The 72,089-nt window shown below is 40.6% G+C and overlaps 3 protein-coding genes across 6 annotated transcripts in view; 1 reads left to right on the plus strand and 2 right to left on the minus strand.

The window, feature by feature from the left end:
- Positions 1 to 22,618: 22,618 nt before the first annotated feature.
- Positions 22,619 to 27,205, minus strand: cunh4orf33 (chromosome unknown C4orf33 homolog). 3 transcript variants are annotated; one of them, XM_076145841.1, is made up of 6 exons: positions 26,281 to 26,602; positions 25,993 to 26,186; positions 25,246 to 25,306; positions 24,845 to 24,896; positions 24,547 to 24,746; positions 22,619 to 24,211 (listed from the first exon to the last, which is right to left on the minus strand). In XM_076145841.1, the coding sequence occupies exons 1-6, from the start codon at positions 26,343 to 26,345 to the stop codon at positions 24,115 to 24,117; spliced, it is 669 nt and encodes a 222-aa protein (XP_076001956.1). In that variant the 5' UTR covers positions 26,346 to 26,602; the 3' UTR covers positions 22,619 to 24,114. The 3 variants fall into 3 exon arrangements, with proteins under 3 accessions (XP_076001956.1, XP_076001958.1, XP_076001957.1); XM_076145843.1 differs by lacking the exon at positions 26,281 to 26,602 and adding an exon at positions 26,630 to 27,092 and having other exon boundaries at positions 22,627 to 24,211; XM_076145842.1 differs by lacking the exon at positions 26,281 to 26,602 and adding an exon at positions 27,163 to 27,205 and having other exon boundaries at positions 22,629 to 24,211.
- Positions 27,206 to 27,238: 33 nt separating this feature from the next.
- On the plus strand, positions 27,239 to 38,048 carry sclt1 (sodium channel and clathrin linker 1). Of its 2 annotated transcripts, none has more exons than XM_076145794.1 (22): positions 27,239 to 27,295; positions 27,616 to 27,663; positions 27,765 to 27,826; positions 28,125 to 28,177; positions 28,751 to 28,823; positions 29,030 to 29,085; positions 29,401 to 29,536; positions 30,644 to 30,766; positions 30,938 to 31,003; positions 31,820 to 31,890; positions 32,405 to 32,495; positions 32,617 to 32,708; positions 33,221 to 33,398; positions 33,745 to 33,843; positions 34,439 to 34,510; positions 34,622 to 34,696; positions 34,846 to 34,988; positions 35,180 to 35,372; positions 35,574 to 35,770; positions 36,232 to 36,310; positions 36,708 to 36,803; positions 36,962 to 38,048. In XM_076145794.1, exons 2-22 carry the CDS (start codon positions 27,630 to 27,632, stop codon positions 37,025 to 37,027), a joined length of 2,055 nt encoding a protein of 684 aa, XP_076001909.1. In that variant the 5' UTR covers positions 27,239 to 27,295; positions 27,616 to 27,629; the 3' UTR covers positions 37,028 to 38,048. The 2 variants fall into 2 exon arrangements, with proteins under 2 accessions (XP_076001909.1, XP_076001908.1); XM_076145793.1 differs by having other exon boundaries at positions 27,258 to 27,337.
- Positions 38,049 to 70,597: 32,549 nt separating this feature from the next.
- The window catches only part of LOC142994704 (neuronal acetylcholine receptor subunit alpha-7-like), a 30,312-nt gene continuing 28,820 nt past the window's right edge, over positions 70,598 to 72,089 (minus strand). Inside the window, exons 9-10 of the mRNA XM_076145521.1 lie at positions 71,317 to 71,426; positions 70,598 to 71,191 (exon numbers count right to left, since the gene is read on the minus strand). Of these exons, the coding sequence (XP_076001636.1) occupies positions 70,598 to 71,191; positions 71,317 to 71,426 (704 nt within the window). The remainder of the gene's footprint in view (positions 71,192 to 71,316; positions 71,427 to 72,089) is intronic.

The raw sequence follows: 72,089 nt of genomic DNA on the forward strand, positions 1-72,089 counted from the left end.
ATCACAACCAGAGCCAAGGTAAGATTTGAATGTAAAATAGCAGAGTGATTGTAGCAGAGTTTGTGTGTCTCTGCGCGTGCATGCATGCATGCGAATATCTGTGCCTGTGTGTGTGAGCATGTGCATGTGTGCACATGTTGTCGTGACTGAAACCAAAAAGTTCAGGAATCGTCTTACAAATGAACACACACATGCACACACACTCTGTAGGGATTTCCAGTCATCCATGACTTGGCTCATAGTGGGCAATACTGGTGTGTGGCTTTGTCTCAGTGTGGCATCCTACTGGGACCACGGTGTGGGTGTTCACATGTGAGTTAGTGGGAAATCATTTGTGTTTGGGTGAAGGGGCAGACTGAGGGAAGGGGAAGAAATGAGGGAGAGGGAGAGGAAGGAAGCCAAGCAAAGCAGTAGCAAAGAGGAAGCAGAGAGAAAGCCACAGACAAGAAAATGTACCATCTGTCTCTTTGTCTCCCACCGTCACTCGCCCACACACAATGGTAAGTACATTGATCACAGAAAGGTGATCCCAAAGCTTAGCCAGTCAGAAGAAAGACGGAGAAGAAAGATGGAGAAAGAGTTCTTACTGCTTAACCATTCAACAATTTGGTATGTTAATAAAAAAGTGAAATTACAATGTCACATTTTCAGTCTAACAAAGACAGATTTTGTGTAGGTTTTATAACCAAGGACAATTTCGAAAACCTTTTTTTGCAGGCAGACAGTCCTCAGTTTTCCATTGGTTTCAGCAGCATGACTCAAATCTAAGATGTCAGGCCTTCTCACCAGAACCTGAACACACCAACCCACAGGAATCAAATCAATCCAAAACAATTTAAGTCTCAAGTTACAGGCTTTGAGTCTGTGTAAGATGATTTTCACACAATATTTTCAATAGAATTCAGTGGCTGCATGAAAGGTAGAAAATGTTAAAACTAAGGACTAAAGCCTGTAAAATAACCAATATGATGTATCTTAACTTATTTAAAATGACATTAACAACTGGAATGACACTTTGCAAAGCTCTGATCAGGCCAAACAAGACAAAGTGTGTCTCGCTCTAATAATATAAGCTGTTTTTAATTGATTCCACACTTCATTTGACCTATTCTAACTACTAGGATTAGTGTGCAGCAGTAGTGCAGTGCCCAGGGACCACCTACACATCTATAGCTTAGTGACTTGGTCAAGGGCAAGGCCTGGAACATTAACATGTGGGATCGAAACCCACATAAACACAGTATAAACATGGAAACACACAATTTTGTCGTTTTTTTAATTCCTGGATCTGCCCATGCATGCAGATATGTCAAAAATCTGCCAAGATCTAATGGATCTTTCCCTGGCCTACCTTGCCGCAAACCACCTGTGTTTTGGCAAAATTGAAGTTGGCTGCACAGGTAACCTAAAGAGGTGTATTTATAAGATATATATCAATTGATCCATCAATTAATTAAAATCTGGCATGGGGTGTTGATGCCTCCCTTTCTTTATACGCTTGTCTCTTTGGTAGGCACTGGTGGAGACAGCCAGCAAATCGGATAAGAATCGAGAAGATGCATTCAGTCACCTAAAACACACACACATACACACACACACACACAGAGGGTAGATGAACTTGGTTTCGGTCTGTCACGGAGTGCTGACCACAGTCAGGATCTCACGCACAGCTCGACCACCCATCACTATCCTGTGATTACCACCAGCTTCCACAGCCGCCCTCACTCCTTCTCTCCATCCCTCCTACACACTCCAATGATTCTCCCTCCTTTTTTCCACCCCCCTCTCCTCCCCTCCTCTCCATCCCTCCTCCGCTTGCCTTCCACCTTTTGTCGCTGCTGCTTACTTTCCCATTTTCTTTCTCACTAAATTCTTCCTCAACATTTCTCTCTCACACATTAACATATAAAATGCCTCAACTGCTTACGGGGCACAAGTAGTTGTTTAGCGACTTAATCAGTCTGTCACACACTCACTTAACTGCTTATGCACTCACTTGATTAGTCACTATTTACCTGTTTACTCCTTCAGTCTGACGACTTTCTGGTTCATTCACACACTCATTCTCCTACTTTTTTTTGCTCATTCAGTGACATAAGCCAATGAGCGGTACATTCCACTGTGAAAGACACAATCATCAACTTGCACTGATTTCCTGCAGTTATCTGGTTACAGTCATGATCATGGTGTGTGTGTGTGTGTGTGTGTGTGTGTGTGTGTGTGTGTGTGTGTGTGTGTGTGTGTGTGTGTGTGTGTGTGTGTGTGTGTGTGTGTGTGTGTGTGTGTGTGTGAGTGAATGTGTGTGTGTGTGTGTTTCTATGGATACTGTGAGACGAGCATCACGCTGTTTGTATGACATGTTGTGGCTGTTGTGTAGTTTCTCACTGTGAGAATGTGTTTTCTATTTATGTTATTCAATTTGCTCTCTCTTTCTCTTGCTCTCTCGCTCTCTCGCTCTCTCTCTCTCTCTCTCTCGTTCTCTCTCTCTCGTGCATAATCCTTGGCTGACTTTGAAGGTTCTAACCCGAATCAAAATTTAAACCTCCCACTAATGCAATGTCACTCACATCTAAATGATGTTTTCCAAAAACAAAACTCAATGATACATGGAAAACTTGTGCAACACACACACACACACATACCACGAGAATCTGTCTCCTTCATGGTGTAATTAATCACTAAGCTGCAATATTGCCACCATCTCCACTCCTAACAGTTAAGAATCCAGTATCCGTCCTCACTCAAATGCTTGATGAGACACACACACATACTGTACATAGAGAGAGAGAGAGAGAGAGAGAGAGAGAGAGAGAGATCAATAATCAATAATCAGTTTGGGGAAGAGCAAGTATGACAAAAAATGGACAGATGAATGAGCAGTTCAGCGAGTGTGTGCGTGTGCGTGCGCGTGCGTGCGTGCGTGTGTGTGTGTGTGCGTGTGTGCGCATGTGCGTCTGCGTGTGTGTGTGTGTGTGTGTGCGTGTGTGTGTGTGTACAGTAAATGAACAAATATGTAAGTACACATAAAGACTCCATTCACTGACACACTGTGTATGACAGCTTATACTGCTCAGGGAGGCAGCGTGGGTGGCGTAGGGGGATAACACCTATCCCAGCATGCATTTCACAATACATAAAACTGCTAAACTGCTGCAATATATTAAGTATATTAAAGTGCCTTTAACCTGTCGAGGGTAGTTACATTAATTCATACCCATTTGTTCAAGTGTCCTTGGGGGGATTGAGCCTATCACAGCATGAATTTGGATGAGATCTGGGAGTGAGTCACCAGTCCAACACCATATATTTACCAGAATACAAAACCCTGCACACTAATGCTCAATGGTAACTTGAACTGTGGAAAGAAATCCATGTGAGAATGAGGAAACTTATCTGATCTTTTGTAGGTTACTGAGTTTTGTTGCTATTAACTCTCCTAAACTGATTGGTTCATATTGAAACAGTAAAAAGTTACAAAAAACGGTAATCCAATAAGCTGTTAAACCTTTAAAATAACAACAACTTGCAGAGCTGATCAGGAGCCAAAGCAGTTATTATGAAGTTGGTGTAATATGATCTTTTTGTCTTGACCTGCTGAAAAGCCGTGCAGCTGAATACATTTGGAAATTTTGGATAAGCTGCAGGCAACAGTGTGTGTGTGTGTGTTTGTGGGTGTGTATTAAAAGGAGGGTCGGAGAACAGAACACTGCTGCAATATCTAATCTGCATACAGTATGACACATGTTCCAGTTTCTCTGCCTCTACCTGAAAGCTAAACCACTTTCTCCAGCAGTATTTGATGGTGTAATGTAGAACTGCTGACACCAATAGTATAGTTGAAAAGTGTTGAGCATGAGCCTTAAATTTCTACTTCGTGACCGTTTTGTCATAGTGATTCCGTGTCTTATACAAAGAGAACTGCGAAGAGTAAATTGTACAGCGCAAGAAGAGCTTTTATTTCCATCCTCTGATAGACAAATGATCCAGGAGTTTTTAGCGGTGGTGTTGTATTGAACTGAAATATATTAAAAGACGCTTGTAATGTTCTGTTCACTCCATTTATATACATAAGAAGGCTAGAATATTAGAAACACCTACCATTATGATGCAGACAGGTACAACAGCACCACTGACCACAAAGCTGAATCAATAAATCTCTGACCAAGTGTCGAGTGTCAGAAACCGGAACATTTTGGTTTCATAAAGGTAGGATTTCAGCAGAGCCATTGTGAGGATTGGATTAGAAACAACATGCAACCCGAATAAACTCCTCAGTCTATCACTATTTCTTATCACTATTTGACAGACCTTGTTTGCAGAGCTGCATGGGAGTGACACAATTAGGATGTTGGTGATGTCAATCAATGACACGTAAAAGAATGTTTGATCATGCTTCACATCATAAGAGGTGAGAAGAAATGGCAGAAAAGAGAGAATGTGTGGGGGTGTATGAAACGCTTTCAAAGAGTGGCAGAATGAGGGGGACAGAGAGACAAGGGAACAGATGACAGTTACTATTGAGACTGTGGTGTCAAACCTTGACAGCCTCAGGTCCATGTGTATTGCACTGTGTGTGTTTCTGTGTGTGTGTGTGTGTGTGTGTGTGTGTGTGTGTGTGTGTGTGTGTGTGTGTGTGTGTGTGTTTGTGTGTGTGCGCACAATATCACAATCAAAATGTAATAGGGTTGCAACAAAATAAATCTTTGTGAATCTTAAAATGTTTAGATTTGTAGATGCTGTATGAGAGATACAGCATTTCATTATTCTAATAAAAACAAGTATGCAGAGTAGTAATCATGTGTGGGTGTTGCTCAGAACAGTAGACTGAGGTAGTTTCATTTCATATTTGTTTCAGGACAATTGTGTTTGACTGCATGTGGTTGTGCAGCTGTTTATCATATTGTGCCCACCTGAAACGGATAAAATGATGAAGTAGAAATGGAGTTCTCCATTACAGTTTTAAGATTACCCTGCCTTATCTTCTTGAGCAGGGCAGTTTACAATCAAAGTGCCCCTCATAGTCCACGCCTGATCATTGTGTGGACTGTGGAGTGGTCACTGCTCTGCTCAGTGATCTCTGGCTCACAGAGAGCCAAGGGCTCAGATATACAGCTTCTGTTGGTGCCAGACATTTCCAGTTATTTTCACTATTACGAAATGTTAAAATAGATTCTTAAACAGTCGGGGAGCCATTGTAGAGATGCTACATTTAGGGTGATGTAACCTCCTTTCCTAACCCAAGGTAGCAGCCGAACTGCAGATTTTGCACAATTCATTCAGACAGGTGAACAATGATTTAAAGTAAACACAATGAGATGGTATACAGTCATTGAGCTAGAATTTAGGAGTGATTTAATTGGTGAAACTAAACTTGTACACATTTGTGAGTATGGCAAGATTTATACTAACAATCACTGTATGATTCATCGTGGCAGAATTTGTCTTCTGAGCTTCTGGGAACAACAGGACATGTTTAGTTCAATAGGAAAAATTGCTTTGGTCATTGAGCTTTAATCATCGGTGAAAAGTAAAACCAGATCAGGGCAGTGATTAATGTGGCCAAGAGGGAGCATGCAGAGAACAAAAAGGGCTCCAGAAATGATCCTCAAATTATCTTCGTACTCCATGTGGCAAAAATCAGTAACCAATGGAGACATAAACATGATGTTGACCAAATAAGGCAAAATCCTGTCTAAAGCAACCCTACAACCCAACACAATGCGCAACACTGTCACAGGGGTTCCATAATCACAGAATAGAGCTGTTTAGGGCAAAAATAACTCTCTGCACTCACCAGCAGTGGCACTCATGAGGAATTTTATTAGTGACCCTGAGAAGCACAAGCAGATGTTTTGGTGCTGTCCCACTCATAAAAGTGTGCAAAAGAATTGCTGTTGGGCCTGGATTGAAAAGCTGTTACCTGCTGGTCTTTGGCGATGACTCAGATCATGCTCACAGAAACTGTGAAAAGGTAATCTTTTCCCGCAGAGCTCTCAGAACAGCAACGGCAAGGTCTGAGATGTCCTGACACAGGATGTTCTCTTTCAAAATGTGTTGTTACAGGCCATTATCTTGTATCATTGGAAGAAGAGAATAACAAGAAGGCAGAGGGTGATGAAGAAAGAAGGATGGAACAGGGAGAGATGTTGGCTGCTAAGAGTGGGGAAATGACAAAATTGAGGAAAAACTAGTTGTATTTGAAACAATAGTAAATTCTGCAAAGATTGTAAGAAAATTGTGTGTGTGTGTGTGCGTGCGTGTGTGAATGTGTGAGAGAGAGAGAGAGTTACATGTGACCTTTGTTGCAATTAGTTTTTCATTATATTTAACTGCATATTTAGTTTTTCATGCAGTAGTTTAACCTAATGTTATTCTGCACCGAAGTGTGAAATATTAAATAAAGGTAATTTGTAATTTTCAGTAGTTTTGCGCCTATGATGAATTGAGTAGAAATCCCAACTCTGCAGCTGTGTTTCACCTGCTCTTGTGTTGCTGTATTGCATTTTGTCTGCCTGGTCTTGATGTTGTAATCTTTTCTTTTCCCTGCAGTGCCTATAAGCAGAAGGAGAGTAAGAAGTCTTTCTCATACATTTATTTACCACAAATACATTTTTCATATAACATTCACAACCACTTTTTGGCTTGATGAGAATAACCCAGGGAAGATCAGCCTTCCAAGAGAAAGTTTCAAGAACTGAAACTTGAATAAATGCAAAAATACAAGTTGGCTAGAAAACTGACTTTAAGAGAGTAAGATAAAAACCAACATAAGGTATTCTAGTTGGTGCTTATCACTGAGCTATAGACAGTAGATTAAAGTGGAAGCAGGGAGTTGAAATGTCAGATTTGGGAAGAACGTGCCCAGATTCTGATTCAGACTGATCTGTTTAATCACTGAGTCATGCAATATAGCATAGAAGAGCAAGGTGTGCGTGTACGTGTGTGTGCGTGTGTGTGCGTGTGTGTGCGCGTGCGTGTGCGTGTGAGAGAAAGAGAGCTGTCTTTAATGGAACCCCACATCCATCTCATTCCACTACAAATTTAAATGAGACATTTTCCTTTCTTGCCTCTCAGCGATGAAGCATATTAATAAGATGGAGAAAAATGTTGAAAGGTTACATAACTTTTTCATATTAGGCGAAAATTCAATGTGTGTGTGTGTGTGTATGTGTCTAACGATTTCAGGTGTGTGTGTTTGTGTACACACAGAGGCATCTGAGATTGTAGAGTTGTGTGAATAAAAGAAAGGTTGATCAAACACCTTTTAGAGGTCGTATGGTGGTGACAGTCTAAGCAAACGTCGTTTCTATGTATTTTGACACACTTGGAAACACTAACAGACAGCTTGCCAGTCAACTGAGTCACTCGCTACCTTGCTCCATCTGTTTCACTTCTTACTCCTTTCTTTAGTTACATCACATCACTCTTTTTCTTCCTCCCCCTCTCTTGAACTTTCTGCGTCTCTGTCCCTCCGCTTTACTCAGTCCTTATCAGAAAGTGACAGAAATGTTTCAAGGCACAGCTTAGTCACTGTGCAAAAGGCCATGAGCGCTTCATTCCCTTTATAGAGAGCGCTTGTCTTTCCTTAATCTCTTTTTATCCTCTCGTTCCCTCATTTGCAGGTAGAAGCTGTGGCATTGGAAGGCAGTAGAATTCTCTGATGTTGTTGTCACTTGCCACAACAAATCTTGTTATCGCCCTGCCTCAGTGTAAGGGCGCCTTACATGGCATTTTGTCACAGACACGATTACGCTTGTGTGGGGAGTATGCACTCTTTGGTGAATTACATTATATGTACTCAGAATGTTGGTGGATGATGGGGAGGTTTTCTTTGATTTTGATTTGTCCTTTACTTCTGTAGCATGTTTACGTCAATGTTTAGCACCTACAAAGTACAAGATACAAGTCTTACCGGCTAAGATTGGCCTTCAGGAGACAATACCTGTGTACAATCTAAAATACCAGTTTTCAATCAGTGTGAACAGGAGTGCTCCAGCATGGGAGAACAGAGTACTTAAATTTGTAAAATGTATCAATCTAGTAAAATGGAGGCAAATATCCAAAGTGCTCATTAAAAAAGGGTTCCAGTATGTGAAATTATTCATACATAACATGTGTCTTATATCAATGCATCAATAATGGAAAATACCGCAAACAAAGACAGAAGGTTCTTCTTCTAATAACGTGAAGAACCTTGTAGATCCAAGTTATTGAGATTTATTGAGAGATTTCTTTTCACCCACACCACATCACTTTCAGGTCAGCTGAGGGATAACATCCTGACCTACAAGGTTTTTACCTTACAGCAGCATATGTGAATACAAAGATTTAATTTGCATGCAGCTATCAGATGAATGTAGTGAAGACAGTACAAGATTTGTAAAAAAAAAAAAGAAATTGTCAGAAAACAAGATCTTGTGCTGCAACATTTTATATCATGTTGTCCATTTCTTACATTATTTAGACACTGGTGTAAAACGTAATTAGCCCTTGTGCTCTCACATGTTGGTTTAATCAAGATACTTCTTCAATTAGCTTATTTTTAGACATCACTGGCAAGCCAGTCGAGCATGAACTCTCAACACATCAACACATCAACACATTGCCAAGCCTGTGGCACGCTGGCTTGTTTATATGCTCCTGGCTAATGCACGTGCATCTTCCACATTAGCATATCTGTTGGAACTTCGTAGATGTATTCATTTTTATCATCAATTAATTCTAAATTGGCTTGAGCAACTTGAAAAGGTGCGAAAGCAAAGATAATATAAATACTTGTTATTGCGTTATTTCCTCTGGAGATTGAGATGTTATTAGGGAGCAAATGACAAGATGTGAAGAGACGGAAGAGGAGAGGGAGGAGGAAAGAGAGGAGTCAGGACCCTGCTGAGTGTAATGCTACCATACAAGATACGTCAAGGATGCGCCTCCGCTTCCCAACCTCTCCAATTATAAAAAAACTCACATTCGAGAGAGATTTTTAAAACCATTCAGCCATGACAGCGTTACGTGTAATTTTCTCTTTCTCGATGGAAATGCTGCAAGGGAATTTTGAATCTAAACACTGTAAGCCACTGGAAAGACGTTGGCACCATTTATGGTGATTATCACTAATATTGGTTTTAAGCACATACATTCCTTATGTAGCTTGTGCATTCATCCTTTTGCTCAATAAAGACATGCATGTCTAATCTGCAGTGCCAGCTTCACATCTATCCGCCCCCCCCCCCCCCCCCCACACACACACATACATACACACACACACCCACACACACACACACACACACACACACACACACACACACACCCTAACTGATGGAGTTAACAGTGACATGGGGTTTGGGTAGAATTTGGTTGGGCGCTGCAGTAAAGCTTTGATGTGATCCTCAGGAGATAATATGACTGAGATTAAACTGCTGAGCCTCTGAAAACAAAGACAGACAGAGAGAGAGCGAGCGAGCAGAGGGAGAAGATAAGTGTGCTGAGACAGAAATGTGAACTTGTGAGTCTTGCGGTAGCGAGGCGGAGAGTGATGAGCTTCCTGTATATGTGGAAAAAGACTGACCCAGAGAGAGAGAGAGAGAAAAGAGAGAGAGAGAAAGAGGAAATGACAGATATTTGTGTACAGAGAGAATGGCAGAGGTGGACAATGTGTGGAGAGAGAGAGAGAAGGAAACTGACAGTGAGACTTATCTCAGTGAGGAGGATTTAATCACAGTCCCAGCAGTTAACCAATAACATTGTCATCCCTTCTCTCGCCCTCTCTCTTGTTCTTTCCATCCAGCTCTGCGGTTTCCCCAGACACAGGCCGTTGATCCCAGGCAGCTTCCCTTCCTCACACAGCTTCCTGTTAATGGAAAACTAAAGATGTTCCAGCTCATTCCACAGTCATCCGGGCCTAACACAATGAGTCTCCAAATGGAGCTTGTTATTCCATTATTGCTGGTGTGTGTGTCAGTGTATGTGTGTGTTACACTAAAAAGTACCTCAAGAGGTATTGACGACAGAGCCACTAGGTGTCACCGAGTGAGGTCCTCCTCTCTGAGCCGCAACGGATGAGTTTGTCACCGCAGGGGGGGATGATTGAATAGACGTGTGTCAAAGTGACTCATGCACAGCAGCCGCTCAGAGCTTTGCTCCGGGGATTGTGGATCGATAGGAGATCATTCACATAGTCTGGCTGATGAAAAGCTAAACTTGCGCAAAACTTACTCTTGTTTTACACAAACCTCTGTATATGGTGTCAGCACTGTGAAAACCAAAGTGGTGTCTTTGCATTCATGGGGACAAAAGACAACTGCATGGTCCATCCAAGAAGCTTAAAATGGCAGTAATTAAATCTATTATTTAGTCTATACATGCAAGCCACTCCACTTTCCCCATATCGTGTTTGTTTTGTCTCCCTATTAGTACATTGTACCTCATAATTAAGTTATGAGGACGTCATAATTTAATTAAAATTGCCTGGTTTGTTATTTTAGTTTCCCCATAACTATAATATTGCAATTACTGTAATCATTTAATAACTATACCCTAACTTAATTAAACAATAATTAGTTTAATATCTTTAATTGTGACTCCTTTATTCCCAGACTTCTTGCTTTATCCTTCTGTAAACAGATTCTGTTTGCAATTACAAATTAATTGTTGTGCACATTAATTAGTCTTTAAATGCAACATAACTGCAATAATTACACAATATTTTCTTGGCTCTAATATAACAGAATAGAAAACTGGAAAATTTTCACTAAGAATTCTCAGATAGTTTTAAAGGTTGTGTTTTCATCGACAGAGAAAGTGTTTATGTGCATAAGATGATTGTTTGCATGCTCCTCAATATGTGACTGAAGCTAAGTTTGTTTACATTTGCCATGTACATGTGTCAAAATGTTGACTACATTTCTCCGAAACAGTATTAATATTGATTGTTAGGGGTGAAAGGAGCCCTTTTTACAGGCAGCCAAAACACATTCAATTATCGCTTCTTGCAATGGAGAGAGTTTATATAATATTCCCAACGCTTGGTGCAGTTGAGTTTATGGCCTCAGATGGAGAAACTGTTTTCCTTTTGTCTTCCACTCATCATTTCTTCCGTCCTCTTCTCTTCAGCAAACCACAGTATGTTCATCTGGAGGAAGATGAAATGATGACTTTTGCTCATTGATATAAATAAATGGAGAGAGAGAGAGGGATGAGGTGAGGCTGTGTAGGAGGGGAGATCTCCTAGGGGCGAAAGAAGAAGAAGAGTAGGAGAGAGGGATGAGCTGACCACAGGGAGGAGAGGAGGTGGAGGGTGAGGGTGAGAGGGAGGTGGAGAGTGAAGAGTGGAGAGAGAAGAAAGGGAGGGAGTTTGAAAGAGGAGGGGAGAGAGAGGAGCAGAGAGACTAAAGTGTGAAGAGGAGAAAGAGTGATGGTGAAAAAGCACAATAACAAAAACCTCCTCACACATATAATTACCATTATCATAGTTATCATCACAGTGAGTAAGAGTACACATATACAGTATATGTGCATTCACGCAGATGTGGGCGCGTGTGTGTGTGTGTTTTGAGAGAGTGTGAGCATGTATGTGTGCACCAAAATGTGCTTAAGTGTGCATAATACATGTGGGCAGATGTGAAGTCCAGATTGTGTCATTTTCAGATGCCATAAAGATCACATGGCATGTTGGAGTCATTAACGTCTGTGTGTGTGTTTGTGTGTGTAGTGTTACATGGTTTTCTGCCTTCCTACATGCATGCGTATGCATTTTTGCATTTTCATGCCTGTTGTTATGTGTGTGAGCATGCGTGAATTGTGTGTAAGCATTTCAGCAATTTATGAGCTCATCTGTCTTATACTGTGTCCTTCCATGTGTATATGCTGTGTGTGTGCATGTGTGTGTGTGTGTGTGTGCATGTATGTGCACAGATTCTTAATCTCCTCCACCTGTGCTTGTTGAATTACATTTATATGAAGCACCAGTTAACCTTTCTTTCCTGTCTAAAGCCATGGTGACGTGACATTTTATTAACTGTGGCAGGTGATATATTACCACACTTCCCTCAGTAAGATTACATTAAACTGCTATCAGCCTGCTTCTCTGCTCCTTCTCTGCCTCTTTTACCCCTTCTCCCCTTATTCCTCTCTCCCACCACTCCTCATTATCTCTACTCTGTTCTGCTGCCTCTTCTCTCCTCCGTCTGCCTCCTGTTCCCCTACCCTCCTCCGATCGTCCCCTTACACCTCTCCAATACGTATCCCTTTTCCTTCCTACTTGGCAGTATTCACCACAGTAATTACACTAAAGGGGGCAGGGGACAGGAAAGAAAAGGAAAGGAGAGGGGAGGGAAACAGACAAAAAGAGACAAAAGGAGAAAGAGAAGAGACGCTGAAGAGTAACAGAGAATAGGAAGAGCACGGATGGGGATTGAGAGTGACAGATTAAAAAGTAAGGTTGGGAGGTTGAAAGAGGGTAAAGGGGTGTGGTGGGGCTGGGTGGAGGTGCTGGCGGTGTGTGTGTGTGTGTTTTATTTAGGGCTTGAAAGCTCTTTAAGTTTGCAATGGCGTTCTCCTTACCAAGTAGGAAATCCCATTCCCATCCGCCCGCCAGTGTTGGCCATGTCACCATGATCTCCAAGATGCATGGGGGCCTTTAATAATAGCAACCTCCGATCCAGCGGGGGAGGGGGTGTTGAGGCAGTGAGAGGTGAGGGTTTGATGAGTGACAGGTTCCAGACAGAGAAATGGTCTTGTGTCATGTTGCACATGTGTAATAGTGTATTAAACTTCTCAGCATCGCTATTACTTGTGATTATTTATATGAGCAGGTGATGGAATGCGGCTGCTGGTGATGGGCTGTGTGAGTGGTGGGAGGCGGATGGCATGTTTTGCAACACCTTAAGTGGGGATAGATGATGGATGGATCTTGGAAACAGATGGATGAAAAAATAAATTATGAGGAGTCCATTTGTGGTCAACTGTGTGTTCTGCACACTTTAAAGACTGTTTTGGTGTCAACTCACGAACATAAAATCAAACAACTGCTCATGAATATTCAGCCGTGTCTATGATCACAACATGGCGTTGTGTGTAGAGGCCATGGGATGGAACGTACCCTGGTATCGTCTGATACTAAAACAAACTGATAATCGTTATAAGGTTGGTGAGGATTCTGTTTTATAAAACGGAAGTTGTTTATATTTTTTTGACTTGTTGATAAAAAAATTATATTTTTAAGGGCAGAAGCACGAAATGAATAATGAAAAAAAGATAATAATCATGTTTTTGTCCATATTTTGTCTGGTTTCTCAGTCTTGTGGGTTGTACCAGCAGGTTGGCAGGGGGGGTTGGCGTTCATGGTCCTGTGTTTGGCGGTGGCCTTGGCTATAGAGGGGGCTACATCGCGGCCAGCGCATGGAAAAGAGAACCAACGTAGCCAAAGCGCCAACAAGTAGCGCACGAAGCAGACTGTAGCCACTGGGAGCTAGCTGGACACATTTAGCTGTGTTGGATTTGAAGCAGGAAAAGACTCTCACTCTTGCATTTCAACTATTTTATTAGTGTTTATTAGTTTATTAGGTAAATTAGATTAGATTCTTAGGCAATTACCTTTTACTTTTGATGGTTTTATTGTTAATATTTTGTTACTTATTAGTTGAACTAGGGAGTCACCGCTGGAGTGCTTAGCTCAGCATAATGCTCAAGGCCTTTCCTGTGAAAATGGGTTCTTGAGAAACACCCCTATGTCATTGTACAGTCCAAGAGAACCTTAACCCTAAAATGGAACTTTCTACCATTTTCTGCATTCTTTTATATTTCTTTCAGAACAACAGTTTGAAATGTCAATAAAACCCTTTTATAATATTGAAATGTTAAACTCAGAAAGTAATCACACCAGAAATGTTATCATTTTGTGAAAGAAAAGATTGAAGACCTCGCCAATGTTCTATGTGTAATTTTCAAAAGCACATAACTGATACTGTCTCCATGGTGAATTCCTCTATGAATCATTTCCTTTTTGATTAAGGGACTTACACCAAAACATCTGTGGGTGTTTTTGATGGCTGTTTATTCTTCTGCCAACCTCAAGACCTCAAGGTTGTTTATAGTGTACTGGTAGTGAATGACATAACATAACATAAAATGTAACATCTTGGTTTAGGTGCCTTAGTTGAAATCTTAAACGCGCTGTAGCCAGAGACATAAACAGAGTCAGACCTCACAATCAGCTAGGGAATTTTACCTGCATAAATTGAAAACTTTGCACCATAATATGTTAATATTTAATCTAATTTAATCTGAATATCACCATACACTTTTCATATCAGCCGTCATACCAGACTGGGAGCTTTTGTGTGTGTATGTGTAACCAACATCCAAAAATGTTTTCACCCAGTGTGCAGTGCGACGCTACAGCAAGGGATCAGTGAGCATGGCGATGAGTGAGTGTATTGGTGTGTTTTAGGGGTTTTTGCACATTAAAGCATTGCAAAACGTTGTAATTAGAGCCCTGAGTGTAAACAGTCTGTACATGCCCCCTTTAAGCATAAAAGTATAAAGTGAGGCAGGTGAACACAGTTGTATTAACGTGAAGAGCAGGTAAGGGCATGTGAGGCAATTGGAAGTATAGCAGAATTAAAAGCTGGAGATTTGCTTGCCAACCCTAACCACTGGGAGGTGCCGACCTGTCACGTTAATTTGATAGACAGATTTTGGATGAGATTTGGTCTACTGAGAGTCCACCGTTCACCAGACCAGTCAGTCACCTTCATAGGCTCTGACACCAGACTGCTTTACTCTAATTCAAACTTCACATCCAATCACTTTTCATTTCCTCATAAATCTCATTAAATCCCGCCTCCCTCCCTGTACTCCTATTAGGTGATTGTGTTTTAATTTGGAGCTGCGAAAGAGCTATTAGCTGTCGCTGCCGCGTTTCCCGTGCAATGCTGAAAACGAGCACCGCAGCTGTGGCAGTTTATCCTCATTCACTAATTCAGTTATTCTCCCTCATAGGCAGCCATATCCACACACACACACTCACACACACACACACACACTTGCTTACACAATTAAAAGCATCTACTTTTGGGAAATGAAATTAGCCAAGCATAGCTCTATACAGGAAGGAAGACGAAGATTGGCCCTTCCTCTGTCTGCACTATTAGGTTAAAAAGTTACAAATGAATGAGGCGATATTCTGATCACACATTCACAAGATGGCTCAGAGAGAGACGACAAGGACACAAGGAAAATGCAGACAGATTTCTTTCCTCCCCCCTCTGAAGGGAGACACAGGACCTCAGTTAATTGTGGTTGCAGGAGATGTCAGAGAGTTATCAGTATCTCTCTGTGCTTGGCATCAGAGCTGACTGCCAGCAAGATAGACGCCTATCAGCAAGATATAAAGTGAGAAGGAATACGGAAATGAGAAGGAGAGAGGCCTGACATGATTAAGTAAAGAAACGGGGCGAACTGAAGCAGAGATGGACTAAGGGAGAAGGACGTTGTAAAGGGAGAAATAAAAGATATTCTAATTTGGTTGCATCCCCGAGAGTGAAGAAGTATTATCTTGACTCAGCTATCACCATGCTGCTTCTAATCACAGGAGCAGTTTGTTTGGTTGTCAGCCAGAAATTGTTAACAATGGCGATTTTTCTGTCCAAACCTTCCCCCATTCTCCACATTCCCACTGAAACAACAGGAAAGCAATAATGTTCCATCTCCATTTTTTCCTTTAAACTTTCCACTATTTTCACCTACAATCTCATACTATTTGTCTTAAATTAGTTTCAGTTCACTTTTGTTGTTTATATATTTTCGTCTTTCCCTTCTTTTCTTTTCTTTTTAAACTCTCCTGCTTTATATTATCTCTGTTCAACCTCCTCGTCTACCCTGACTCCCTTCGCATCACTTTGCTTGTACTGCTCCAATTGCATTCTGATCACATCTTTATATCAAAGATGCCAACTCTCCAGGAGGCGCTGCTTTCATGTGATGAAACTTGCTTATAATCCTTTCAAAGCGGTGAGGCACAGGCTGAATATTAACACTCCGTATTATTGACCTTTTTCTAACACACCTATTCTTTGTCAGCTTTTGACTCTGAACTTACTGTTCCCAGTGTACCAGCACCAAGCTGAGAGTACACACTGTTATAATTAATATTTCCTCACTACTTGAACAGTGTGGAATTATTTGTAGTCAAAGGGAAATTAAGTCAACATCTACAATATTCAGTCTATTTACCGCTCACCTATCATTTATTCACTTCATATCTTACTCTCTGCAGCCTCAGATCAAATTTGCCTCTGCTTGTTCCTGAGCTGTGCCCACAATACAGGTGGAAATGTTTACAAATCATCACTGCCAAAGACATTATACCCCAGCTATATATGTTATATTAGTGTGAACAACTCTTTGTGAGTTGTTTTTCAATATCCTCCTTTATTATAAGTTAGGTTTTAAAGCATAACCTCCAAATGATCGAATGTGCAGAGTAAAACAAGGCAGATTTTCACACTGGTCATGGAGCTGTAAGCAAGGTGGGGAAAGTGTTGTGATGTTTGCTCTGCATGTCATGGTCCTAGAAAACAGACACTGTCGGGGGCCGATGCATCATGTTGAGATATTCATGGCTTTCATAACATTATACCTTGCCCAAAATGTGAATGTGTGCTTGTTGGTTCTGTTCCCCGTCTCTCCTGTCTTATTTCCACTGAGGAGAACATGAGCTGTATGTTGGCTGCTTATTTCAAGTTCATCCACTTGTCCAACATGCCACTACAAATATAAAGATCCAAGATATTTAGGGAGCAAGTGACCTCTTCATCAACTATACATTATACACTTCCACTGCAGTGCATGTTGTTCTTGTGCCATCTCGTCTCTCTCTAGCCACCACATACAACAGCATTGAATGAATACATCAGACACGCTGTCGCCATGGGCTTCAACATCTTCCTCTGCATTCAAGCACCTCTGAGGTTCCATCATCTTATGAACGCAACCTGGTGCATAGCCAGAAATAAGATGAGTGGAAGATGGCAATCGTGATCCCCTCCAGGTACTATAAATATCTTATGATGTGAGTCTTTTAAGCCCTTCTCAATCATGCTCTCTGAAACCTACTGGACAGATTTGTCTTCATAGAGCAGATCACATCCTGGTTTACTCCATGAGACAACAAGGTAATTTGTAGCTTGTTCACTTGGGGAAACCGGCTAATTAAAAGGGAAAGGTATACAACCTCAACAGTCTCCTTCCTGAGGTAAATTGTATGTTGGGATAGGTGCGGCAGTTAGGTATTTGTTTTTCAATGTTTTATCAGAAACTTCCACATTAGAAAGACTGCTAGTGTTCAACAAGGAAACTAGACCGAAATCTCTGTTTAAACCTTCTCACCCAACTGGACTCTTCCGCCCAAATTTTAACTCACCAAGACCTGATGGATGCATTTGACATTGGAATGGGAGCCATCCTGTCTAAATGTTTAGATTTAATTTCATAACCATTTCAGTACCATAAAGATGCATGTAAAGTGTCATGATGGTTGCACATGTTGGATCAATGGTGTAGGAACCACCCTTCCAATTGTTTGTCCCTTCTGTAGCCCATGTTTCCTTCTTGAAATCGTGTAGCTGAAGAGCCTCTAGTTGCCTGGTGGCAATATTACACAATGTTCATTCAATTTCCAGTCAATTTCAACAGTAAAATATTAATATTAATATTGCAACTTCCTAGTTATGATAATACAATGAGGAAATCGTAAGTTGATTTTGCAGTTGCAGCTTGAAAATGTCTTTCACTTATTTAACCATACTTGTTTTTTTCTCATGAATAGTTATTTAATAGTTTGCTGCTTTCCCTCACTTTCATGTTGATACTTTCATGGAACACCCACAGATGTAAACACACAGAGGCACTCAGGAGGAGGCTGGACATCTTACGTAATCTAACAGCAACCGGAAAGCAACCCATGCACAACATGTGACTTCAACAAACTGCTACTATTACCACTGGGAATAAGACACTTTATTCCCCGTTAAAGACGTTCACTTTGAGGTGATTGTGGTACAGAGGTCAACGTTCAGACCCCCATTGGTAAAGAATGTGTCACTATAGTAACCCAACAAGCCATCTGCAATATCAACAACTGTCTTTTTTCAAGCATACAGGTTAAAGCACAATTTCAGCCAACTTGTGCTGTATTCAATTGAGGTACTGACATCAAAATGTTTTCCAAAGCTTCATTCACTATGAATCTGTGTTCAAAATGGAAAATCTTACTGCAACAATGCACGGAGGGGCACAATCGATGAAAAAAGTGTTCTTTGCTGGACTCGACGGCCAGACTGAACCAGCGTGTGTCCTTGGTTTTCATGTTCGTTACAAGAAAGCCGTGCAAAAATTGTGCCTTCGATTGCTAAGGGGTCCACATCTTAGTTTACAAGAGTTGTAATCTTGTGAATACAGGTGGACAAAACAGCTATTCAGAAAATATCTGGTCCAACATGGCCTCGCCACCAACTATGAGATAAAACATGACCAGAGTTGAATAAGTGCTGCGTTTGACTGAAGTGTACGCTTCACAAAAATATATTTTTTATATTTATTGTATTGGTTTGCACGTAGATGTGTCATGTAACCTGGTAACTTAGAGAATCCTTCTCAGTGCAGAGTAATTCAAGGGATTTAAGAAATGCAGAATAGACACCACAGAGGTAAAAACGGAAACATCATATTTTCCCGATAACTTAATATCCATACATTGTTCTGTTGTTTATCCTCATAAAATGTGATTTATAGGTACATTATCCGGCTTGATGATGTAGCACTGAGATGCTATTGTGGCCACACACATTACAAATGAACAACTTATTTCCTCTGTCTCTGGCTTTTGAAATAAGGTGCTTACTTATTATGTACTGACTGACCCAGGAGTAACATATTGTAATTCTGAAGATAAATGGTATTTCCCTGTAATTGGTGGTAATTAAGGCAGCTTAGTAAAGTTGTCACTAAGAACCGTACCCTGCTGCATTGATTGATCCACTTAATGATAGTGGTAGAATTAATTGAGTGAATGTGTTTATAAATGGCCGTGCACTGATCATCCACTGACTTAAAAACCATTGATTTGTCCTTTATCTTGGCTAATAAGATTGTGAAAGTAGTGGACACGCTTCCAGTGGTTATTCAGACCCAAGCCCCTGATTTAACAGTTTTATTATCAAACTCTAAATTAACATTACTATAATGAGGATACTTATCAATAGCGTTGGGTGTAAGTGAATGACTAGCAGCGATTATCAGGTTGTATTCATGTGTTAATTTGATTTTATTATTTAATGAGAATCTCTGAATTATTTAATTTTCTCATCTCTGGACTGTTTTTTGAGTAAACATAGTAAATTAGGTTTACTCGTGGTTTGACTTGAACAGAGTTTCATACTGTATATTCATGACATTTATATTCGTCCTCGCATGATAGTAAAACTTCCATATACCCATAATAATCTCAGCACCCTCCATTCTGCTCATGAAGACATTCCCTTTTATAATACCGTTCATCTCTTTCCTGTAGGGTTTATTCCTTTTAAAAAGTGAGGAGCAGGTGGTGAATTGATGAAACACATTGAAAAGCATTTCTGCATCTTATCTGTTCATAATACAGCCACGGCAGCCATGACATCTAACCCAGATAAATACTGTAATTATCAGTTCTGCCTCTCACATCTCACCCGTCTACCGATCCTCTGCCATATCAATCATGCCTACACAAGCACGTGCAAGCATGCATATAAACACCCGCACACCCTCCCACACACGCAGACAGTTTTGATCTGTCAAATCCATATCCATCATAGCTTGTGTGATCCAGTCAAAGTGAGATTTAGTGAAGCTCTGTTCCGGGGTAACTGAACTGTGGGCGAGTCCATATTGAATTGCTGCTGAAGTGGACCAGATTGTGTTAGGCCAGTCAAACCATTTATCTACACTAATGTCCTATCTGCTTTCATCCATTTCATGAACTGAAGGGGATTGGAGAGAGGACGGGGCTCAGGAAAGAAAGGGGGAAATGAGAGGAAATGCAGAGGGAGGAGAGGAGGTAGAAGGTGGAGGATGATGGAGGCGAAGACAGACAGGAACAGATTTAAACAGACGGGACGGAGAAAAAGGAGAAATGATAATGATCAGAATGGAGATAATGGAGATATGAACAAGAGCGAGTGAAGAGCAAGTAGAGTGGAATCACCATTAGCGACTAAATGGAAGACATTCAGGGGTAGAGTGTGACACCTAATGATGTAATTATTTTTTGTGTTCATTTTATGAGATTAACTTCATTGTTATTTTAACATCTGTCATGGGTTTAAACAGACTCACAGCTCCTTCTGTAAAAGTAACATGGACAAAACAGACCTAATGGAATGAAAAGGCAATGCAATGCAGCAGCAGCTACACTAACAAGCCTCCATAGTAATGAGCTTGTAAGGAGGTGAAAACACATCCGCATGGGTGGACACACACACACACACAGACATATACCTCCAAGTGTAGACAACAACATTCTCATTTTGCCATTAGAATGTTTTAACGTAGTTGCTATAGTAACTGTGTGATTTATTTCCAAATTAAGAGTTTGTGAACTTATTCACTTTTAACCAATAGTATCAAGCTCCACATAAATTACGTTCAAGCCTAATGTGGTCTATTTACTATTAAAAACAAAGGAACATAAGCATTCTGAAGCACAGCATCTCTCCAACAAGCAAATTCTTGTAGCGAGAGTTCACTTCTTTGTGAATTTGCTGTGCAAGAACAAATATTCTTTATTAATTATGTGCTACATCTAGTTGGGAGTTAATGTGCTTGCTAAATATGGATGAAATTCAGCAAGCATCACATCCAATAACAACCTTTTCATCTATCTGGCCTCAAATGAAGATAAACAATACATGGATGAATGAGAAACTAGGCAAGCAGGTGGGAATATAATGGAATCAATCAGGCAAACACTCGTGATTTATATTCTGCACTGATAACAAAGAAAGCACAAATTACTTATTTTTTCCTCTTAGCTGATATAATTTGTTTCTAATGTTTATTCAATAATAACATATGAGGCCAGTTCCGTCTTTTGGTAACATGCAGCTGTGCCTGACGTCCCTCTGTGTGTCTGTGGGGGAAACTGAGTACATAAAGTAGATGGGGAACCTTTTGTAATTAATTGGACAATAAAATGTTAATGCAGGCATTAACAATAATTCATAAACGCAACAGCCGTTTCATTTCAGTTGTACACCTTGATCTGTGCATGCATGGATCCATCTCTCATGTGTGTTTCCTCGTATATTTTTTCTGCATTTGCATATTTGTGCATGGATGTGTGGCCATGAAAATGGATTCTTGCTTGACTAAGTTTACAAATTGTTGTCTGAACTAATTTTTGTAATGAAACCTCTCTCTTCTGTTTTGGTCTCTCCTCCTTTTCTATTCCCCTCATTTTCTCTCTCTTGTTCACTGCACTGTTATTGGGAAGTGGAACTCGTCTGGCCCTCATTAACGTCGCTGGCACTCATTTGGTCCTGCATCTCTTTTTCTCTCCCCAGCCTCTTACAGCTTCATCCTGCATTCTACCCATAGCATCCTCAGAGGAACAACACTAGCGCCTTCAACTGCAATTAGTACTTGTGTAATGACACATTCACACCCATGCTCTTGCACACACGCTCATGCATACACACACACACATAACACAGATCTAGATCAGATTTTTTTATGCCTGGCACCTCTCTTCCATCCTTCCCCCCCCACAGGCTTCACAGTAATATTGCCTCGTCGGACAATAATTTGACAGAATTAATAAGAATTCGGTTAGTGCGGTGTTAGAACGTCTGGGATGTCATGTTCCCTCCCATTACATCTTTATTATAGGTACTTCAACCTTAGAACCGAGTCAGCATTGATGATGTGTTGTAATATTTTATGAGTGCTTTAGCCTTGGATGTTGTGGAGAGAAGAAAGGAGTGATTGAGCCTGAACCTTAGGCCTGATTGGCACACTGATAAGTCCCAAACACACGATGATCTTTATCAATGATCAATGATTTCTTTGTTTTTGACTGGGATATGGGACTGCAGTGTCAATGACTTATATCTCTTATATATATCTCATGATTTGATCTGGTTTTGGTACCACAAAGTCCATGAATTCTCAAACCTTATTAGCTTCGGTATGCATCTTTCATTTCAGTCTCTGAAAGACCCAAAGTAGGCAAAGTCATTAACATTTTCACTTTTCAATCTCTTTCTTTTTTCATGTTACAAGATCTCTTTTATCCTTTTCTTTAAATTTTTCATCACAACTTCATCCTCATTCATAACCTCAAACACTCTTTAAACTTGGAAGAAATGAGACCCAGTTCTCTTGAAGAAGAACTAGGTCTGAATGATCACCAGAAACTTTTTGACATGCACAATCACCTTTAAGCTGTTGTTGCGTGTTTTAGGGTAGGTCAGCTCTCTTTTCTGATGTGGATGAAGCAGTCCTTGTGTCTGTTTATCTGCCAGGGCTTTGGGTATAAAGGAGATGGGGGTACCTGTTCTGCTCTCTCCTCTCATCTCTTCACACTAATAAGAGAAAAACAGGCTTAAATCCTAGTGGGGACACGCATGCTCTGCTTTTGAAAGCTCACAGAAGTGTGTGGACATTTCATTTGTATTCATCAACATGAGTTATGAGGATCAGCTTGTGCGAATGTGTCCAAAAAGATCGGTTTGGTTTGACATTTTTATTAGTAAAAGACACGTTGTTGGAATACAATATGCCAGCTTGTCTGCATGTGTGTGTGTGTGTGTGTGTGTACAACAGGGTGTGTGCATGTGAATAGCATCTCCCTTATCATCGCCTGAGGTGGCAAGGCACCGTAGGCCATAAGAAGGGGGCTTAAGCAGTGGGCTCTAAAGGCCTAATCACTTCACACTTTTCAAAGGCAAGAATGCCAATTAAAAGTGATAGGCTCAATATGGGCTTATGGGCTGCCACAGTGAAAAGTAACATGCCCAACATCAAAATCAATCGGCCGCCTCTCCTGGTCAGGAATAGTGGTTATCCAGCCGACGATCCAAGCGGAGCGTCTGGTAAATACATAGGATCTCATCCAGGGCTCAGGCTACAACACAGGCACAGGGGAGAGGCTGAGGGTCACAGCGAGGAGACGGGGGTTTATCATGTGTGCATGTGTCCGGGTACGTTGGGGATGAAATGGCATCTGAACTTCTTCTAAAAGCAGTTGGGAAAAGTGAGTGAATAAGTGAATGGGGATGAACTATGCGAACCGTATTGATGTTTAAATTGAACAGATAGTGTATATACCATGCAGCTTTCATCATACTTTAGTACATGTTTGGACAGAAATCTATAAAAGACAATCTGACAAAATGAGCAGACAAAGATAACAGATACAAATCGCCCTGAAACATGATCACACAGCAGTTTAGACAGAAAAAACTACTGCTAGTGCTACACATCTTGATTAGATGCAATTCAAGAAAGAGGAATAACTGACAAATCCAAATCAATAAAAGGCACAGATCTAAATCAAGGGCACTGGCATGAATTTCTGTGGAGAAGATTTTCACTCACCATTGTTCACTCTGAACAGTCGGAGGAAGCAATCCCCTGACATTCAGTGATTTATCTCACTGGAGTGAAATGTACAGGCTGCAATGTCAAAGCGGACATTTTTTGCTGGCATCTACTATAATCGCTGTAAGTCACACTATTCTGAAGCCATTTAAGGTGACATCCAGTTCCTTGCATTGGGGTGTGTGTGTGTGTGCGCGCGTGCGCGTGCACGTGCGTGTGCGCGTGTGTGTGTGTGCGTGTGCGCGCGCTTCAGACATCTAATATGCACTGACAAGCTGATAACATATTTCATGTCATACCTTTTGACATCATGAGCTAATAAAGATCGATTGCACTTTGTTCCCCGTCAATGACTGTTCGTACCGCCACCTCCACACGGACACACACAACGTCTAGGTGTGCCCGGACGTGTGTGTGTCAGGGAGGAAAGCGCGCGAGAGGGAGAGAGAGAAAGAGCGAAACAAAGTGTTTTTGCAAGGCTCAGCACTTTCCCTTCCAGAGATCAGATTCTGGCTGGACCCAATCGTCCCCCATGATGCTTTGCAGGTGGAAGTCTTGGAAATACTCCAGGAGGTGGCTGAAAAAGAGAGAGAGGAGGGGAGAGGGGTGAGATGATTTTATAACACATAGTAAAAGCCTCACATACACACAGTCACACTCATACAGCATTTTACTTACTTACGTTTTACTGCATTAGCACTTCCTTTTTGTGGTACATGATGAGAAAAGTGTGAAGTCTAAGCTCACAAAATTTAGAAGTGCACAGTACTCACAGCTAAGCCAATCATCATTCAAAGTTGTTTTCATCCCCGGACGCAGAAAAAAACCCATTTAGCTAAGGAAAATGTCTATGTTTGAAGAAAAACAATCTCTATTTCAAACAGTCCTGCTCATTGGACTCAGCATACTCACAAGTTGGGTGTTTGGCCTTCGACAAGATCCTCTTTGGGCACAGGGTACAGGGATTCATATGTGCGCTTCACTCCTGAGCCATGGATAGCATAAGAATTCATCTTGTTGACATTGGGAGGAAAATACGCCCAGGGGAGCAGTGCCTCACCCACCCACGTGTCCCCTGTAATCTTGGCATTAAACACTATGGGCAGTTGTTGCTAGAGAATGAAATCAAAAGAAAAAAAAGTTATTACTTATGACAAATCATCACAGCCCACTTGAAAGCCTCTAAATAATGTCTTTGAAGTCTGCTTACCACGAATGCTTGGCCTCTTCCTGAGAGCAACAATATCAGGTGTTGTCCATGTCTAAAATGAAAACACGAAGAAGATGTCTTGTTTTTTTGAAGTCAAGTCAATGTTTATCTATGTATGTTTCAAAGAGGTTTCAAAGGGCTTTACTTTGACAATCCAGCCAAACTGGCCCAAGCCTTTTAAAACCTCTCTGAAAAACCCAACACATAGGAAAATAAGAAGAAAAACCACAGGAAAAGCACAGTGATCCTGCCTCCTCAGACAAAGAAAAGGGGCTTATTTATTTACCTATTGGTGCCATAATTATACTGTATGATTATGTATAAACCTATGGTTAAAGACATAAATATTACAGTAACTTAATTGCAGGAAATGGCTAGGCATGTCTCTGTGTTGTACTTACGGACAAACCTCCACCTCTAGGTAATTGACAGTAGTATTATCCAGGAAGAAAGCCTCCACCACTGTGAATGTAAAGACCATCATTTAAAAAAGAAAAAAAATTCAACAACTACCATCCCAAACTGTTTCAAATCAAAATGAACACACAGATTAAGTAAAGTCAAGCATTTTCTTGGAAATCTCACTTAAACTTTCAAATAAGGTAATGAGGACCAACACATCCACTAACCTCGCAGAATTATCTACCTAGATTATAATGACGCGGTTTGCAATCTAATAAGTAACATTAATGAGGCCAAATAAGTGGGGCTCATTAACTGGAAATCGAACGTACTTAAGGTCAATTAGATAGGATTGTTATTACTCAACTTCATTACAGGGTTTAATTGCTGTGTCACCATAATAATGATAATGGAATTACTATTATGGCCTCATAAACACAGAAATCCCAGGTCCCTCCATCCTCATTGTACTATTTTCATAATTTCATATCAGCATGTAGAGGGACCCTAAAAATGGCTTTGCATATACTTTAGTAAATCATGACTGGAATTGCAAAAATATAATGACTCAGAATGAAGTGATGGGAACAATAAAAGCAACACCTGTACTACAAACTAATGCAATAACATTCAAATTTATATGACCTTTTCTAAATTTAGTAATGCATGTGAGATTTTCTAGCATGTGTAAACTGAATGAAAACTTAACAGCTTCTCCAGACCTGTTTCCCCATCTCCTTACCCACCTTCATAATCCCAGAGTCCAGGGAAGGCATGGCCAGGGGGCCCTGCAGGGGATTCAGGGTAATTGAAGAAGGGAGCGAAAACCTCCATCTTCAGTCCTCCAGCCCCAGGAGACAATTTGATCGTGACAGGGTCATGGGTCACTGGACTGCTGTCCCAGGTATGTCTGATCACAAATTCCATAGCCATACGAGGCCTGAAAGAAATAATCAGTCAGCGTGATTTTAAGTAGAGTAAAATCAATTCAATCTGCCATAGCCACACAGTGCAAAAATATATTGCAAACTTACATAGCCACACAGTATAGCACGACACAGACAAATGTTAAAAACTGGAGTCCATGTTTTACCCCCATGTTGCAAAAAGCCAGAGGACTCGAAATCCACCTGCCAAAATGATCTGAACAGTGCTTCAGCTGAGCTCACTGTGCCTTGACAAAGTCACTGTTTGGCTCTTTAAGCAGTGTCTTATCTAATTAGGTTAAGGACAAGTGCAATTCAACTAATAAATGATCAAGATTGGTACGTAATTACATCAAAGAGAGACTTGTGGTTATTGATTCAAATTGAACATGTCAGATAAATCATTCACCTTAATAAAGGGTGAGGAAAGGGCGCACTGTTCTTGCAACACACTCACCAAACTTCAGATGGAAATTGACCTGTTAACTGGTGGATTTATCTTTCATGTAGGAGGCTGTAGTTAATGGCAACAGATGGTAGAAACAGAATGGAAACGTAAATTATTTGATGTCACAATGAGTGCCCTATTATTGCCCCTATTTCCATCTCAAGTTAATTTCAAAATGAATTGCATACTCTTTTTAGATTCTTACAGTTCAGTGAACTGTGTCACCAACATGAAATAACAACTCAGTGAAAGCTTTCTCCTGTCTTGTTATTAAACGTTTTGGCCATAAGCATACAGACGAACAGAATTGCCAGAAGAAAACCAACGCAGCTACTTAATGTAAACATGTCAGATTCAGACAGGACAGCGTTCATGCTAAAGTCATCAGATAGCGCGGTCACTAGTTAATCACGAACACCCGTGGGATACAACAGTATTGCACACATTCTTTTTTGTTTGTGACGATAAGTTGAAAAGGTAGTCAGGTAATCTTCGCTATCAAGCAAATGACATAAAGGTTAACTTTGAAATGGAAATTGTACCTGAATGAGCTTCCTGATTCGCAGCGGAACCCGTTTTTCTCTGTCCGTGTTCCGGCGGAAGAACTTCACGAGCGCACAGCTTGACTGTCATTGGTCGTTGTTTGTGTACTTCAAAACGGACGGCGGACCGAAGGTTTAAGAAGAAGTTTACTTGTTTCTGCTCTTCGCCCTACGCGTACGATTACGACTCCGTACAATTGTATATTGTGTACCCTCCGCTTTTAAGTAAAACCCATATTTCGTTGAATGCAGTGTGTTTGTTTTGTAGCGCAGAGATTGTTTAGCATCGACGCTAGCTGGAGCCTGTCCGGACACTACTAGCTAGCCTGTTATTGTTTATATTTGCCTCCTTTTGTCATTGCACTCATTCGTTCCTCCCTGTTGCCCGCCGTGAAAAAAAAATGTTGACGGAACTGATCGATAATTTATGCTTTTATTGTATCTTCGATTTAGACTTCAACCGCAGCATGGAAGCAGACGTTGAATTTCTGCGTGATCAAGGTAAGAAAATATTCGCTAGTTTGTCAGAAAAGCCCAAACAACATAGTTGAAAAACATTAGTGTATGTGCTTCACTGTGTGTGTGTGTGTCTTTGTCCACAGTTCACAGGTTAAATTCTGCTCTCAGCCAGTATCAGGATGTGGATCACACAGTGTCAGCTCAGGTAAAGAGATGTCATTATAAACCTCTAACCTCTAACCTCTAAACCCAAAAACCTACTATGGTTTTTGGGGTTTGTAACTGTTCAAATGTCTTCTGAGGGTTTTCTGTACTAATTTGAGGACATTTTATAAAAGTGGTAGTAGTAGTTATGTAGTTACTTTGATTTGAAATTTGAAATATACAGGATACGTTACGTGTTTTTAAGTTTTTTAAGTTTACGTGTTTTAACGTATAAACGTATTAACGTATTACGACACCATGATGTGTTAATTTCCTGTTTTATCTCTTATGTCTGTCAGGTTGAAGAGTCAAGACAGACAGAGTCTCCTGCTCCCTGGATGTCGGACAGAAGGTGAGCTATGATGGCAATGACGTTTAAGTTCTCTAGCACAGTAGAAGTCTGAATGTCGTAACACGTGTGTGATACACATTACAGAAAGCAAATTGAACTATAGAACAGTAAACCGCTGACCTGAAACTTTTGAACAAGTAAATCAAGTCGAAGAAATAAGTCAAAATTTAAAAAAATAAATAAGAGGAGATGGGGTAGGAATGTTTATATCTCAGGCCAGTTTAAATTTTAGAGATTAGGTAATAAAAACAGATAAATCCCACACTACTAAATTAACCGAATGTGTTAAATCAAAAAGCTACACATTAATAAGATATGAAATAAAGGGCTTCAATGATTGGTTGGTGGGTTTAGTATACAACAGGTGAAGCCAAAAATACAGGAACAGATCCCAAGTCAAATTTTACCTCCAAAAATAAAGTGGGACAAATATGCTTCAGTGAGATCCGGGGCCTTGTTGTTGTGATTCATAGTTGGGAATATACAAACATTTGTTGATAAAAATTCAGCGGGGAGAAGCGATTTTTACACAAATAACATCATTATTCCTCCTGTTGTGTGTCTTTGATACAGTATTATGGCACCTTTAATAGCTGAGTATGATCATCACATGGAGGAAATGACTGAACAGCTGCAGAGATATCAGGTAAAAACATGCGTAGTAATGTGAAATGAGTGAGATGCACACAATCCATGCTGACATTGTCACCAAGATATTGTAAATATTGTATCTACAACTATAAAGTCAGAGAAGTGAAGTAGCGGAAAGACCCGGGACAACTTGTTTACACCATGCCGTCGTACGCTTTTGCGCTATCATTCATCGATTATCCCTTTCCCTTAAATCATCAGGTGCAGATGACAGATATCAAACTGAAGCTTGAGAGGGTTGTCAAGGAGAATGAAAGGTAAATTCTGCTCTATTGAATATGACAAGTGTGTGTGGGAGACAACAGAACATGGAATTCCTCACTTAATGTAGGCCTAAAATGTTTAGGGAATCATTAGTTGCATTGTGTTGATATCTGGTCCACTGTTGCAAAGCTCATATTATTATACATACACAGGTATATGTATTATTAGATAATGTTTTGCATTCATCATGGTGGCATTTTAACTAAAAATACTCCCAAATTATTTCAATAACCAAGCATGTCATACCTGTGAATGGAATGACTGTCCCCTGCTCCTTTTTTGCCAATCTCAATCATTCCCTTTGCCAGACTGCATGCTGAGCTTAGGCAGTCAGTGGCGAATCAGCTGCAGGCCCTGCCGGTCACTCCGGGGGTCGAGGGCAGCACACTGGAGGAGGAAGGAGTCATTAAAAGCCTTCAAGAACAGATCCGGCTTTCTGAACAGGTATCCATATGTAATATCTAAACCTAGAGCAGAGTAAAGTGCACATCCAGGTTTTCTATCCTACTACCAAGTTTCACCTGATATACTCTCAGTAACTTGGGGCATATGCTTTAGATAAACATTGAACAAAAACTTTGGAAATTTGTGTTTGGTAGATTATTTCTCTGTTGTAACAATGCTTCTTGGCAAAACATTTTATACCGTTGGAAAGCCTGTTTAGTCCCCTTTTAAATGATTCCCCATTTGTAAGGAATATGCCTTTGTGGGATGAGCAGCACAGCTGAGTATGTGGGTTGCGCTCATGAAAAATTTGCCAAATCTTCTCTGCCGATGCCAAACAGCTTATTCTGCTATTGACTCTTGTTCGGTGTTGTTAGGTGGATTGGATGATTGAAGTCTATCAGTAACAAGGAAGAAACGAGACATATTGGCAATTTTACAATTTATTCATTTAACAAACAGTCAGGAGCCAAAGTAGCGTGTGGAAAAACCATACACAGCCACAACAGCCTGGCACCTCCTTCTCATGCTGGTCAACAGCCTGGTCACGCACTGCTGTGGGGTGGCATTCCACTCCTCAACCAGTCGTTGATAAACCCCGCTCTGTGGGGGTGAGCATTGTCATCTTGGAGGATGGAGTTCAGTCCCAGACTGTGGAGATATGGGATTGCCACTGGATGCAGAATCTCATCTCGATATCAGCAGTGTGTGACTAGGCTGGTGACCAGCATGAGGAGGAGGTGCCAGCTGTTGTGGCTGTGTATGCTTCTTCCACACGCTACTGAGGCTCCTGACTGTTTGTTAAATGAATAAATTGTAAAATTGCCAATATGTCTTGTTTCTTCCTTGTTACTGATAGACTTCATAATAAACTTAATAATAAACTTCATAATAATAATAATAATCCAATCCACCAAACAACACCAAACAAGAGTCAATAGCAACAGCAGGGGGACTAAACAGGCTTACCAACGGTCTAAAATGTATTGCCAAGAAGCATTGTTGCAACAGAGAAATTATCTACCAAACACAAATTTCCGAACTTTTTGTCCGATGTTTATTATGTGACAATGAGCAACATGCAGAATTGCTACTTTGTGGGTTTAGGAGCGGGAACAGGCCATGGAGTTGTGGCAGACGGCAACCCAAGAGCTGGACAGCCTCCAGGAGGTCTACAAGAGGGCCGTCTCTGAAGGACAGGTCCACGGTGCTCACAGACAGCAGCTCAAGGTATTCCCCACTGCGTTCAAAGCCAATACACAAGACCTTCACCACTAGATGGAGCTATTACCTCATAAATCGGGTCAATCAAACCAGATTAGCCTCAGTAAATGCTTGACATCAACATGTTGTAATTACAAGCTGTTACTTTTATTGAATGCCCACTTTTTTCATTCACAGGATCAGCTCCTCCAGTTCCAACAGCACACACACAAAATCCAAGCGGCCAATCAGAAACTGGAATTGGTAAGTAATGGGTGATTAAAAGCATGTTAAATGATTGCCTTCCATTTAGTTACGGAATTGAAATGCTGTGCACATCTCAGAAATGACTACTTCAATAATTAATGTTGTAACTGTAGTGGCACTTCTTGCTTGCTCTTATGTATGGATGTGTTACTTTGTGGGTAAGCTTGACAAACTGAGTTAAACTGAGTCACCTGTGAGACTAGGTAACTTTTCTGTAAATGTTTAATTAGAAACACACAAAATAACAATGTCAAACTAAGGTGAAAATGTTGCTTCCCAAAGTGTCACACTCCAAAGATCCTTAATTAAATGATAGTAATGTGACGTCATCCAAACAGAGTAACAACAATGACAGTTTCTAAAAACCATTGGTGGTCAGCAAAAAGTAGGTTGTATAATTGACACTATTTTGTCTCACACATACACACTGTCTCTCTTTTCTCTCATTCACTCACACACACTCACACGCACACACACACACAGGGCCAGGTTGTGACTTGGACACCATACAGAGTGCGAGGAGAGTAATGCTATATCCCTCTGTTGCATTTTTAATGGGCGGGCCTTGGGTTTTCCCCTCTGACTTTTCATACAAGCATCCTTTTTCATTCACCGTATGTGACAGAATAGGTGAGGTAGACCATGATTCTAACTATGAACAGTATAGAGTGACAAAGGCTCCTTGGGGTTTATATAAGGACACAGCGGGGTTTAAGAGAGAGGTTTTGAGGAAAAGTTGTTTTTTAGATACAGCTCGATTTCTTTTGAGTTATGCCTCACCAATGGCACTCTTGTATTTCTTGTCACACACAGACTAACCAGCAGTTCCTGAGGACAGTCACAGAGCAGAGCTCGGAGATGGAGCAGCTACGCTGCCAGCTCAGGTAACGCAATACCCTGTAGCTTCATAATGGCTGCTGGCAGAGTTCTTGCTGTGTGAACCCTTTACAGCACTGAAATACAGCTGGGTTCCACACTCGGTTGAATTAAATCCCCTTTACAACCAGCTTGCCGTCCTCTGCCGGGTGTAAAGTGGTTTCCTCGTGTCCAGTGAATTGCATGGTCAGTTTTGAACACATAGTGCAGGTTACTCTGTTAAAGGATTAGAAATAGAATAGGTTATGAATTTGCTCTCACACTGGTTGAGCCCCAATTGTACTATAAATACAGTTGAATACAGGAATGCACCAAAGGCTGGTGATGTAAAAAGGGTGTGAGGATTCAACAGAGGATTCAATAGCCACAATTCCAGATGCAGTACTTAGTGTGTCTTTGGTGCAGAACATAAAACTTTCAACCAGATAAAGCTATGAAAAGAAAATACAGCAGCAAGAATTTACTCTCTAATATAACGTTATATATTCGTGATATTATTTGTTTCTATGGCTCCTGATGTAGGCAAGCCAAGACTGAGCAAAGGACGGCCACAGCTAAGGTGGACGAGATGACCAGATTGTTCCAGAACGCTCAGGACCAGATGCAGAGACGGGTGGGTGACGATATACAACAAGTAGAAGGAAATAAAGTGCAGTATGATGTTAATTGTTCTATGAATGAAAATGTGGATAAACCGATCAATGAAACTGTGTTGTGTATGCGTCTGTCTCTAGGAGGAAGATGCGTCAGAGGCTCAGGGCCGTGAGGAAGCAGCAGACAGAAGACTTCAGCAGCTTCAGTCATCCTTGAGTCAGCTAGAGAACAGGTAAAAGCACAACTTCCACTGCTGCTCCACCAGCAGTGCCTTTCTACCATTTATCTATCTTATTTATCCTGTGTCAAGCGTTCGGCCTACCAAGACAAATAAGAGATTTTCTTTCTTTTCGCTTACTTGATTTTGCGTTCTGCTGCTTTTTCCTCTGTAAGCGCTGTCTGAAGGATTTTTAAAAGGCGCAAAATTGAGAAAGACGAGTGCGACCTACATAGTACTATTTTCTGTATTCTTGATCGATTCAACAGTTTGATCAGATGTCAAAAGTATTCAGGATGGTGGAATTTAGAGAGTTGAATACCGGGCAGGCAATGGACCATCTATTCCAATCTCTGTGGTGGTCACCAAATACCAGAATATCAAATATATCACTTAAGAGGAGTATTCTTCCACAGAATCCCCAAATGCATAAACTAAGAGCAAAGAATATTTGAAAGTGTCATAGAATTCTACATCAATTATTCTCTGGCATAGCTGCTTATTTCACTCATGTATTCCCCTGCCAGGCTCAAAGCTGCTTCTCTGGAGGCAGAGGCGGTTCGCAGAGAGCAAACGCTGTGGGAAAGAAAGGTTGGGGAGCTCCAGACCCGCTGTGCCTCCCTCGAGGAGGAGAAGTACGACGCCCTGGCCAAAATCCGAGAGAGCGTTCAGGTGGCGGAGGAGGCTGCTTTACAGAAGGAACAGGTGTCTCTCCCTCTCCCATCCTTTAATGTGCCTTCATTTCATTTATTTCACCCCTTGGCTCTATTAAATGTCAAACGGTATAGAGGGAATATACATCACACCAATTGCAGAGACTAAAAAGAAGTTAAATAAATGTTATTGCCTTTCCCATCACAATGATGTCTGGCACACATTATATTCTGCAATAAATACTTTTCAAACCTTAAGTCTGCTTCGGTTAAACATATACATTTCATTTTTTTAAAAACCTTTGTTGCAGCTTTAAGCAGTTTATATTGCCACATCAGACGCCACAGTCTACTTAGCTTAGCCTTTTATCAAGCCTGTTGCTGCCCTCTCCATTCAGGTCTTGTTAATGGAGAAACAGAAGACAGAAGAACTGGAGAGGACAAAGGAGGTCATCCGACACTTGATCCAGGATGCTGCGGTCCACACTAGGAAGGAGGTGGGGAGGAGTGAATGGTTGTGTACATGTTGATATAATCTGTACTCATAAGCTACCAAAGGAATCGTGGCTTTTCAAAGGTTACGAGGGAAGTCTGGATACTATATGCTGAGATTCCCAAAGAAATAAATATTCATAATAACTTAAAAACCATTGCATGACCAATTCTACAAACTACAACAGTGCTATCAAAACTAAAGCGTTGCACTTCCTTCTACCACAACCCAGGCTGCGTGATTAATGCTCTATTATTGATCTAGCTCTATCATCTATTATTTACAGTTACATCCTGTCAATGAGGCCGAGGATGTGATTGTGGTGCAGCCCGTAGTCCAGTGTTGTGTTTAACTGTTGGTAGAATACACTCTTATTGAGTGATTGATTATCTGACAGGAATGAATGCTTAGATCTCTGAAAACACCTTGAGATTGAATTATTTTCCCTGGATGAGTGTGGGGGACAGACAATAGCGTGTGTGTTGTCTTGCTTGCTGCCTGTCTAAAGGAAAAGAGAAATACAGAGCAGCTCTAGTTTCAAATCAAAATAGTCATTGTACATATTGGTGTATGACTACATGTGACATTACCTGTAACAGGTGGAAAATGTGCGTCAGCAGTACAACCTTCAAATACATCATATGGCTGAGGAGCTGACCGCCTTACAGCTGGTAAGAAGCTGCTGCTCAATGCTTTTTTTTCTTCATTTTTTCTGGTTTTGTTTTTTCATCATCATGCCAAAATCTGTTCCTCTGCCTGACTCACTCTCCACCTTTCTGCAGGAGTGTGCCGATAAGGAGTCTCAGATTGAGAGGTCGTTGAGAGAGAGAAAGGCTGTAGAGGAGGAGTTGGAGAAGGTAGTGTAGTAGATACATACTAGAATGTGTCCTTGAAGCCACCAATTGAAATACAATCTTAAAGCTTACTTCAGAATTGCGACGGTCATTTTGAACAAACACAGCACTTTTGGTTGTTGTAGTAGTGCTTTCTTTTGTGTTTGTTTTAGGTGTATAAGGAGGGCAGGGGAGAGCCAGAGTACAGGAAAATAGATGCCCTTCACCAGAGGTGTCTAGATGCAGAACGGATGAAGGATGACATGGGCATCACTCTGCAAATCACTCAGAACAAACTCAAAAAGATGGAGATTGAGTAAGTGGGATAGTTAGTCTTTGTAGGATGACTAATTTACAGGGTATACCTATCGAAACAAGTCTTCTTCTATTCAACCAGATGCTAAATATGGAAGTCCCAAAGGAAGAGAGAGGTTCCCCCTGTGTCACTTTGAATTAAAATCTCAAACTCATCTTCCTTTGTTTATCCATTCATCTCTCCATTTGTAGCTACACAGAGGAGCTGTCACGCTGCCAAGAGGAAGTACGCCGGTTGCACGGCTCCCTTGCGGCATCCAGGGACGACTGTGTAGGTGTCAGCGAGGAGCGGCTGCAGCTGCAACAGGAGAACCAACAGCTCCGCAAGGAGATGGATGAGCTGCGCAAGGCTACCCTGTTGGCCCAAAAGAAGGCTAAACAACAGGTAGCACATAAGGAAGGAAGGAGTAGAATCGGAATGTGATTAAATAAGAAGGAGGCTGGCGCTATTAGTTGTTTATGCCAAGAAGAAGCAAATCATGAGCTCACAAACGGTTACTGTACAGGTCGCCATTGCAAACAGTGGCCTTTGAATAATCTGTAGAAATGAAAGTGACCCCTAACACTGCGTCTCCTTGTTTCCTAGGTGTCACAGATGGAACAGGAGTACAGTCTGAAGGAGAGGGGACTTGATGCCCGGGTGCAGGAGCTGGAGCAATGCAGCCAAAGCTCCAGTGCTGATCTGACCCGCCTCCTCACAGCGCAGCAGAGAAGCGCTCAGCGTTGGAAGGAGGAGGCCAAAAACTTGACACAGGCCTTTGAAACTAAAGTCACCAGTCTCAAGTAAGAGTCCCACACTGGTAGCTTTACAGGAAAGGGTGTGAGATGTGTGTATGATGGAGAGGAAATAGAGGTAATAAGCTGAGAAAACGGCTTTGAGAAACAAAGTTTATCTGATTCACATTCTGAAACTGTGCCGGGAAAATCTTGGCAGGGAAAGTAACGGCAAACCCTTCTGTGTCCTTGGGAAACTCCAGTTAAATGGTGTTGGAGCTTCTCTAGAGGACACAGCAGACACTTCTGGCTTCTCTGGGTGATTATTCATAAAGGCGTTTATGTGCTTGGAGGGATTTGACATTGACATATGACATTTTTATCTTTTTGTCACCATGTTGGTATGGTATTTACTTACACTGAGGATGTAAATAAGCATGTGTTTGCATTAGACTAACTCCATTTTTCAGGGTAATTAGTTTTTGAGAGAGAAATGGGAGAAATGCACATTTTTATTTTATTCTTTTCAGGTCAGAGCTCAATCGGCAAAAGCAGCGTTCATACGAGCTTGAGACGCAGCTTGGAACTGATCATAATAGCATTGCTGAGGTGAGTGTAACACACACACACACCCACACAGAGAAAACCTGCAGCTTGATTTACAGTACCAGATGGGTGTGTGATTGAGAGTAGACTTTCAGATTCGTAAAAGAAACCGACATTGTCACAGGAATGTACTAACCTGCCCTTACATTTTTGATAAGTTTCCTCCTCCGCATCTCTGACTGACCACAGAACAGATTGAACAATTTTTATAGTGGTTACTGACACAGCCCTGCACTTGTTCCGTCCTTCTACAGTTTGTTGTCTTTGTAGTGAAAATAACTATCTAATTTATATACAGTATAGATTTTGTTTACAGTACATAACAATACCGTATCAAAAACTGAAACTTTTTTGTGAATGTAACTCCACTTAACATGTGTGTACACACGTGTGATTTTAGTATGAGAGGCAGCTAGCAGAGTACCAAGAGAAGACCAATCGTCTGCAGAGACGCTTAACACAAGCAGAGCAAAGGGCAACTACAGCTGCACAACAGGTACGGCTACAGACATAAAGTGTCTCTTTCATGCCATTCAACACAATGAAATCGAAACCAAGATGTTACCTGTTCATGCTCTCAAAATAGATGTGTAAAACTATACAAAAGAATATATTTCATTTCATTGGAACACATTTATCTCTTTTATTTTACAGTTGAGTATGTTTGCGTCACAGCGAAGGAAAACAGCAAAGGTGGATCCAGAGACTTTGTGGCAGTGACTGTCCCATGGTACAAGAACATCAAACAGAGCCAAGTGTTCAGAACTCTTCGCTTTGTGTTGTAGTTACGAGTTCTGGCTGTTGTGAACCAAAAAGCATTCCGAGGTGAAGCTATAAAACAGCCTCGCCTCAGGTGTTGCCTCAGTGCTCTTGTAGTCATTACAGGGCAACTTGTTCCTGTATGTTCCCTGTACTGTTGCACCATGTTTGACTGGTGCGTTCAACTGTGAAGTCTGACGTGTTCAGTGTCAAACCAACTTTATTGCCACAACAAAACCTTTCACACATTGGGTTTAAATGTTCTTGAGAGATAGTTTAATGATACTTTTATTTATACACATTTTTTATATTTATTTGTAATGTAATCTTTGTAATGTAAGGTACTGGATTTTGGGCACAGTTATGAAATAGAGGACCTGCATTTGTTAAATTGTACAAAACTAAAATAATTAGAAAGAAAGAGAAGAAACAAAAGATTTGGCTTTCCACGCTGATGTTTACATGTTAAATGTATCAAATGTCCCATGGTTTTATAGCTTTTAGATGAAATACACCATCAAATTGTAGTAAAAACAGCTTATCTTCTGATTGGAGAGGAAACTGCTGACACGGAGCCCAGGTCTGTGTCCAAATGCTCAACCGATGGCCCACCTGTGCTCAGCGTCTCTCTTTTGTGTTTGGCATCATTTTCTCTTCTTTTTTTTTCTTCATCCTTCCCTGGATACAGCGGAGATGTATCAAGTTATGATATCCCATTCATATCCCATTCATCTTTTTTGTTATTAGGCTGGCACAGACCATTTTTATATTTCACTCACAAAGGTCAAGACCCCAGTGACCTCATACCTGGCTACAGAAATGCTGACTTAACAGATAGAAAGTCCCCAGACTTCCAGTAAAAAGGTGACTGATGTAACACTGAATGTTGTTGAAAAGGAGGTGGGATGGATCATGATTGATATGCAGTACACTGCCTCTGTATCTGTGGCCTGCATTCTCTGTGCTTCAATAAAGATAGCTTACCCACAATTTGATTTTCCTGTGGTAATTTCCCAAATTTTGCAACAAATTTTATAATCACAAACAAACACAAAGAATATGCATACAACAACCTTTATTATTACAATTAACATTAACATTATAATCATCTACTGTTAGTTTTAGTTAGTTTTAATGTAATGCTAGTTTAGACAAACACATTTAATTAAATCAGTATGTTACATGAAAATAAAGAAACACAATGTTGACGTAAACTTCATCAAACACATCACCGCTCTCGTGGTATCAGCTGTGCCTCTAGTATTCTAGTATCCTCTCTGTGTGTGTCTGTGTTTGTGTGGTGTGGGCGTGGCGTCCTTACCTGACTCGTCTGGTTCCCGGCTGATTGCACACACAGTCTTCCATCCAGCTCATCCTCCCACAGCATATCTACTCTGGCTCTTGATCCACACTTCGCCAGATTGTTTTGTCAGCCACAGTGGTAACAAACGCTTCAGGCCTCAACTCTTTTTGTCAGTGTATTTGAAGTGTTTTTCCTCGCTAACTGTTTCATCCCTCTCCCCCTCCAGTGCTCCTTGACCACTGCTCGCCAGCCTGCCTGCCAGGCTGCTCGCCTCACTCCACAAACCTCTTCTCTCAGCTTCCTCCTTTGACAGTTCATGCAAATCTCCCTGGTCCATCTCGCCCTCCAGCCCTCTGCCTCTGCCTTTGCCAGCACCCTCTCTGCTCCATCCACCTCCACTCCCCGCTTCCCTGGTATTAAAACCCTTTTCATTTCCTTATGCCATTCTGTGTCTATGTTTTAGTTCACCTTACGAATCTTAACAACCACCTTCACCTTACTTAGATTGTAATGCTGTTTGTGTAGGTGGCCCGGGCTTGACTTGATGAGCTGAATGTGCTAGTCTCATCTGTGCAGCTTTTCTCTAATTCCTCACACACAGTTTTGATTTATCTTTGTATTTTTTGTGAAATGTATGCGGTAAAAAGGTAAGTTATGCAGTAAAATGGGAAATTATGCTGCGTGGCAGGAAAATAACTGGACAACAGCGCAATAGCTCAGACTCAAGTTTTTATCTAGAGATACGCACTAAGTAAAGTCTTTAACTTTTCTCCACAAAAGCATTGTACAGCTGCCAGTCTTGAATTTTGTCAGGCCACTGCAATGGTCTTTTTCGAGGGTAATTTTCATTTTTTTCCACACAAACTGTACAAGAGAAGCCAAAACACAGAGTTAATCATGCTCACTCTGTACTCCTACATTACGGACACTTTTTTTACATTCAATTGTAATTTAATAATTAATAATATTATTAATAATCATTTTATTCGTGTACTTATTTATTTGTACTCAATACAGCTGTGAATGGCTGTGTGCTTTTGATTCACTATATACAGTGGGTCCAACCAATTGTGTGTGTGAGTTTAATGATGAATATTTGCTAACAATTAACTATAGAATTTGCACTTCTGTAAACCCCCAGCAGAGGGCAGTCTTTGTCAAAGAAGCCGCGATTCCTCAAGACTACTCACTGCTACAATTCAGCCCAACGTGAAAGCAAACAAGGAAACAACAGAGACTAAATCACTGCCATTTATTGCCAAAAGTGCTGCTTTATCACAGCCGTATATGAACCGTGGAAAAGTGGCAATGTGGGATGTGGGATTCACTAAGTCAGCGTCAAACATAACATGGCGTTTAAAACAATCGGATCGTTAGGGACTATGTTGCCGGGCTGTATTGTCAAGTGAGATTTCTGTTGCTAAGAAACCGTAAACTCTTGGCCGTGGACAGTTACTTAGAGCGTAAAATAATTCTAACCAAAACATTTTGGAGCAGATTTTTGTGCGGTTGGGTTGTGTATGTTCATTTTGAATTTAATACTAATTCCTGATGAATATATTTACCATATATGCGGTTTAAAAAGTTGTCTCTCTATCATTGCATTACTGTTTCATTTATAGCAGGTAAGCTAGTTAGCCGTCATTAGCTTACGTCAACCTCTGTCATTTGCTGTTTTCGTGTCGTGCTGCGTTTGCAGCCTACTATTTATGTAGGGAATGTGCAAATTTAAAGAAAATGTTTCGTCGTTTTCGCTCCATATATTGTTTGAACTGTTTATCATAACTTATTTTTTAGTTTTGTGGTGAGTGGTTTTGTTGTTTTAATTCACTGCCAAATTATACCACAATTCCTATTGATTTCATTTTCAAAGTTAAAGCCCTCCACACTTAATATAACTTTAACTGTTACTAATCAGCCAATTTATTACTGCCAGCAAAATGCAACACAAGATTATTCCATTTCTATTTTGTGTGTCAAAAGTCAAGACTGTCATTCTGGTGTTCCCATGGTTGGATTTTCCCAGAATAACCACCAATCAGCTAAATCCATGGATTGCTATAAAAACATGCATTTACATTAGATGGTTCCACTTCACGGAGATCAATTTGCACATCAATTTGTCACTGTACAATTTACAAGTCATTCTTTTTCAATTCAGGAGCCAGTATTATGTCCTCCACTTCTCGCAAGGACTCTCAGGCGTTCTTGTCTGGGCAAAGCAAGGAAAATGAATCCAAAGGTGAGTACATATTGTTAATGTATGGGGCTATGTATTTTGCACGTAAGCCCCTCCAACCTACTCCTCAGATAGTCAACAAAATAACTGTAGTAAGGCAAACTTTTTTGTCATACCATTGCAGAGCGGCTGGACAAACTGGAGATACAGCGCCAACCAAGGCTTCCTGTCCATGTTGTAGATATACAGGTACAAAGACAGACAATATGCCTATGTGCCAAATCAGCATAGGCTATTCAATCCCATGCCCTTAATCTAAGTGTTTAATATTAAAGTGATTACAATGCTAAAGAAATCTATGCCTATGTTCTTCACATTCACCTACTTAATCTAGGCTATGCTAAAGAGACCACTTATCCGGAAAGAACCCACTTCCCTCCACTTGAAAGCCCGGGAGAGGATGTTTGTTCTAGGATGGTTTCCACCTTTACCTTCCTCACAGGGAACAGAGCAGCATCACAGACATCAGAAACATCCATCACCTGTCCCTCTACCTCCACTACTAGCCAATGTCACAACCAAGGTCAGAGATAGGCCCAATGATTGAGTAGATAGCATTACTTCAATATATATACACTTGATTTTTCTTGCTTGTCTGTCACTCCTCCAGGACCGATTGTCCCATAATGTGGGTTCAACCTCTCCTCCCTCACCAACCACTGGACAAACCTCATCTCTCCAAAGAAGTGAACAACTGTCTCCTATCATCACTCATTCTCGGTTGCCCTCTTCTCCCTCACCGAAACCTAAACCACTGCACTTCAGTTGCGTTGAGGAACTTGGCACTGACAATATCTACAGCCCCTCAGATGTTGCCACGATCATCCACACTAATCCTCACCTGGGATTTCTTCAAATGATGCCAGAAATGCCAAAGTCGTCAATCAAATACAATCCCTATAGGCTCAAGTAAGTTTAACATAATACGAGATGATAATTTAAGGTAGATCATAGGTTGCTTTGCTTTATCATATGGAATCATACTGTGTGTGTGTGTGTGTGTGTGTGTGTGTGTGTGTGTGTGTGTGTGTGTGTGTGTGTGTGTGTGTGTGTGTGTGTGTTGTGTTTTGCTGCTACTTTTTCCTCCAGGTTGATAAAAATGCACGAGGTCAAAGGTAATGACTTCCTCACAATCTACCCTCATGGTGTGATGATGATTTGCAACGGAGAACGGGACTTTGTGACTCTTGAGCGGTGGGAACAGGACTACCATTCCCACTGCAAGCTTCTCAGCATCCCCTTCTTTGCACACTTTAAGAAGTGGAAACCCTTTTATGTGTGGGGCGCCAGAGTACGCTTTAAGAAGATTGCCATAGCCAAGAAGTTCCTCTTGCACCATTTGTTTTTGGTCAATGAGGTATGCGTTTGTATATTTATGTTCAGTCAGACAAAGTATAATAGTAGTGTGGATGTTATTTTGTTATTTATGTGTATATATTTCACACAGTCTCTACGTCCTGCACTGATAGAGATCAGAGGAATGTGTTACCACATCATTGACCTGGGCCTGTGTCACATGGAGACAAATCACACATACACACTGCAGGAGTACCGAGATGCCCAGTTCAAACAACTAGCAAAGGTGCAATCATGCATAAAGTGTATTCAAGGATGTTTTTGTGAACAAACAAGTCAGCTCAACATTGATATGTGTTCATTACTGTTAGGTGTCCAGCGACCTGGAGAAGTTTCAAAACCTTGTGAAGGAGGTGGCTGTTTGTGCCTGTCGCACCACCATGTTGGAGGCTGGATTCACAAAAGATCAGCCAAGTGTGAAGAATATTGAATTGATGAACAGGCGTCGTGTCTCTTCTCGCCTCTCCTGGTGGGCTAATTTATTTCTCTCCCTCCCATTCTGTTTCTTTGTGTCTGCCATTCACATTTTAAATGATCATATTATTAAGCCTAGTCTAACTTTTTTCTGTCTCCTTTCCGTGCAGCTTCATCCATCTTGTTGATTATCTGGTCATTAACGCCATGCACATGTTGGTGGTAAACTCAGTAGCCAGACTGTTGACTGTACTTCAGGAGCAAGTAGGAAGTACTCCTAGCCATGACATCATCCAGAGCTGGAATCAGCCTGAGGCCACCTCAAGCTCAGATGATGAAGAGTTGGATAAGAAAGTAGGTTATTCATTCAGACATACTGTAATGGTCCTGCTACATTTGTGGTTATTATTTGCTCCAAATCAGGCCAGCACGGACAAATGTAAGTTATTTGAGGTGTGTTTTTGTGTTTGTCTTGTCTTTTCAGTCTGTGAAATCAGAAAGCTCCTCAGGAAATGTCCCTGTTCAACCCATGTTCATGTCCGAGTTGATGCTGAATACAAATTCATTGAGGTACCAGCCCTCTGAAGAGAACTTTCAGGTGTTTATCATGTATTTTTTAATGAGTTGTCACACTACACCCATTACAGAATATTTCTATGTGTCCAGGTAAACATTCTGTTGAATTTGGCAGGAAACTGTTGCAGAGATTATTGGGCGGGTCCAGAAGACTGTGTTGTCAGTTGACAATCTTGCATCAGATCCTGATTTTGATCAATTCACTCTGCTCATACGGGATAAGGTAGAAAAAATCACCACACCGATGTACAGTATTTAAATTCACAATGCAGTGATTGGTTCTGAAACTTTAAGTTGTTTCTGAGTCAAACCCACAAATAAACGTAATAACGCAGTTAATTTCCTGTGAGGATTAAATGTCAAATTGATGTATGTGTTTATTTACAGGCAGTGGAAAAGAAATGTGAAGATGGCTCGTGTTTGGAATCCATCCTGGAGAATGACAGCCACCTTCAAAGTATCATCCAAAACATTAAGGTCAAATGCATCTTTAATTAAGATATAGCTCATGCAATTTTCCCCTCTAATCTTCAGCCATTTAAACTTTGAAGGTTATATGTATAGACTCCACTTGTGTTTGTCCCCATAGGAGTCAATCCACTTTGCCTTTGACTCAGCAAGAGTGTTGTCACTCACATTTGAACCCTTCCGACTGTTCTACAAGGAGAACAAGAGTCATGATTTGGATGCACTGCAGCAAGATGATCATGGTAACCACTAACAACACTACAAGCTGTTAATCGGACTCCTTTTAAACAGCTGTTTTGAATGGGAAAAATTATGTTTTTGACACTGAACAACATAAACATGACTTTCTTGTTTGAACCATAGCCCTATCTCTGTGAATTTGCCGGTCATATAAGCTACTGCTACCTCACTCCAAAGCCTCATATCCCTGTAGCTTGGCAATTGTGTATGAATAAATAACGAAGTAATCATTACACTTAATATTACATTGCTTTACATTACTGCGAGGAAATGCAGCTAAGAAAACTTTAGAGAAACTGACCTTCGCATCTAGAAGAAATGATGTTGGAAAATCAGACCCGAAAGACAAATGTAAGCAATTGTAGCGAAAGAGATAAAGCATGCATGTTAAACACATTATACTTATGCAAGTGCACCACATTATCTTTCAGATCTGTCCTTCTTCAGCAAAACACTGGAGGTATACCACAGTAAGCGTAAAGAGGCCGTAGCCATCCCACAGAAGAGACATCTTGGCTTACTGCTTGTGGAAACTACACAACTCAAAGAAAAGCTCATATCATCCCTCCTTCACTACCTGGAGGTTAGGATGAGCCTATATGTGCATACACACTTTCATGGGAATTTACCGCAATACATAATTCATTTTCAAATGAATGAGAAATAGATTTATAAACAAGGTCCCTTGGTGAGTTTAATTGTTGGGAAAAATACATTTCCATACAACAAAATATGTAGAGACAACGATAACCAACATTTTGATGAATGCAGCAATTATTTTTATAAATCTGTTAACTTCAACTTCCCTTATTTCTTCTTCAGCTTGTCAACAACACACTCACCTTGCAGGCTAAGAAGAAGATGGATGCTGTCATTGCTGAGGCATCTGAAGCTGAGTTTAAGTTAGAGCTCTTCCCCTCTGCCACGGTCGAGATCGTTAACGCCCTCATTTTCCTGGATGAGATGGAGGGCAGGGTAATTCATACTTATCACCACCACCTGCACCTCATCATCATCATTATCATTTTCTTAACACAATCTTTATGTTGTCATGTTCATAGTAGATGTAGAGGTTATTTTTTCATTTCCGAGCGTGATCTGGAACTACAGTTTCCATTCTTTCTTCTTTTCTCTTCTTATCAGATCAAGGTGATCAGACATCAGGAGGAGACAGTCAGTCAGATGTACCACCTGATCAAGGTGTACTCGGTGCCTGTGCCACCTGAGGATTTAGCCGTTTTTGCCACCTTGCAACCTTCCATTAACTCATTGTGCAACGCCATCGACCGGGCAGTGGCTGAGAGGGATTCCAGCATGGACAAGTTTTGCACCTCCCTGCAGAAGGACATTAAGGAGTTGAACGTTGAGGTGATGGAAATGAAGCTAAAGTCACAGGTATGTACTGTCTATGCGCCTCAAAGAGTTATCATTTCTTATGGAGACTGATATATGAACAGAGGTGATTACTTTGAGTAAGTACTACATAAATACACCATCAACAGCATGTTTGATCCAAAGCCATATAGTGACGCCTCTCGATGTTATTTTGCTAAAGCCGTAAACCCACATGAGACAAACCAGGTACTGCATTTCCGGGGTACTACTTAATTGCCAGCATTACCAAGAGACTCATTTATTTCTTTGACAGTTGATTGCAGAAAAATTCAGTGGTGGTTCGGTTAGCATTGTAGGTTAATTAAAATGGGAAAAGGCTATTTTGTGTCGACTTTTTTTATTTAGATGCTTCTATGTCAAAGTTTCTGCTCTGTTTTGACATTTTCATGTTCTGGTGTTTCTGTAGGATCCACAAATCCTAGATATCAATACAAACTCTTCCCAAGTACGTCTTGTGCTGATGGAGATCCAGATTTCCATACGTGAACTACAGGCCCGGGCCTCTACATACAATGCCTATCAGAAGATCTTTAAGGTGCTGTGGTACTAGAGTGTACACAAGTTCATTTTGATGTTAGAATCCATCCTAACCATGATTCCAAGAAATGAAAACCAATCTAATCCAAATGAATATTCCTGTTCCCTATGTTCTGATGAATATAGGTGGAGGAGACCAAGTTTGAGACCTTGGAGAAGTTGAGTGGAGATGTTGAGCTAATGACACTGTTGTGGGACTCTCTAGGGAAATGGGATTCTTTACAATCTGGATGGAAGCAGGTGCATATTCATGGATCTACAGTATACACATCCTGCTTCCTCTCTTTTATGAGTAACAGTATCCATCCATGTTCATTCCTCTATAGAGCACACTTGAGCAACTGGATCTCAAAGTGCTGAGCTCAGAGGTCAACAAATACAGCATGTATACCATCCAGCTGGAGAAAGGCCTGCCACGTAACAATGTGCTGCCCTGCCTAAAGGACAAGGTAGAAGTCATGAAACAGCAGGTAAGTAGGACTGTATAGGGAGTGATAATGATGTATGTTTGTGGCATAAAGGTTACATTAAAGGGTACATCTCTTTTTCACATGATGACATTGAAATGTGGATGGAGTAAGGACGGGTGTGTGCGTGACATTTGCTCTGTTTTATCTTAGCTGCCTGTGATCACAAACCTGTGTAATCCACATATGAAGCTCAAACACTGGGAGAAGCTGCAGTCTATTATTGGGGCTAAGATGAGTTTAAAGAAGCTCTCTTTGACACATCTGGAGGAGCTCAGCACCTTCTCCTATGGCTCTCAAATCCAGGAGGTACAGTACATCAATGTACAGTAGATGCTGCACTAAGTAGCTACTATGACCTTACTCTAATCTAATTCTGGCCCATTTCTAATGCAATGATCATATTTAAACCTGCCCCTGACTCAAACTGACTTGAGGGGCCAATTATGGTGCCTCAATGTGAAGTTACACGTAACATGTAACCACATGACATACAGCATATCTTTAAGTCTGACCTGCATAAGTAGCACTAACACAGCTCTTGACCTTTAGGTGTCAGGACAGGCTTCAGAAGAGGCTGCCCTCAGACAAACCACAAAGAAGGTAAGTTGACCTTACCATAGATGTACATTAATACCCCGAGTGTGCTGTAAATGTGATAATTGGACATAATACAGTATGCCTGTTGAAATAATGCAGGGTAGGCATGGTAACTACGGGTTTGCAGTATTGTCTAAAGATGTTGGTAATGTGTCGACCCCCCCTATTCCTCCCTGGATAATTCCTGATGATAATTCATCTGATTTCCCGCCTCTCTCTTTAGGAGTAGAGCAGACGGAGTGGCTTGTTGTGGAGAGGCGCTTCACCCGCTCTAATAGGATTCTCTGCTCCCATGCTGACATCTGATCTTCATTTTTCTATTTTGTTTGCAGCATACACTTAGACCATCCTCCACCCGTACATTTAGCATCATTCTTTCAGTTGAAATTGAATAAAATCTATTTGTTTTGACCCTATCTCTGTGTGATGTTTTTCGTTTTTTGTCTGAACACTGAGCCTGTTCAGGACAGTAAGAACATCATCAGTCCAGAACAGGCTGTCAAAGTGGATATACCTCCCAGTGCAGTGTGACACAGGTAGAAGCCTCATCTTGAATAAGAATCACAAAGTCTTGTAAATATCTATGCCTCAAAACAGGCCCACAGCAACAATTCACAACCAAGACCAAAGCTCTCTAGCAACATAAACTTGTAAAGTTAAATATGATGCTTTGTATTCTGTGCTCTGTTCAATCAGCTATTACTATACACATCTCCTCCCCATGGATACCATGTTATGAACACAGCACAGATGATGTTGGATAACTTACTTAACTTTGAGGTTTTTCTTTTTTCGTCCCCTCTAGATTCTAGACCAAATGATGAGCTACTTAATATCTTGGCCCAAACAAGAAACCCCCAGGCAGTTAACCCCTGCCACTGCCATCTTCCAAAGCTACAGGACCTGTGCAGGATGCAGAAGAGTAGGAGACCAAGTCAATGGCAACATCCTATATGGTTTCGCCTGAGGGAGACCATATCCTATACAAATCTGTACGATACTATATCTCTTCATCATCGACACTTCCAATTAGTTATTGCTTACAAATACTGAATATGAGCAATCTGTAATTATATCAAGAACTTAAGCCAATGTAGGATTTCTATGTGTAAGAGTAGGTGGGTTTGTGTGATGGTCTGAAAGCAGGGGGCAATGTGGGAACGTGGTTTGACGAGGTGAAGCAATCCATGTTCTCTTTAATACTTCTCAGGAAGGCTGTCATGGATGACTACTACTACATGGAAGTCTAGGGAGGAAGAGGTGGTGGCTGGACATTCATCACAGGTACTGTATACACACACACACACACACACACACACACACAAAGGGTAGCTAAACTAGGATTGAACCCACAGCCTAGGGATATAGAGGCAGACGCCAATGCCAAAATTCTCACATTTCTGTGCTTTTCTGCATCGTGAGTGAACCAATGTAATGTTATTGAAATGTGAATCTTTGGACCCAGGGGATTCACAGAAAGTCCAAAGATTCATTTTTCTTTGAATACCACACTTTGCATTTGAAACCTAATTTACATTTTAAGCAGGTCAACATACTTGAGCTTTTGATATCTTCTTTCAAAAATAATTACCCAACACCCAAGGTGAACTTCTGACTAGACTAATTACTACATGAATTATTCATCAAGAAAAGTTAAACTCTGCACTCTATCACTTCTAAGGTTCTCACTCTCTGTCTCCTATTCACATCAGAATCTTTCATTAAACATCCAAAAAACACTCATTGTGTGAAATCAAAAAATCTTTCCCATACAAGGTATAAGGCACACACAATTTAAAGTTTCTAGTATTATTTCTGCTTTTTTAAGTAGCTCCAACCATCTCCTATATCCATGATCAAAAGTGAAAGAGGAATAACAGGGCTTGCTCATTTTAATGTGCTTTAATTTCTGTATGTCGTGTCTTTCCTCGATATCTCTGTCTGCTCTTGTTATGCTAGGTGTTCTAACTTTGAATGACAAAGACAGCTGTGCTACTGCAGCTCTGACAAAGAGTCAGTCATCATTTCATTATTCATTCCTTTATATGTTGTTTTCCATCATTTGAACCCAATACTTCCCATTCTCCTATTGATGGTATATGTTAAGCAATCATAGTGTTTTAGCTTTCTCTGCTCTAGCTTCACTTGTCTCACTGTGATTGTATTCACTGGTTGATGACATTAGATGGCACTATTGCAAAAGCAGTTGAGCCACATGCTTCATGCCAGTTAAAGCACAAACAAACAAACAGCATGTTGCAGGCAGTATAGGAAGTACGGAAAAGGAACCCTCTTTGCTTCTGTAAATAAATTACTTTTTGGTCCTGAAGCGAACAGCGGGAGTTTATTAGAGATTAACAAGGTTTTCATTCAGGCAGGCAACAGTACTATATGATTCACTGTTCACAAGTGTAACCACAGTGAACAAGTCCATATGTTCGATTTCTAGTCGTCTCCTTAGTGGTTTCATAGTTGTCAAAACTTTCTGACCTAAGTGTGCTATTAAACAAAAGCTGCGTTGCAATATGGAATGAAAAAACCCTGTAGCTTCAATGTGCACCTCAGCTCTGCAGCCCTGTGTATTCTCCACCTACCTCAATAATGTGGATATGTCGGAGAAACTTTTCAACAAAACATTGACAGTTTACCAAATGGCCAGTCCACCTCTGGTCATATATATTTATATCCATTTCTGCCTGACCTGACTGCAAGCTCTAAAAACCTGCTTGCAAATGGATCACACGCAGATAAAAGTAAATTATAGGTAAACAACTTTCTTTTTCAGGACGATAGCGACTAGTTATAAACAGGACTCGACTGTTTCTCTATTTTAACACTTTTATCAGAAAAATACCGTGATTAAGTTGGATATGCAAATGATGAGACAAAGGTTATTATTATTATTCAAACTATCTGGGCGTCTGCGGGGAACCTTTCGGGACTGGCCCCCTAAGGTCCACCCATAGTGATGGCCCTGTGACCCAATCAGGAGCTTGTGATGAATTTAATGGAACTGGCATTTTACAATAAAGCACATGTGAATAATAGCAGAGCTTTGAATAGCCAGTCAGTAAGGCTGAAATGCTATATTCACCATAGAATTCAGACAGATCATTAACTAGAGAGCCAGGAAGAACAGATCACATTCATTTACGTTGGAAATTAATTAGGTCATTGCCACACATATTCTATAGTTGTTTCCTCAGAAGTCTCTCTCTTGATCTCTGTCTGCTGTGAGATCAGGCTAATGATGTAGTGTGTGACTGGAAAGACCTACCAAGAGCTACCTGACAACTTCTAAGCTCTCTTCAGACCCTTAGCCATGATGCTGGCAAACTACGCCCTCATCACTGAGGTTACAGGCGGTCTATGCCTTTTTATGTGCTCACCTTACATAACAAGGGCACCCTGATACATTTTCTGATCACTATCCTATCTCTATACCTGTCCCTATCTCAACCTCTATATCTGATTCTATATAAATCTCTTATCAGTATCTCTCCCTTTATCTGTATCTGTCTTTGTCTTGATAGCTCTCTATCTATCTATCTATCTACAGTGTGGCCGCTATAGTGGCCGGTGTATGCTAAAGATCAGATCTCAAAGGGTCTTTAGGTTCCTCCCTTATCCTTACCTAGAGCAGATTGATGTATTTCATACTTTGCTATCACATGAGATGTTCTGGCACTTAACATGCATTGTTTTAAAGCTGACTGAATAGGGCTTCAGGCTTACTAAATTCTTATATTAGCCGCTGTGATGGTGTTTCCTCGTCAGCGTTATTTTAGTGTGTAGTTTATGAACATCCTTGTGTTTGTTTTTTCATCACATCGTGTGAATGATTCAGATAAACATTGTTTCTTGTTTTTATATTGAAAATGAATTAATATCCTGATCAGACTGGTTAATAAGGTTAATGTGTTAATAAGTGTTGAGGAAAAAGAACATAATAAACAGTTTTGGTTACAGTGGAGGCATAAGTAGTTTGGATTGGCCATTTGTGGGGAAAGTCATTCTTTGGACTGTTGGTTATTGCCTGAATCTTTGGGGACTGTTGTAAATGACTTGTGATTCATTGTCTGTCTTCTCTAGATATTGCTCCTCTGAATCTACTCATTCCACACGAAGCAAACATTCATTATCTCCCACTCTAATGACTTCAAGGTTTTTCACTCTGTTCTTTTCCATGGCAAAATTAAGCCAGCCACTTGGGAAGATCAGATACTCCAATTATTGAATCAACTCACATCATCTTTTTCATCTGGATTTGTAATTAACTACTTTGGACAGAGATACAATTCACAACATTCATATATACAATATAGGAGTTTATGTTTGATAAGCAGTGAAGTGTATGTATTTAGATCCTTAAAGAAAAATGAGCACCTCCTTAGGATGTGGTTCTTATCAGAGCCCTGAGGGAATCCAACCTGCCCCAGTAGCCGATCAGACAATGTGGTGGAAAGTAATTGAGATAGTGGGCTGATGTCCTTCATATACAGCACATGTTGCACTTGCAGGAATGATAATAAGACCATGTCTGATGGAGTCAAAGGTGTCTTGGTGTGCCTTCCTCATGCAGTTGTATCCAATCAGACCTATTTCCTGGTGTGTGTATCCCTGAGAATGACTATGATGTGCTACACATCACCACCCAGTAAAGGTTTGATTCATTGCTTCCGTGTTATCATTGTATCATAAAACAATCTGAGGTCTGTCTCTTTGTGTTTTGCAATTCCAGGATTGAGCTCTGGCATCTCCAGCTACAGTCAATCACTGTGGTATGGTCTACATGGACCCAGAGGAGATGAAGTGGACACCCTATTTCCAGACGTGGATCAGCGGCCTTGGAGCTGAGGTTTGTTTCGTGTTTTTCAGACGATACTGTGCACGTGTGTTTCCTACAGATCACACAGAGTCACTGAGGAATCACACCCTGGGAGCCCAAACATTACATAAAGATTGTAAGGGAATGAGGTAGTGAAGGCAAAGGAGGATCAGTATGAATCACTGTTCAGGGCAAAGTCCATGTAACATTCACACACGCACTAGTGCAACCACACACACACACTGGGGAAAAGCACACACACACACACACACACACACACACACACACACACGAGTGAAAGTGCACATGTATCACTATGTGCGATCATACTTGTCTGAACGTGCGGTGATTGTAGCACGTGTGCATGATAATTATGCCCATTCGGTGGTACTATCGGTGGACAGGTTGTAGAAGTGTAATTTTTGCTTGTTAAACTTCATTTCAATAAGTAATATAGATAAAGAATAATGACCTAATGCACAGCCGGATATCTCCCTCTCTCTTTATTTGATCTTGTAACTGTGTGTGTGTGTGTGTGCGTGTGCGTGTGTGTGTGTGTGTGTGTGTGTCATCAGTAATTTTATGGTAATATAACTTTAATATCATTGTTATAGTCAGAATTAAAGCCTCCCTACAATAAATATGTGTTCTTCTCTGGGATCCCTCATAAACCCTCCAACAAATCCAAAATGTCTCATTTACACATATAAGTTATTTGTTACCGTGCGGAAGCTATTATATTTTACATTTCTTCAGTACTTTCAATTGAATCCAAGGATTGCATTGAAAAGCAGAGGAGAAGACAGAGGAAGATGGTGGTGAATACTGATACAACGAGTCGTCCTGGTAGACAAGAAATGGAATATTAACAGATTTATAGGTTTGTCTGTGGTTGACGGTTGTAGCAGATGACAAGTTTTTTGTTTGGGGTGTGGTTGCATGTCTTTCTTGACAGAACATTAAAGTGATATGGGACCGCAGAGGAAAAGCATCACACTGCAGCCAAAGCCGTGTCAATCCCAGAGGCACATCAGGCAATCCGGTAAAAATAATTGGTAGGAAGTCAGCAAGAGCAAATGCCAATGACAAAGACACCTCAGAAGTAAACCTTGAAAAACAAAACAAATAATAACAAAACAATAAAACAAAATCATTTGGAAAGTAGGTTTTTTTTTTAAAGTTTTTTGGAAAGTAGTAGTTTGCCAATTGATTATTTATTTCAGTTATTTGACTGCCCCATTTTGTACTTATTTCAGTTTGGTCTGAAGATCAGATCATTGCAGATATTTATCTATACGTATGTTTGAGCACAGGAATGATCTTTTGGGCGTATGTACTCAAAGCTTCTTTCACTCCAAACTTTTGAATTTAGGAGCTCAGAAAGAGAAAGTTTGACTAAAAAGCCAATGGAGTGTTCAATTCGATGAATTGCCTATCTCAAGCAAGTTTCAAGTTCCTGCCAATCAATTTTCATATCACACTCACAAGGACAAACTGAAGGCTGCCCAGGAGGTAGGAAAGAAGCTTAAAAAACGTATATGAAAACAGTTACATACAGACCTTCCTTCCAACTTTATTCCTGTGCACTTCATTACCTTTTCCTCTTCCATTGCCCTCTGCCCTCCCTGTTCTAGCTTTTCCTTCACAATAAGAAGATAGTGGTCTTTGTGGATGATCTAAACATGCCCATGCTGGACAGTTATGGATCTCAGCCTCTAAACACATAAGGCAGCTCCAATGACCTGGTCAGCCTCCTTGTCTGCCTTGTCTGCCTGTTTGAAATGAGACACACATAAGCAGTTTCTTTGTGTAAATAGGGTGGTTCGTGTATTTCTCCAACGCAGTGGACACCATGTAGCAGATTTATTACACTGATAACATGAATATTTACCTGTGGCCTGGGACGACTCCAATGACATTGTTTGTTTCATTCTCTGCCATCTCTCCTCTCAGCAGTCATCTAAAAAGCCACATCAGTAATGCATTTTTTATCATGTTTGCAGTAATGGTGCAAATGGTTCCCCTTCGTTTTTGAGATCCTCTCCAACACAGTTCTCAATGTAGTTCTGAAAAGAGCATGCACAGAAAAAAAGTAGTTTTTGGTTTAAGTAAATGCTGAGTCCTTTCATGCAAAATGTTGATGTTAGACATCCAGCAGGGTGGGGGAGGAGGGAAAACCAAAAATCCGTTTTGGATATCTCCATCAATAGGGATGCAGTGTCATGTGGAATAATTATGAGATGGACTAAACTCGGACTCGCCCCATGTCTGTCTGTCTGTCTGTCTGTCTGTCTGTCTGTCTGTCTGCAGGTGTGTGATTGCCATAATCAAGTTGGAACCAAACATAACTATGGGTCTTGGTTATGCATAAAGATAATATCATCACATAATATAACTCTTAATACTTATTTTAAGTATTTGTACTGAAGCCCAGAACCTCAAGGTCTAAACATTTTTATATTTTGGAGTGCTAACATCCGACTATCACACACTGCAAGCAATTTTGAGCAGACATGATTATGTGTGTGAAATAATATTACACAAGTGTCTGGCAGCAAGTAATATCTCCATGCAGAGAATTAATTTCTGGTGCTGCTGGCTAATCGCCTCTGAATGTGAGGCATATCTGACTTTTTATTGTCTCTCTCACACTCATTACACACTGTTCTTTTCCTTCCTGGCCTTGATGCAGGCCATCCTGACTGCTTTCCTCACTGAGTTTTCTCATGCAGTGAAGCACTGTGCTCCTCAGTGGAGCGGCTGCAGCTGAGAGCTAGAAATCTCCCACCGTTTGGTGAATCTCCTGCCGACTCTTTGTATCCAAGGTGAGACATGAGCACTCATACATGATCCCTCACAAACACATGCAGTTACATTCTTGTTGAGTTTCTTCAAAGGAATCAAGATATTGTCTACCACATGTGAGTTTGATAAGCACTATAAAATCCTATTCAGGATTTTCCAAGAACAGAACACACAAAGATCTGTCCCTCCATGGTTGTGATCACCTGCTGTGCTCTAATATAGTATATAGATAAACTCCCTCCCAGGAGACTCTGTGTTTTCTCTGTCCCTTTAACAGTGTGTGCTGAATTGATGTTAGGGTTGTGCCTTTCTAAACACCTTTTCTTTATTGTCAGACAGTGAGCCCATGTGGTAAGAGCCAACTGCTCAAATCTGCAGGAGGGCTGCAGGAGGCTGTTTCCAGTCAGTTCATGTATTGTTTATGATGTGCTGCTTCATTCAGTGTCAGCCTTTGTCTGTTTAGACTTACCCATAAGGCATCGGGGCAGCATTTGAGTTTGCTGCTGAGCTTAGCCAACAACATGTAGCTGTTTTAAGGGCTACATATTCTTTTTCAGGAACCATCAAACACAAATATAAAAGCAAGTAGAAATAGAAAACACAACTCAGAGCAGTATCTCCACAGCATGGGGCACAGTTTTGATGTGTCAAAGTTTCTCTCACCACGCCATATTACCAACATTCATTAGCTCTGTCTCTCCCTCCAGCTCGTAAAACTTTGGCACCATCTCTTTCGCTCCATCTCCCCCTTTACCCAGCAGGCATCATCACAGCATGGAGATGAGCTACGTAACTACTACATGTGCTTTCTACTCACGACTTGTTCAGCATTACTCAAACACATAGTGCCCTACAGCACTGAACTGACAGCCACTTTTCCATCTTCACTCAGCAACCTCCTCTTCGGTTAGTTTTACATAATGCATTTACTACAAGCCATTATTCAGTAGCTAAGTGACTTCCTTCTCAGAAACACTGATGTGAAAAAAAACCTATTATTGTCCCTCCATTTACACTCACACACGAACAGCAGGTTCATGTGTTGACTTAATGCAGAATGCCCTCTTTGTTGATCTTTTGGCTCCGTCTCTTCCGCAACTATTTTGGCTTGGAACCTACATACTTTGTGAGTAACCTGACCATATTAGGAGATGTCATTACAGTTAATTATAGTTATTCCCATTGTTAAAAGTGTCAGAGATTAAATTAGAATCTTATCTGCCCATTTTCTCATTAATTCCACACATCTTTTATCTACTCCCTAAGAGAAATCGGATCGTACTCATGAGGATTTGACAGACAGGATTGCAGGACAACAAAGACGATTACATCATGACCTGTCCAAGGAGACCAAGCTGGTTTTCTTCCAGGATGCCATTGAGCAGATGTATAGTGACATCTGTCCACATTTCTTAACTATTCCTGCCCTTTATTCCGCATTCATGGAGATTTTAGTGTGACTGACATGGCTGAGCTCTTTTATGCAGAAGTGACCCTATTATACCCTCAACCAACATCACCATCAACCTCTACCTGAACCATTCTAGGGGAGATGACCCAGCAGTTTAAAGCCGTTTCATCAAACTGCATGAGCAGTTGTCTGTAGTGTTCAGCGTCTGTGGTCATACATGTGGTCACATTTGACACACCGCTGAAAAAGGAAGCAAACTCAGGAGAAGCAACCCCAGGAGAGATTCCCCCCTCTTCAAATGGCTGGGTGCGGTATGCAATGGGAACTTCCAGTGGGATTATACAAAAGTACAATAAAACATGCAAAGTCAGTCAGAGAGAGAGAGAGAGAGAGAGGGAGAGAGAGAAAGAGAGAGAGAAAGAGAGAGAGAAAGAGAGAGAGAGAGAGAGAGAGAGAGAGAGAGAGAGAGAGAAAGAGAGAGAGAGAGAGAAAGAGAGAGAGAGAAAGAGAGAGAATCACAATACAAAACAATGTAATCCTATCAGTGAGAGTCTCTTCTCCTGCAGCAGCAGTTTGTGCAGGTAGTTCGGGGGTAATAGAACAGATATTCACAAAAAACTCAGAACACAATTTTATCAGAGCTAACACCTTCAAGCTGAAGAATGTTCCTTAATAAGTCGTATTTGTGTCTTCCTGTACGATGTTAAAAAAACAATAGGCCTGAGGCATGAAGTCATTTGCTGATTTCACCTGGGTTTTATTTGCACTCAAATTATTTGTTGTTTCGTTTTTTCTAAGACGCTTTCCTGTTATTCATTTATTCCTTCAATATTCAACATGTTTAATGCAAACAAAACATTAACTGTATGTTTCTTTGTTTCGTCATGCATCATTACCACAGGTACGATACAAAGTAGGAAAAGAGGAAGAGGCTTTGGCCAAGGACAAGGCTAAAAACATCCAGGCCATAGATGATGATGCCCAGAGGGACCTGGATGAGGTCCTGTCAATCTGGGACAGTGCTAACAAGATGCTGGACAAATCACCAAACCCCCATATGATGACAATCATGACCGTCATGCAGTCTGTCTGCATCCTGCTCAACTCCAAGTGAGTGCACTTTACAGTTCATGCATCCAGATGTGTCATAAAGTTGAATCAGTGCTATGATAATTGAATCTCATTATAGCTTCTGTTGCATTCATTAGTGTGCCAGTATCCCAGTGTAGTTTTACAAAAGTGTGCCTTCTGCTTATGGTGGCAAAACAGAATGGACATGTCCAATCAACAAATGAAACCTACATTCTCTGGTTTAGAGCTGTGTGTTCCCAACTGTTTGTCAGAAACATCTGTTGAGCACATACAACCCAGAGTAAGAAAGAGAAATACAAACAGATGCAGGAAAGTGAACACAAAAAAGAAACAATGTCCACTCACAGTCGTTTCTGTGCCAGGCGACCTGATGTCTGTTATCCATCATGATGATCATGTTATCATTTCCATCATCATCACCGTAGTATCATTTACAATATTATCAAAGTTGCTATCATTCCTATTTTTGTGCAGTCCCGCAGCAGAATGTCTGGGAATTGGGCTTATATTTACAGTCTAGCTGTCATGTAGTCAGCATTTTTAGAGGGATTATTATACCATCTCATAACTTGGCACTCATCCCTCTGTCAACTCTTATTTGTGTTTCATCAATCATATATTTATTCAGTGCTGAACTCTGACCACAACGTCCTATTTTAACCCATATGCAAAATAAGACATAAAATAATAGGGAAAAAGAAGAAGAAGTTTATAACCAGCTCAAAAAAAAGCAAAACCTATTTCATGGCTTGTGTTTCTGATGAGGTTTTGTATATACATTTTACTTTTCCCTATATATATATATACACAATACATTTTCACATGTTTAGGGCATGTACATTGTTTTAACAGTTTGTTGTCTTATGTGGCATGTTCAGATCCATTTGCTGTTGCTTTACAGGTGTGTATTAAAGTGACAATCATCAACTTCACTGTAACCAAATATGCTGCTAAGTGCACACAAATACTGCAGTAAAACCTCTTCCAGGTTGCATGAACCAGTTTTCCCTTAATGACACATTAAACACTGTGCTGTAGTGAGATATGCACACATTTAGAGAAAGAAGTTTTGAATAGCTGCTCCGTTTTTGCTTCTTCTTTTTTTTTAACTTACACAATGATGTTGTAGGTGTAGGTGTTCATTAAGCCTGTGGGTGCTGAACCATTGCATGTCCATATGTTGTCATGGAGTGGGTTATTTAAAAGCAGACAGCTGAACCTATATAACTATTCAGAGCTTGAAAGTGCTGTTATTGCTCTTGAAAAGTTTTCATTCTGTTTTAGGTTTTATTGCTGTAATTAGAAAGAAATGATTTGTTCAAGCTTGTTGGCTGACTTCTCTTCACTGCAGATCTTCTAGGTAGTGTATATTGTCATTCTGTGTGGCATGTTGGGACTTCAAAATATTTTTGCTAAAAAGTCTGGCTCTCAGTTTGTTGTTGAAATTGATTACACAGACTGAAAGAAATGTGACAATGGCATTCTCAGGAGAAAAGTGCAGAGGCCTGAAATGTATCCCTGAGCAACCTCCTCCACCTGCCAGCTAACAAACCTGGAGCTAATGTTTCTTCCACACCAGAAACTCACTCTCCTTCTTCTCTTTCACATCTTCTACACATATAGCATGCAAATTCATCTAAACACATCACAACACACAATCTGATGCATTCAGTACTTTAGGCTTGGCACCAACACTTCAGCATATGTATATATGCTGTATATCAATATATATGGATATTACTCTCAAGGCAGGTATCCCAGTTTCTCCGTTATGTATTCTGTCTTCATGCTGTATGCTAATAGGCCCTGTACAGTCAATGATTAAATGTTAAATCAAGGTCAAGAACAAATTATCCTGTTAGCATCTGACCCCCAATTACAAGACATAAGTTATATCAAAACTGACCTCAGATCAATATGTACTTCCATCTTGGTTGACATCCCCTAGGTGTATTAATAATATCTATTGGCTAACACAGTCACAGGAGTTGAGTTGAGCCCTGGATTTATTCCTCCATTCTCCCTATCTGCTTCTTTGATTTGTGGCTGGTTTCATTGACGACTTAAGATACGTTTGAGACCATAATGCAGATGTCATTGTCACCCAAGGGTGTATCCCTATAGTCATCCATCATTTGGGTTTTTTTGTAGCTTTTAGGGAGGCAGGAGATGTTGCTTGTCAGCCACCATGACCTTCATGCTAATACAGTGATTTGTTTTCCTCCCTTCCTCCTCTTTATGTTTCATATATTTTGTGTCTTATCTTTAATCCATTTATCATTTATCCATATCCCCCTCTTCCAAATTTTAATGCATTTTAAATCTCTCTTTGTTTGGCCTTCAACATGGCAATATTAAATCTATTAAGATCATTAGGCTTTGACGTTAGAATCAGCCTGCCCCCCTGCCTCCCCTATGATCCTCACTCTTTACATTCCTCTTTCATCCAGGACTATGCCAAGGGGCCAGGTGTGCCATGACTTAGTGATTTCTGACTCGTATAACATCTAACTGTCCTATCCTGGAGAAATACCTATAAATGTGAGCTGATTATCCATCATTACAGTGCAACATACAGCTCCCTATGTTCGTTAATCACATTCTGCAAGGGCACCATATACATTTTTATAGGTGGTCTTGACAGGTAAGAGAAGAAAGCAGATAGATAGAGATGGATGGGAGTGGAGTGGCAAAAAGTAAAACATACATGAAGTATGTTCGCATAAAAAGTGAGAAGTGGCAAGACGGGCGGCAGTAGCTTAGTCGGTAGGGATTCCGCTTGGGAACCGGAGGGTCGCTGGTTCAAGTCCCGTATGGACCAACTACCAGTGGACTGGTAGCTGGTGATATGCCAGTTTGCCTCCAGGACACTGCCGAGGTGCCCCTGAGCAAGGCACCGAACCCCCAACTGCTCCAGGGCGCCGAATAATGGCTGCCATGCAATAATTGGAAGTTGCTTTGGATAAAAGCGTCTGCTAAATGACAGTAATGTAATGTACAGACAAGGAGGGGAGAAGCATAGAGAGTGGTTTGTGGAACAGAATTGGAGGAAGAAAAAAAGGTTTCAGGGCTTAACTCTTTCATCAGTGCATTGTGTTTCAGGTATTCAGTTTCTTTGCTGGGTAGTTTCAAAGATCGTATTGACAATAAAGCTGCACTACGCTGCCTGAAGCACCTGAAGTTCATTTTCAGCACAATCCAAACAGAAGCAGCACGTTAGACACCATACTGACTTCAAATGCAAATCAAAAGCAAATTAAGTCATGAAAGGCCACATAAATAATCTGAACAGTAGAACTGGGGAATCCTTCAGCCATCAGCTGTGCGGCTGAAACAGATAAGCTTTAATACTCTGAAGAGAGAATACTCCAAAGCAGCTTCCCTGTGTTTAACCAACACTTGTATGAATGGAGAGTTTACTTTGTGCTGAACGCTGACAAACCTGCTGACAAATTCAAACAGTGGAACGCCCACATCTGTCAATTATATCTCAGCCTAACCGTTTCTGTATTCCAGGCTGAAATTCACAGTGCATATTAATATCCTTTTTTTTTTTTTTCTCAGAATAACGTAGAATATTTTTCTTGAAAACCCAATAAATTGACAGGCTTCTATGCAGCAAAGAGAATAAACAGGTTGCCATTCTCCAGTATAATCAGTTAATTAACAAACCTGTCAATCACAAATCTCATATCTTATATTTGGTATATTGCTGCTACTGTAATTGGAGTGTGTGTGTGTGTGAATTTGTGCGTGTTGTGTTGCGTGTTGTTGTTCGTCGAATCGCCTCCAAACTTGCTCAAATGGGTAGGAGTCAGAAAACGCAATACCTGCATCTCATTGGGCCAAGATCAGGGTACTGAAGCACAACCACAGAAACACTTAAATGCAGATGTGACCACTGTCCATTTTCTAACACATTTTGCAGTGTCTTTCCACCGGATAAATGAGATTCATAGACTGTTTCCATTTCTGCTATCAGGAAGAAAAAGAATGGAGATTTCATTTTTTGAACAGAAAATATATTTTTGTAATGCATATTGAGCACACAGCCAAAATACCCAAGAGCCTCCTTATAAAAGACTACAGCCACCAGAGTAGGTACATGACACAAGGACAATGTCAAGACAAATTGAGCACAAGCCCATAAAGTTGGAATAAGAAAATATTCCAACTTTATGGGCAACAGTCAGTCAGTCATACAATTTTATTGGAATTGATTTGGGCTTTAAAACATGTGAAAACAATACAGACCTGCAGTAAGACTAGGCTGATGAATGCAAACAGATTCAAAAATTCTTCACAAAGGACTCGGTAATCAGAGAACTTCAAGAGAGAGAATTATCATCAGATAAATGTGTTTGTTTTATTCAGGGCTTTTACAAATACTCACGTTATTTTGGAATATTCACCCAATTTATCCTCCATATCGCCACGAGAAAATGATCAAACTATTGTTGAATTATTTTTTATTAAATTATGGCAAAATACCTCTTTCCATGGTTGCACTTCACTTTTGAAACTGATCTCACTCTTATCAATGTTTAAGTCCACAGGCATTTGATTTTTCCTCCTTGACAGTAATTCATTAAAACCCTAATTTATAAAGGATTACAATCTGCCCACAGCAGAAGGAGGACCTGCATAACTTCTCCCCCACCAGCATAACTTTATTTTCAGGAATCTAAGTATCACTCACTGCAATCTTCTTAATAGATGCCCACTATAGCCCATTATGTGTCTGTGTTGTGATAATGAGGCCCCTGAAGGCCTGAGAGCCAACATGCAACAAGCCTTCACAGAGATCCCCAGCAAGGATGGGACTCATACCTTCATTAGGATCAAATGTATAATACAGTCATTAGGGAATATAATGAAGCACTGTATATGGTCACACGTAGACCTGGAAAGTTTGCATTTGGAATAATACGTTATCATAAAGGAGAGGCTTGATCACCTTATACTTAAAGACCACTTGTTTCCCCTTGTCTGCTTTTCAATTACACTTTCAAAGGACTATAGGGATGTGTGCAGACAGTAGAGTGCTCTTTCATTGATGCTATTCACACATCTGTGTCATTCGTTTAATCCTGAATACTAAAAGTCCTGCTGTGCCAGAACTTTTAGAAGAAAAATATTGGGCTTAAGCCAAGCATGATAATGCCTCTCCTATTTTTGAGGACCCAGTTCTTCTCTATGGGTTTGATATTTGATTTCATTGCGATATGGTTTAATCCACTCAGCTTCCCAAACTGAATCCTGTAGAATTGCTATCGCCTCCTTTATGTTTGGGGCCTACGTGATTTTTTTGTGTGGCAACAGCAGAAGTTGAATCTGTTTTAAATACCCGCAGGTGTGCTCATTTTCTAACTGCTTAATATCTCTGCTTTAGAGGCTGTTTGAAGCCTCTATTAAGGTCTGAAAGCACAATAAACGTTAAAACAAATGTATATTATCTGCCCATGTCACAGTCTATATTTCTGCTCTTCACTGTCACTGCTTTTGTGACCTTTGTCCCTAGGTGAGGTCATGTATGGGGGCAGGCTGACAGAAGCCAGGGCTCAACGCTGCCTCAGGACTAAAAGCGTCTTCTTTCCTAAAACCCTTGAGCTTGTGTCTCCCCCTACTCTTACTCAGGTATTTTTCAATCTTCTTTCGATATAGATTAAAGAAAATGGCAAGTGTGATTGATTGTACATTTATTTTCCAGGACAATGCGTTTTGTACCAGCCTTTGCAAATGCACTGTTTGAATTATGCACAACATGTTTCTGTTGGTGCTCCTATTGCTTTCCTGTGTGTAAGGTACTTACTATGCCCCAGACACAGACGATCTTGAACTATATTGACCCACGTATCATAACAATGCCATCTTGGCCTTCCAGGTAAGGAATAGTACAGAAATGATCAAAGTTATAAAAGGTTATAATGAAATGTCTTTGGATGTTTGCTTTCATGAAGATGCTATTATGAATGATGAAATTATTGTAAAATATTACTTTTTATTATTTGATAATTCAATGATTTTTGGGAAAAGGACAGAATGAAATGTTCAAGTTGAAGCTTATACAAGTCAGAATTTATGATGTATGTTGCTTCACATAGAGTTTTAAAAGTGTTTCTATTCAGGAAGCATTAGTTGGTAGAGTATCAATAAGTGTGTGTGTGTGTGTGTGTGTGTGTGTGTGTGTGTGTGTGTGTGTGTGTGTGTGTGTGTGTGTGTGTGTGTGTGTGTGTGTGTGTGTGTGTGTGTGTGTGTGTGTGTGTGTGTGTGTGTGTGTGTGTGGGCGGGCGGGCGGGCGGGCGGGTGGGTGGGTATTTATTTTCCTCTGCAGCGCCAAGAGACCACAAATCTGATCAGTACGATACTGGATGTTCACCCTCGCTCTTCAACCTATGCTGGAGCAAAATGTAATAATGAGACAGTCTGTGAGTTGGCTGAATCCAAGCCAAGGTACCAGGTACACACACACACACACACACACACACACACACACACACACACACACACACACACACACACACACTTCCACACTCCCACACGCTCTCACACGTAATCCATTTTGTTATTATTTAGCTCGGTATCTAATGCGGGATTGTATCTTTGCCTCGCCCGTTTCTTGCCTGCCTGTCTGTCTGTTTGCAGAGCACCTGAACAAGGATGAGGCAAATACATTTTTAGACACATACTCAAAACAGGTCTATGGTTACACGGTCAGCCAGAGGACATCAGGAAACATCTGTCAACAAGGACCAAGACGCATCTGCCGACTTTTAATCTCATTTCACCGGAGACTCTAACACAACAATGGTTGCCTCAGGACTGTGCTTGGCCCAGAAACAGACAGATTCAACAACTTGCTGAGACTGGTCAGGGTGACACATACTGCACACCTCCAAACACTCATTCAAACTTTAGTGTTGTAGACCATTTAATTGCAAATGTGTCACCAGGAACCACCCAGTGTCCAAGACAATTTCCAGCCCGGGTGTTCACAGTAGATAACACTGCAGCAGGGAATACTATTAGAGCCATTTGGGTGCTTGAAACTCTGAAATGGATTACAAAGAGCACAGATCTGGTTAACTCCATTTTCTCATTCATAAAGGAGCAAAAGGTCATCAGAAAGTCACATCAGCAGAACAGACACTTGCCTTTGAGCAAAACTTTTGTTCAGCGGTTAAGAAAAAACTTCACTATCGGTGCTCAGGATGGTACAGTGGGAATGTCTTGGAACCGGGATGTTCCAGGTGTGATTGCAGGCTCTTCCTAGAGGACCTGCCCAAGGGTTGTTGAGTGTGACACTGGCCCCCTGCTGCTCTATTCCATCGTTATGACCCTGCCATCTGTGTATGAATGAGTGCATAGGGTCACGATCATGATTTGGATAAATACGGAGTTATGCATACTCCAAAAATGCTGAAGAGCTGCTTTTGAAGTCTGATAGGGTATTTGGTTTGTTTGGTGAGCTGCTGAAGCTCAGCGCATGTATTGTGTAACAAAACACAGCATGCCATCCTCTTGTACTGCTTCTGTGGTATTTAACAGTATGTACGACTGTTCAGGGTTCAACAACAGTTCATTTCCAGCAGAGAGTTTTAGTGCCCCCCCACCTGCATTGTGATGTGTGTTTATTTTTGTGTTTCACAGACGTTACTTATCACGCTTGCAGAGAGCCATAGCAGGGCTACACTTGCATTTGCATAGAAGCATGACACATATAGGCCTGACGCACATGTGTATCACATCATTTGTCACAATCTGACTATGCTTCTTTGGTTGTCTGGGTATTTGAATATGTGAGAGAATGAGTGAGTGCCTGTGTACGTGTGACTTTTGTGCGTGTGCTTGGTCTTTTTCATTAATTTCAAGCGGATTTACCCTGAGGCACTGTCACTCAATGGTCAGTACAGCTACACAACCTATTCTAGAATTCAGAGCTCCTAATTCATGTTTAACCTCAGTGAATTGTTGAACTCTCACTCTCTCTTTTGGTAGAGTGGGATCCCACAGGACCAACCCAAATGTTTCTGGATTTCTGGATTCCACTTCCCTGAAGGCTTTCTTGCAGGTAAGCATTTGCAGCTCAGTTTCTGTTTGCTGCCCTGTTGGACCAAATACAGACTTAACAACTTATTTTTACAGTTTTATTTTAGAATTGTTACATTAAAAGCAGACGTGATATTGTTTCTTTTGTGAAATGTTCACTTTTATTCTATATGATTTGTTCTGCCATCTGGCCTGTAGGGGTGCTGTAGAATCATGCCAGGCAGCACTGATGAGCTCAACTTCGATTTCAAACTCTCATTTGGATATGGATGACAAGGTACTGAAACACGCTGTATGCTGCTAAATGAAGCTGAGTCGAAAAACGACAATGTTTACTTTCTGCAAGATGCCAAGTATATTGCCAAGGACATTACATTTCCTGATATGCTTGATTGATATTCTTGTTGGAACACAAGAAGAATTTAAAGCAGCACAGTGCTAAAATCTGCAAACACTCACCTCCTATGGGCTTGGAAGGTGAAATGTCAAATGGTTCCTAACAGATGGATTCCACTTGTTTCTACAGATTATGATGGTGAACTGTGTTTACAATATTAAAAACCGTCGAAACTTTAACAGAAACCTGTCAAACCACTCAGGATACATTTTAACAAGCAAAAACAACAATTGAACTCAGGAATACAAGCTAATGCCGTGGAAAATGTAATTGTCAGTTTGATTTGGATTTTTTCCACACCCTTTATTTCTGACTTCCTTCAGGTCATTGAACCAATTTAGTGGTTTCTTGGTTGCTTCCTTCCAAGCAGGTAACTCTGGACAGAAGACTAAATTTACGTTCAATGATATGTGAGCAATAATAGCTGTTACCGATCTCTTTTCTTCAGCCTCTCATTGGTTTTAGGAGACATTAATTATGTACATGGAGTAAATAAGTCTTACCCTGCTGAGGCTCAATGCAGCGCAGCACGCCCAGACCTTAGAAGTGAAGCATAAAGATAGCACATTCTATCTGTGCAGTGTAAACAACAAGACTGCATATAGAAACTTACATAAAGAGGCGCTCCATTCAAAATGTGTAGTAAGTCATGACATGAATGTGCTTACTGAATGTTATGGTACACATCTTGCCTCAGGGACGGAGAAGATGGATAGAGAGATAGATACATCGACAGTCAGATAGGTGGAAGGGCATTGATGTTAACGGTCCAGAGAAAAGGAAATAAACATGAGCGCTACCATGGATGAGTTGAGACAGACTCAAGGAATGATGAAATGTTTCAGCCACATCCCTCGCACACATCTGCAGCCTATTTGTGTCACTTAGTACGTACAGCGCCACAAATGCATTACATACACCCACTGCAGTACAGAGACAAGGCACACACACACACAACGTCTCTGTCACATCCTCTACACGCCTCGCTGCACTGATAACAATGAGCATGAAAGGGCAGAGATAGATAAACGTGTTTCACACAAACAGCTGTAATAGTGAAGTAGAATTCACCATAAAGGTTGTTCATTGCAGTGAATTATTTTTTATCTATTCATATCAAAGAAATAATGCCATGATCGTGTCACCTCATTTATCATATGGCCACTTATTGCTTTTACTACATTGCTCTTCATGTCCACTCTTATGTGAAAACTTCCCCTTTATTTATCTATTAAAGTACAACTAAAGAGATATGAGTGTTGCAAATAACAATGACTCCTTTTTTTCACTTTGGCCCAAAAGAATAGGTTATTGAGGAGGAAGTCAACAAATTTGTCTGATGTTTGGATATTTGATAATTCTAGCTGTAGGTCAAAAGGGACAGCCAGATGCCAGTTGAAGAATATGTTGATGGTGATGAGAAGCACCTTAACTAGTGTCAATCCAGGGCCACAGTGGGCTGGATCATTAGACAGGAAAATAATCATCATGGTGCTCTTAATATTGTGACTTTTGTTTAACACGGACACATAAACAGACATGTCTACACTCAAGTCATTTAAATTCTTCTGTAGCAGTTACATTTAGGCTTTTGGCCAAGAAGTCTCATGTTATCCCAGTCGCCTCTTTACTCAGTATGAGCTCTGCAGGGATTATTCACACAGCTGAAGTGCTTATCTTATACTGATAATGATGCTTGACAAAAGCGCTTGAGTCCTGGTCTGAATGACCGTTATGACTCTAATTTATGATGTGAAATGAGTCGTCTGCTTCCCCCGAGTGACACAATAACACTCCAGACTGAATGAGGACTCTTTGAGGCTGTGGCCATAAAGTCATTCAGTCATCCAGTGGAAATTAAATATGGTAGGACAACGTCAGTCCCCACCTGAAGACCAGAAGGGTGTTTGCGTGCAGCCATTCATTCTACAAAGCTAATTCCAGATCTCAGTGGAAGAGCAGCTGTATGGTCTTTAAACTAGCAGCACAAAGTTCACATGAATCAGTTCCGGCTGACCTGGCATCAAGAGCGCCACCAAACAGAGCAAAAATTATTTGCCAGTATTTCATAACACTCCCCCACCTACAGCTCAGGTGGTCTTTTACATATTTGGACCTGAAAAAGTGGGGCACCACTGCAGCAGTCTTCTGGGCAGAGGAGAGACCGTTGGCATACGTTTATGTGTTATCTCTGTGTATGTGCATTGTATGATATAATGTGATGTTGCTCACTAACAGCTGTCTGTCTGTACGTAGTGAAGCCTGAGATTAGATTTACCAATTTGAACATGTCATCAGTCCACTAAGCACCATTTGACAGATGTATATGTACGTGTGTTTGCATATGCATGTGCTGCCATGCGTGCTGACTAATATAACAGGCAGTAAAAAGAATTTGAACCCATCTCCATCCTTGGCATATCTCAGACACTCTTTGCTGTGGGGGAATGAGGGTGGCTGCTGTGCTTTTCTGGGCAAAAGCATTCAGAAACTGAGTTCATGTTATCTTTCAGCTGTTGGGACTGAATTGTGCAGTAGTCTGGAACTTGAGCAAATGCCCCTAATTCAACCCCACACACCTGGGAAGATTTGTTCATGGTTTAACAATTCAAAATCTATATGATAATACATGGCTTCATGAATCAGCTAAGTGGCGTGATAATGAGGTCTTTATCTTCATTTTCCAACTGCAATTAATGTTAAATAAATCTGTGTTTATTATATATTTTATGGAATGTTATACATTATTATATTCATATGGTTAATATTCATTATTATTACATTTGAACAAAGTTGTTCTAATCACATATGATTAAGCAGACGGATCCAAGCTCAAACTCTCTGTCTGTACCTTCTGATTGGCAGCAGCAAACGTTAAAAAGCAACAGAGCAAAGACTCTCATCAGCCTCTCCAGCTGTTACAGTAAGCCTGACACTTTCTGTAGACACTTGTTGACATTTATGGAAACAAGGGAATATTTTGTTATGGACATAGCCCAAGCCGTCTTTTATTTTTGTCAAAATAATCATGTACAATTAATGTTTATGTACATTCTTTAAAGGAGAATCAACTATAAATAGCAGAGAGGCACAGACCACACAGAGAAAGACACTCATGTTTATTACACTGGAGATTAAAGAAAGCTTACCTCTGTGATAGAATGGTCACATTTTAACATTTTAACCTTTTCTATAAAAGTCAGTGATATTATGCAATTACAACATTTACACATATTTGTAAATTATTTGTAAATGTTTTCCCCCAATTTCCTAATTATATTCCTATATGTTAGTTCACTGTCTCATCTGACAGTTTTCATAATTCTTCTTCTTTATCAGACATCTTATCTACACAAAATATAATAACTTGACAGCACACAAAGGTTGCTACTCAAAAAAACTAACTGTAGAAATGGAAAGGCTGCAGCTCGCCAAAATCAACTTTATAAGAAAGAAAGTCTTTGTCAGACACGCTATTATTGTATCAAAAGACACTAAGCTTGAGTATTTTTATAGAAAATATTGATTTTGTTTTGTTGCTTTGTATGGGATCACTCCATATGCAACATTAGTATGTTAGTATAAGTATGTTCACATGATTACATATAAACAACGCCAAGAGACCACCATGAGTGAATAACATAGAAATGGGTTGGGTTATCATAGTAAATATAATAAGATATACATCATTTTTGGCCATGGTTTTGTCTTTTTTGATCATTGTATTTATTCCTTGTTCTCTTTTTTCTTTTTTTGCATTTTCATCTTGTTTACCAATGCTCTTCTCACCCTGCACACTTTGTTATAATATATTTGTTCATACCGAGGCTAAGCTGAAAGACAAATTTACCATGTGGGACAACTATCTGTATCTGCACAATCTCAAAATATTTAAAGTGAAACATCACTCCAGTGATAAGACATCGAAATCGTGGCAGGCCTAAATGTTTCTGAATTTACAAAACCTGTTAGTGAATAAAGGAATGATTCATTGAAAGACCACAAGGAACCCCTCCAGCCTCCAGTTTTGTGTTTGGATGTAGTTTAGAGTCTTTTAAGCGAATATGTACGGGGGCAGTGACGTGACGTGGGGGTCAGAGAAGACTGTGACCTCAGCTGTAAATTGTGTAAACTTACATGTGATGTTGTGTTTCAGAGGGGAACTTTGGGTGGAGTTAACAGTGAGGATAAACACAAATCGCTTACATAAGGTCGTCCAGTAATCCATGTTGCATTTGTATTGCTGGAGATTAGGCAGAAAGCATTTGCCTTTTACTGAGTATTATAGAGTAAAAACTCAAAACACTCAGTACCGTACAATACAATACAATACAGTAAAGTACTCAAGAGGTACAGTACTCAAAAGGACACAACGGATCTCAGTGGAATAGATTTCCAATTCTCTTAAGTCAATATACATTATATTCCAACTGTTCTGATGTAACGATTTCAATTTTTTTTTATAAATCACATTCCATGAATTCATACTAGCCACCTGATTCAGACAAAAAACACTGATGCCTTCTGAAAGAATGTGATTGATTAACAATTGACCAGTGTGTAATAGACATTAACTACATTAAATATCTCCTACTTGCACAAGTGTAGGGCCAGAGAGACCCTGAGAGTTACTGTGGAATTGCTGTATGGTTCAATAGCTGGACTTCAGACGGCTAAAGCAGTGAATGGAATACTGAACTTTTCCCAAGAGTCTGCAGTTGTCCTGGTAAAACTGAAACGCCTTGCTAAATAACGGATTAAGAAGGAGGATTCATGGCTGTGCCGGAAACAAATGGAGACTAGGGAAAAGGCAAGAAGCACAAGAAAAAATAAGGATGAATTGAAGGGATTACTGACGATAAATGCCTGGTAATTCCAAGTGAAGTTTGAAATCTTGGTAGATTTAATCCCAACAGATAAGTAATACAAAATGTAGATTCATGTGCAGAATACAAAAAAATTCGATACTAAAAGATAGGCCTTTAATAAAACGCAATCTCTTTTTAAGTTACTGCAAAACAAATTAGACACGGCAGTGGCAGCAGGTGAATGATGTGTTGCAACATGGACACGGAAAAGCGCATTAGTGACTTTGTACACCATTAACTACTCCATGTATCATCACCCCACACTATATACATACACCACCATACATTAATTCATGTACCACTGAAAATGAAAGTAGAAGGAAAGGCTTAGATCTGAGGTACTATTACAATTTAAAATCAATCGGATCTTATGCGGCTTCACATTAGTAGTAGCAGGGAGGCTCAGTGTGGCTCAGTTCAAACAGTGTTGGACTCGTGATGTAACATGGCTGGTCTTATTTGTCTCAGGGAGCAGAGGGGTCCACTTTAGGTGAAGTCTTTGGACACAGCCTCAATGAAATTGGGAGCTGACATGAGGATGGTGAAGGTGCAGATGATAGAGAAGAGAGAGAAGGCCACCAGACATAACCGATCCACCACTGCGGCTGCAAATTTCCACTCGCTGCAGATCGCCTCCCCTTCGTCCTGCTCTCGGAAGCGCTTGGCAATGTAGTGAACTTCCTCCAAGATCCGGGAAATTTCTGGAACCTGCTCCAGAAGCAAAGTTCGTGCGTGCTCTGAGTGGATGTCATTTGGGGAGGAGCCATTAGGGTGGCCGAGCCCACCGCCGCTGCACACCACCACACCCCCATCAGTGCACTGAGGGAAAGCGGGGTTATCTGTGCCCATTGAGTGATAACCAAAATACAGGTTCATGTTCCCGTTGGTTGTGGTTGACTGCGTGGATGCCTGGCCTGGTATAGCGCTCATCTGAATGCTGTTGGCGCTCGTATGGTGAGGATCCGGATGGGAGTACTTGTAGGTTGGCGGGCCACTGGCACGAGCTGCTGTCTTGTTTTCCTCCCCGGGCTTCTTCATGCGAAGGAACCAGGCGCACCAGTTGAGGAGGATGACTCGGACCTTAGTGAGGAGATGAGGCAGATAGGGGCAGGAGGAGCATAGATTTGTTCAGTTATTACTTATTACTTAATTTTAAGGCTGTAGAGAACTAATGGTCATAGGTTTGACAAACTTTACTAACTTACCCATTTAGGCATCTTTCCTCCGTGTGGATCATGGTGGTGGAATTGTAGAACCAGAACTGTGACCACCACAGATAAGCCCACAATCATCATGGTACTGGCAAAGTACTGAGCTGAGAAGGAAAAGAGATGTTAAAGTTGAATAGTACATCTTCTATTGCAGTGGTTCCTACACTGGTCAAGCTTCCCCACTACATATCTTTCACCTCTCACTGCTCTACACACACCCAGTGAAACACTGGTTGGCAAAACAATTTAAGATGGAAACAAACCAATTTGTTTTAAATAATGAGTGAATAAAGATGCAAATACAGATCTTATTTTGCCACAGGAAGTGGAGGAACTGGAATCCAAAGAGAAAGGAAAATGCTCTAAACACCCCGGAGCTCATACACATCCCCCTATGAAATTACATTTTGCATCTTGTTGCAGTTGTGATGTTGGCAGACTTACAGAGAGGTAAACCAATCAGATATCCTTATATATTTACACCAGAAACCATTTAATTTGTCCTTAATTAATCAGTTCTGCTCTGTCTGTTGCACATTAAGTGAGTTTGTTGATGGCTGTGTTTTACATCACTGGGCTTCTAAATGATTTCGACCTGTGTCTCATTTCTTATCTTTTGGTACTGCGTCTCCTCTGGGCTGTATTAGTATCACACAACACATCTGGCTCTGTCTGCTACGATGAGAACAACCTAAATCATGTCACATTTTCTATCACAAGTGATTGGCAGATAAGCCACAAGTCGAAAAAGGTGGTTCTCAAACTGT

This window comes from Genypterus blacodes, unplaced genomic scaffold (assembly GCF_046128005.1).
Source record: "Genypterus blacodes isolate CSIRO-AG114 ecotype Tasmania unplaced genomic scaffold, CSIRO-AGI_Gbla_v1 ptg000030l_1, whole genome shotgun sequence".
Lineage (NCBI taxonomy): Eukaryota > Metazoa > Chordata > Actinopteri > Ophidiiformes > Ophidiidae > Genypterus > Genypterus blacodes.

Excerpts from the sequence above, each read along its gene's own strand:
- sclt1 (XM_076145794.1), top strand. The coding sequence starts at position 27,630 with ATGGAAGCAGACGTTGAATTTCTGCGTGATCAAG. Across the intron at positions 33,844-34,438 it reads CGGTCCACACTAGGAAGGAG|GTGGAAAATGTGCGTCAGCA; the intron begins GTGGGGAGGAGT and ends TACCTGTAACAG. Across the intron at positions 34,511-34,621 it reads AGCTGACCGCCTTACAGCTG|GAGTGTGCCGATAAGGAGTC; the intron begins GTAAGAAGCTGC and ends ACCTTTCTGCAG.
- cunh4orf33 (XM_076145841.1), bottom strand. The coding sequence starts at position 26,345 with ATGGGGGTAAAACATGGACTCCAGTTTTTAACATTTGTCTGTGTCGTG. Across the intron at positions 26,187-26,280 it reads GTGCTATACTGTGTGGCTAT|GCCTCGTATGGCTATGGAAT; the intron begins GTAAGTTTGCAA and ends TATTTCTTTCAG. Across the intron at positions 24,897-25,245 it reads CTAGAGGTGGAGGTTTGTCC|ACATGGACAACACCTGATAT; the intron begins GTAAGTACAACA and ends TTTTCATTTTAG.